General features: G+C 34.7%; 1 protein-coding gene and 1 long non-coding RNA gene across 2 annotated transcripts; both read right to left on the reverse strand.

Annotated features, from left to right (window-relative positions):
- Positions 1–33152: 33152 nt before the first annotated feature.
- On the reverse strand, positions 33153–39092 carry LOC138348275 (uncharacterized). Its single transcript, XR_011220644.1, has 2 exons — positions 38504–39092; positions 33153–33446 (listed from the first exon to the last, which is right to left on the reverse strand). It is a non-coding gene; the product is annotated as an uncharacterized lncRNA (long non-coding RNA).
- Positions 39093–41789: 2697 nt separating this feature from the next.
- On the reverse strand, positions 41790–52867 carry LOC101253373 (OVARIAN TUMOR DOMAIN-containing deubiquitinating enzyme 9). Its single transcript, XM_069297118.1, has 11 exons — positions 52690–52867; positions 52273–52609; positions 52053–52198; positions 50174–50247; positions 48993–49047; positions 47815–47889; positions 47451–47524; positions 47326–47374; positions 43462–43546; positions 42574–42630; positions 41790–42076 (listed from the first exon to the last, which is right to left on the reverse strand). Exons 2-11 carry the CDS (start codon positions 52601–52603, stop codon positions 42024–42026), a joined length of 999 nt encoding a protein of 332 aa, XP_069153219.1. The 5' UTR covers positions 52604–52609; positions 52690–52867; the 3' UTR covers positions 41790–42023.
- Positions 52868–72089: the final 19222 nt, after the last annotated feature.

The raw sequence follows: 72089 nt of genomic DNA on the forward strand, positions 1-72089 counted from the left end.
TCATTTGGGAATCATGTTCATTAGATTGAGTATATTAACATCTTTCAAGATTCATTATCTTTATTTCTCTTGTGTCGGTACGTGACACTCCGATCCCCTTAATCTACGTGTCGGTTCGTGACACCCGATCCCCTAATTCTACGTGTCGGTTCGTGACATTCGATCCCCTAATTCTATGTGTCGGTTCCTGACACCCGATTCCCTAATTCTACGTGTCGGTTCGTGACACCCGATCCCTTAATACTACGTGTCGGTTTGTGACACCTGATCTCCTAATTCTACGTGTCGGTTCGTGACACCCGATCCCCTAATTCTACATGTCGGTTCGTGACACCCGATCCCCTAATTCTACATGTCGGTTCGTGACACCCGATCCCCTAATTCTACGTGTCGGTTCGTGACACCTGATCCCCTAATTCTACGTGTCGGTTCGTGACACCCGATCCCTTAATACTACGTGTCGGTTCGTGACACCCGATCCCCTAATACTACGTGTCGGTTCGTGACACCCGATCCCCTAATACTACTTGTCGATTCGTGACACCCGATCCCCTAATCTCCTTCTATCAATTCATCAAGCCTTCTTTCTTACCAAGGCATCATCAATCCCATTATTTTGGTTCATCACGCCTTCTTTTATACCAAGGCCTCATTATTAACAAAGAGATTAGGATTTTGCAAGATTTGGGATTCAATAACTTCATCATGCTTATATAATCACAAATATATAATTACATTCATGCAAGCATACAATTAAGCACATAGCAGGGTTTACAATATTATCAATACATATCATTCGCTATTAAGAGTTTACTACGAATATCGTAAGAGAAACCATAACCTACCTCCACCGAAGATTAGTGATTAAGCAAGCAACTTTCCCAAAGCTTTGTGTTTTTCCCCTTCTCGAGCGTCTCTCTCTATCGATTCCCTTCTCTCTCTTTCTTTTTGTTCTTTCTATTTTTCTTATTCAAACCCTCTTTCTTTTACCCTAATTAACATGTAATTAAGTATAAAAGATGACAATAATAACCCACAATTTAACTCAAGGTTACCTCTTTTATCCCCCAAGAAATTGAGTTATTAATATAAACCAATGAAATATGTAATTATAGTAGGAATAGTCCAAAACGCCCCTTTAAAACTTAACTAGAATCCGACTCCGACTAGGATTACGCAACCTGTGACGGCCCGTCGCGCCTGCGACGGTCCGTCATGTAGGTTCGTCAGAGACTCGATTTCAGTACCCAAATTTCAGAACTTCTAAGTGTTTTGAAACGAGATCCCTCGACGGTCTGTCGTGCCCATGACGATCCGTCGTGGGTTCCGTCGTCTCAGCCTGTTTTTCCAGAAATAAAATCTGCTGCTCAAAACGACTAAATAGGTCGTTACATAGGTTTCCTTTAGTAATTCTCTTATATGTCACAAATGCTCTATGTAATTCCGGTATTTCAATTATTTCTTCTCCGGTATATGTATATATTGTATTTAGTAGTCCATAGCTATAACATGTTTTAACTAAATTTGGACTGGTTTTAGGTTGTGCTATATGTTTGTTATATCCCTGTAACTTCTGGGTTATATAGTCTTCTTCGGGGTTTTTTGTTTGCGTAGATCTTGGGTTCAAGTTTAAATATGTCTGAATTTTGTATATGTTTTCGATGTAGGACTGCGTAATGTAGTTGTATCTCTTTTTGTCATTCTGTAGACTAACTGCATATGTGGATGTTTGTGGTTCCACAAGTATCTGTACTTGTGGTTTTGGATAAATGGTTTTATGAATAGTTGGTTTAAATTTGTATTTTTTGGTTTCTCACTATATTTTTTGCTCGTACCTGCAGCTGTATTTAAACAAACTTTGTTATGGGTTTTTTGGAGTTTTCCAACGTCTCCTTCTAGTTCTGGCTATTTACCTTCCGCCGAACGACGTAGCTCCGCATGTTTATAGTCATGCAGCTGACTGTTAGCTTTTCCTTTCAGATGTTGTACATCTGCTTCTATCTTTTCTATTTTTTGGCATAGATTTGTCATAATAGCCAATAGGTCTTTCATTGTATCTTTCTCCTGAGAGGTAGTCTGCAACAAGGTTTTTATCAGTCTTGATTACCTCAATTGTAAATGTAAAATTTAATATATTCAATACTAATCTCCTTATTTCTTTTGTTGTAACTGAATCTTCTACCTTTTTAGTTATCCACCATTTTACCTGTGTGTTATCTGTTCTTACAATAAATTTATTATAAACAATATATGGTTCAAATGCTTATAAACATTTATATAATGCAAATAATTCTTTTCTGTTTATTTCCCATTTTGTTTGTGTTTCGTTATAAGATTCTGAATAATATCTACAATGATGTTCTATTTTTTGTTGTTGTATTTGTATTTCAATACTCCTTCATAACTGTGGTCACTCGAATCTGTCACGACCCAAACCGGGTTGCGACTGGCACCCACACTTACCCTCCTATATGAGCGAACCAACCAATCTAACCTTAACATTTCAATATAATATCAACAGAAAGTAATGCGGAAGACTTAAACTCATTAAATAAAGACAAATTCATTAACTTCTAAAATTCAACATCTATTATTCCCCAAAATCTGGAAGTCATCATCACAAGAACATCTACGATCAAACGACTAAACTAAGAGTATTCTAAAAGCTAAAAATACATAAGAAGCTAGTCCATGCCGGAAGTTCAAGGCATCAAAACTTGAAGAAGAAGATCCAGTCCAAGCTAGAAGCATTAGCTCACCCTGAATTTCCGATATAGTAAGACTGGCTTGAATTACTGTTGAGTTGAAGATGATGGCACGTTTGCTGCACTCCACAAATAAACAAGAAGAGAACATAAAAGTAGGGGTCAGTACAAAACACGGGTACTGAGTAGATATCATCGGCCAACTCAAAATAGAAATCAATATATACCAAGTAATATCATAAAATCAACTATGATACTCAACATGTAGCAACAACAAATACTATATCATTAACAATTACCGTCAAGTTAACACATGAGGGCTCAAGCCTCAATACCATACTCATTTGGGAATCATGTTCATTAGATTGAGTATATTAACATCTTTCAAGATTCATTATCTTTATTTCTCTTGTGTCGGTACGTGACACTCCGCTCCCTCAATATCCATTAATCCTCTTGTGTTGGTACGTGACACTCCGATCCCCTAAATCTATGTGTCGGTTCGTGACACCTGATCCCCTAAATCTATGTGTCGGTTCGTGACACCCGATCCCCTAAATCTACGTGTCGGTTCGTGACACCCGATCCCCTAATACTACGTGTCGGTTCGTGACACCCGATCCCCTAGTACTACGTGTCGGTTCGTGACACCCGATCCCCTAATACTACGTGTCGGTTCGTGACACCCAATCCCCTAATTCTACGTGTCAGTTCGTGACACCTGATCCCCTAAATCTACGTGTCAGTTCGTGACACCCGATCCCCTAATACTACGTGTCGGTCCGTTACACCTGATCCCCTAATCTCCTTCCATCAATTCATCAAGCTTTCTTTCTTACCAAGACATCATCAATCTCATTACTTTAGTTCATCAAGCCTTCTCCCTTACCAAGGCATCATCATTAAAAAGAGATTAGGTTTTTATCAAGATTTGGGATTCAATAACTTCATCATGCTTAATATAATCACATTTATATAATCACGTTCATGCATGCTTACAATTAAGCAAATAGCAGGGTTTACAATACTACCAATACATATCATTCTCTATTAAGAGTTTACTATGAAAGCATGAAAACCATAACCTACCTCCACCGAAGAATTGCGATCAACAAGCTATCTTCTCAAAATCCTTGCTATCCCCTTCGTTTCTCTCTCTCTCTACTCGTTCTCTTTCTTTTTCTGTCTCTCTTTGTCCTTTCTTATTTTTCTTATTCCAACCCTCTTTCTTTTACCCTAATTAGTATATAATTAAGAATAAAAGATGGCAATAATGCCCCACTAATTAACTTAAGGTTACCTCTTTTAACCCCCAAGTAATTAGACTTATTAACATTAACCCACTAACTTTATAATTAAGGCAAGAATAGTAAAAAACGTCCCTTAAAACGTATCAAGAAATCCGACCCAGACTGGGATTGCGCAACCTGCGACGGGCCGTCGTGCCTGCGACGGTCCGTCCTGCAGGTCGTCGCAAAGTTCAGAGACCCAAATTTCCACCAAGGGTCTGTGACGGTCCGTCACACCTGTGACGGTCCGTCCTGCCATTTCGTTACGAAGTTCAGAGAGTCGATTTTCAGTACCCAATTTTTCAGTTTTTCTAAGTGTTTTGAAACGAGACCCTGCGACGATTCGTCGTGCCCATGACGGTCCGTCGTGGGGTCCGTCGCCTCAGCCTGTTTTTCCAGAAATAAAATCTGCTGCTCAAAACGACTAAACAGGTCGTTGCAGAATCTGTTTCAACTATGTATGTAAATGCCTTACTTTCATCAGGAAAATATAGCTTTGATAATTTTTTACATAATTTCTTAATGTTTTTTTTATATGTTCTTTATCTTTGTTGTCAAAATAATATTCAACATCTTTTTTGAGTTTTCAATGTAGTGGTTTTAAATGTTCTGCTAATTTTGGTATATATTCTCTTACCTGATTTACTAATCCTAGAAATGATTGTAATTTCTTTTTTGTATCTATACTTTCGTCAAGGGTGATTATTTTTTGTATTATATGAGTTTGCATTTTTATTCCATTTTTATCTATTTGTATTCCTAAAAATTCTATCTGTGGTTTCATAATTTCTGCTTTACTTTTACTTAAGCTTATACCTGAATATTTAATTATTTGTATAAATATTTCTAATAATCTTATATGTTCATCTTGTGTTTTAGAATATAATAATATGCCATCTATATATATAATGCAATTTTCCAGTTGGTTAAAATAGTTATCCATAAAATGTTGGTATCTACCTGGTGCATTTTTATATCCAAATGGTAAAACATTCCATTCATAGAAACGTTGCGCTACTGTGAATGTTGTTAGCTGTTTAGATTCTTCTTCTAGTTTTACGTGGTAAAATCCTGATTTACAGTCAAATTTACTAAAATAATTATATCCTTGTATTTGTCTTATTTTTAGTATTTTGTTTGGTATTGGATAATTGTATGTTTTAGATTTAGCATTTAGATTACGATAATCTATGACCATTCTACTTTTACCTCTTTTTTGTTCACTATGTTTTATAACTATAAATGCTGGACTTGTATGTTTGCTATTGCTTTCTTGTATATAATTATTTTTTAATAGTTCATCTATATGAATTTTGAATTCCTTTAAATCATCAAAGTTATATTTTAGTTGTTTCTGTGTTATTATACTATTTTCATCTATTAGTTCAATTTTTACTTTTGTCTTATGTTTTTCCCATCCTTGTAATGGATCTTCGTTATATAGTTTTTCTAGTTGTTCATTTATTATTTTAACTTTGTCTATTGTAAATATGATGATTTCTAATTGTGATATTTGTTTCTTACTTATATTTTTCATTTCTTGGTTTATTTTTTCACTTCCTTTTATCCATTCTATAGGTTTTCGTTGTTTATTATTTACTCTTTTTGCTCCTATTTTGTTTCCGCATGGTGTAGTAAACCACCAATGAGTTTTTGTTATTATATATGGATAAAATTTATCTAAAAATGGCATTCCTAATAACAAATCTTTTGTGGTAAATTCACAATTATACATTTCTTTTATTGTTAATATTTTATCCCATATTTGTATTTTTATATTTTTTGCTTTATATTTAATCATACTTCCTTCATTATTAAATCATGTTACTACCATAGGTGTTTTTAATTTTTCTCATTTATCTTCTGGTAAGCAATTATATTTACATATATTCGCTTCTGCTCCTGTATCTATCATAGGGGTATAATATCTGTTGTGATATCCTTCTACAATAATTTTTGCAAGTATAAATATTTTCATTAATCATTTTGTTCTTTTTATAATTATTTTCTTATTTTGACAGGTTATTGTTAATTGTTCATTTTCTAGGTTGTACGGTTTAACTTTTTCTAACCATTTTATTCCTAATGTAATATTATGGTTTCCTTGGTATATTTTAAATGGTATTACTAAGGGTATTCCTCCTATAATTATTTCTTTTTCCGTTGTTTCCTCATTTGTGTTTACTATCTCACTAGGTAATCCAGGGCATATGTGTCCTGTTTTTATAATTTCTTCTTCTAATACTAACTCTCTTGTTATGCAATTTTCTTCTTGTCCTGTATTTATTAAAATTTTATATTTTCTTTGGTCTATTAATCCTGTTATGAAATAATGATATGGTGTTATTTCTTCCTTATCTAATAAGTTTTGTGGGATTTCATAGTTTCTTTTAGATGTACTCATTCTTGATGAGGTAGCTCTTGTTAACGTATTTGGTACACTTGAACTGCTTAATCTTTCTTTTAGAATTTCTAAATCTTCTTCTGTATCAATTTTTTTTATAACTATAGTCATTATTGTCTATTACAATAATTATTTTTTCGAAAGGATTTTCTATTTTTATTTTATCGATTTTATTTCTTGCTGTTATTTTATGTTTTGCTGTTAATATATACAAGTTTTTGCATCTTGCTGTAAGTATTTTACTGCCTGGTGCTAACTCTATTCCAGACATTTTCCAATATAATACTAATGATTTATCTATATTCCTATCTGTTAATGATACTGTATAATTGGCACTTATTATAAATTTAAATTTTTGGTATATTAGGTTTCCTTTTACTGCACTAATTACGCTTTTTTCTATGGGTGTATAATTCTATCATCTGCTAAGTATATATTTCAATAGGTGTATCTATTCCTTCTCTAAAACAAGCTTTTATTGATATTTCTGTTCCTCCTAAATGTACATACTTTATAGGTGTTTTAGCTTTTATATCTTGTATTTCTTTATTTATTATTCGTTTACTTAGTATAGGTATGTATGCTTTTCCTCTTGCATATTTACAATCTATAATATGTTCTTTCTGACTAACTACATAATATTCTTCCTTTTGTCTTTTAAACCAATTTCTCAAAGTAGGTATTTCAAGTACTTTTTCAACACTTAAGTCTAATTCTTTTCCTTTTATTTGTTCAAAAATTGTATTATCAAATATAATTTTTTGGTCTGATAGCTCTTCATTTTGATAATCTTCTTTGGATATTATTTTTATATAGTCTTCAGACATTATATTTCTTCGTCTATTATATCATTATTTAGATTAATATATTCTTCTCCATTTTCTGTTTCTATGTCTGATACTTCGTATATACTATCATATTCACTTAGTTCATAGTCTATATATTCTATTTGCATATATTTGTCACTATCTATAATTATTTCTGCAATTTGCTTCTTTTTTGGGTCTTTTGGTAACGTACAATCTCTAGCTATGTGTCCTATCTTTCCTCAATTATAACATGTACATTGGGATATTTTCCTTTTTGGTCTATATGGTCTTTTCATTTTATAATTTTTTACATAATATCTTTGTCTTGGTTTTTTGTATTTATACATAGTTTTAGTTTTTCTATAATTTTTATATTGCCTCGATTTTTTTCTTTTTATAATTTTTTGTTATACATCCGAACTGTGGTGCTGTTTTATTTTTACATCAGGTTAAATTTTTGTTTAGTACTTTTTCCATTTTTAATTTTTCTTTTTGGTTTTCACATAGTTGTATGAACCATTGATGTAAGAATTTTATTCTTGCTCCTAAAGTATCTATTAATCCTTCATCATTCCAATCTTTTATTACTTTTGTACTAAATGGTTCTGGTAATTTCATAAAATATTGTTTTCTTATTTCTTTTGCTTCATCAAAATTGTATTTTGCTTTGTAATAATATTCTTTAAATGCACAAGTGTATTCTTCTACATAACACATTTTACATATAGCTAATTTTGTCATAAGTTGTCTATTTATTATTTTTTCTCTGTTTTGTTCTCTTATATATGTGGTCATACCGCCAAATTCACTTCTTATCGTTGATTCATATTTATCTAGTATATCTATATTTGTTGATGATGGAGATCCATCCATTTTCTTGTCACTTCTAAGTACTTCTAAACTTTCTAAGGGTAGATTTTCTATCCATAATCTTGTTGTTCCTACAAATGTTTTTTCTATATACCTTGGTGTTTCTGTTGTTTTTATTTTATTATCTATTAGTTGCTTAGATATATTTCCTATCCATAGTAATATCGCTTTATTTGTATCTGTAACACAGTCTAGATCTAAGAAATTATATTGTTCGTTTATTGGTTTTGGTATCCAATTTTTATTTAATCTACTATTCCATATTGCGTTAGTTCTATCTGATTGCTGATAACTTTCTGTATAATAAGTTGGTGGTGTCAATCTGGGACTAATTCTAGGACTATTTCTGAGACTATTGTCTGGAGTTTTAACTCTTGACGTACTAGGTCTATTCATATCTCCTGTGTTTATTTCTAATTTTTTTGGTTTATTTACCTATTCTAGAAATTCTGTATATGTCTCACTTATATCACTTATTTCTGATTTTTGATCATTTATTGTATCTGATTCATTTTCGTTTATTTCATTTACTTCAAGATCTTCATTTAGTTTTTGTTCCATCTCTTTTATTTCATTAGTTAATTCAAGCTCTTTATCTTTTTCCTTTTGTTTTTGTTTAGTTTCATATAATAATTTTAACCTAGCTAATTCTTTTTTAATTCACTTATTCTTGTATTTTTTATTTCTTCTAAATGTTGTACTTCTTGTTTTGCTTGTATTTTTATTTTTTCAATTTCTTTTGATTTGTCTATTTCTTCATTTTCTTTTGTTATTCTTATCATAGCTGTTAAACTATCTTCTAATTTTGCTGTTTCTTTTTCTAACATTAAATATAGGTTATTTCCTATTTTCTTATATCTTCTTCCTAAATTTGAAAATATTATTTTTATTATCATTCCGTCTTGATTTTCATATGTCTTTTCGTCTACTGCAAATTCTTCTTTGTTGATTATAATTTATGTATTATATTATGTTGTAGCCTATATTCAAGACAATCTATTTCTAATTCTAACATAAATATAACTTTTCCTTGTGCTAATATTGATTTATTACATACTCCTGCTAAAATATTTTCTTCTAGTCTTCTTTTTCTATGTTGTAATTCTTGTTCTTTTTCAGCTATTTTTTCTATCAATTGTTGTTTATATTTTTCTTTGTTCATACTGTTTTTTCAAATAACAAACATATTTGTATTCTGTTTTTGAAATTATATGATTAAATGATCTTTTTTATTGTTACTTGTTTTGATAAGTTGTGATAGTTCATATTCTATATATAAAGGTTTTAATTTTTTCAATATCTTTCGTACTTTTTTTTTAATCTATTTTGGTTCTTTTTATACTGATTTCTTTACTTGTTGTATTTTTTATTTATATTTTTTTATACAAAATTTTAAAAAGTTTACTTAATTTATTTGGGTTTTTAATAATTTTTATTTTATAAAAATTACTATTTCGTTTTTGCCAAATTTCAGACATTTTTTATTTAATTATTGATCTCTGAATACATCTAAATCGTCATATAAATCATACATGTCATAATATAATTCATCTTTTATACTTTGTATACTTAGTTCAGCCCAACCTTGGGTTGTTATTTCTATTACTTCATATGTTACTAATATGTCATAAATTTCTCTTTTTATATCTGTATAAAGATCTTTTTAGATATAAAGTATTAATATCTTATAGTTAACATCTCGTCTAGTAGGTAAGTATTCCAACCTCTTAATGGATTATACTTATTTATTATGTAATAATAATGATTTAATAATCATCTCGTGTAGTCACTACTACAGTTTTCTTCTTTGATCAGTTACCCTAACAGCGCCTCAACTTTGTTTACTCCCCTAACGGCCTTCTTTGCCTATCGGTTTCAACCTTAGGATGACATAGTCTGGGTATACTTATTCGCGGAATATTTCTGTAGCAAACTTTCTAAAAATGGTTATTATAACATTATTAAGACATGATAAACAATTATAATCAACAAGAGATTATCAGGAATAAAGTAATTTAGCTACTCATGAAGAAAATAAATGTATACCTGCTTCTGTAGATTTGTTATCTCTGATGTGTTTTCCATATCTTCCCTTTTGAATATCTAGCTCTGATACCAATGTGGGGTGGAAGGGGAATTAAAAGGAATTAAGAGTGAGAGAGAGATGTATTTGAAAGGGATGATTTTATTATGAGGGAAAGCCCTCCATTTATACACAAAAACTTTACACCTTTGGCCAAAATGGCCGACACTTACTTTACACTTGGCCTTTTTACATTTGGCCGACACAAAAAACAAAAAACTTACTGGTACTAATGGCCTATTTTTTTATTATTGGCTGACATACTTTTACAATACTTTTTTACATATGGCTGATATTCAGCCGACACAAAACGATAAACACTAAAAACAAAATACTTTACTTTGTACACAGATATCTAATAACAAAATAGAGTGAGTAAACAAGAATAGTTCTTATCGTACTTTATATTGGGCATATACATGCATATACTGGCTTTTAAGAGTGAGTAAACAAGAATAGTTCTTAGCGTACATTGTATTGGACATATACATGCATATATTTATAAAGGTGACACTTCTCTCTATATATATATGCTTCTAATCCAATTAGTCAAATTAAAGTTTAAGCTATTCAAACTGACTGTTTCTACTTCAATTCAATGGTCTTGTAATCGGTGAAACTAATTATATTAATTATAATAAGGATGGGAGCTAGTTATATGGTTCATTTTGACTCCTTCAAATAATTCAACTTGGTCCTTAGATTTTGTCGAATTTGGTGGGATATATACTAATCATTGGAAAAATAAGAAAAAGCATCACATTTTAAGACTATATATAAACAAAAGTAAGAGTATTAATCACTCACTTTCGTTCGTTCTATTTTAGTTGTCATAATTTATTTTTTTTAATATCAAATTGTTAAGCCCCCCCCCCCCTCTTCTTTGAGTTGACATTAATTTTTATTTAGATACTCTATCTAGACTTTTTGTTCATTTTAAACACCTCAGGTCATGTTCCGTTGTATCATTGACACTAAAATAAATAAAGCCTAGTTGGGAGTGTCTAATTTTAGAGTCTCAACTTTAAGTGGTCATCAATGACTAACATTTTAATACTATTTATTTTTTCATGATATTGATATGGAAAAAGTTGCAATTTACATTTTTTTGTATATAGTTTTTGAATATCTAAAATTTTAATGTTAAAAATATCGAATTAACTTAATCTATTTTAATTTTGAGAATTAATGAAATTGACTCTAAAAAAGAACAAAATAACAACTAAACAGAAACGAAAGAAGTAAATAAGTACCTTAGGAACCTAGATCCAGTAATCTCTTTCTCACCATATTTTCTCCAAGTATAACCATCCTCTGGTGGAAGTTCAAGATTTCCCATTCTTGGAGCACCCACTCTCAATGTTCTTCTATCTCTATCTCCTGTTCTGCACCTTAATTCATTCATGCAAATTATCATTAAAATGATCATTAAAATTACACCAATATTATTACAACATGTCAATTAAAGGATTTAACAACCAAAATATTGACATTTGACCAAAAAAAAGGTCATTAGAAGATAACAAATATTATCTTTCTTCCCAGAAGATTCACAATAATTGAATTGCACACATTTCAAACCTCGCACAAAACTAAATAAATATGCAAAAACTTACAGCTATTAATAAGTTGTGAGAGCAAAACATCATGTCAATGTTGGTTTTTATTTGCCCTGATTTCTTACCATAAATAGATTTTTCTTTTAGGAAAAGGTTTTGCATTGACTAATCCTTTTTCTGGTAGGAAAAGGTTTAGGATTCTATAAATAGAGGAATATTCCTTCTAACTTAATCAGCATTCACAATGTAGTCTTAAAGGGCTTTGAGAGTTTTGGTTAGGGGGAGAATTTGTGGGTCACAAGCTTGATACGTTATCACTTGTGAGAACCTCCCATGTCACTACTAAAAAAAGGCCAAAAAGAGACCTAGAAATGGAGACTTCAGAAATAGGTCAATAATAAGAGACCTCATGAGATCGCTATTTAAATTAATATCTTTTTAATTTTTGTTTAATGTAAGAGAGACCTCGTGAGGTTAATTTAATAAATATATATATTTTTTTACCTGACTTATTTAAAAATTTTAAATTTTTAATTTAATTCTCATAAAATTAGAGACCTCATGAGGTCTCTAATTTTTTAACTATTAAATTAAATAAATTATTATTTTTAATTTAACAAGTAGAGACCTCATGGGGTCTACACTTGTTAAATTAAAAATAATCATTTAATTGAATTGAATAGTTAAAAAATTAGAGACCTCATGAGGTCTCTTAAACAAAACAAAAAACCTAGCCAAAATTAAAATAGCTCTCTTTCTTCTCTCTCTCTTAATTTTTCGTTGACCGCCTCTCTCTCTTTCTCGTCGACCTCGTCGACCCTCTCTCTTTCTCGTCGACCCTCTCTCTGTATCATCTCTCTTTCTCGTCGACCCTATCTCTGTATCGTCCCTCTCTCTCTCTCATCGTTTCTCTCCGCCGTCGTCTTCTCCGTCTCCTCTATCCGCCGCCAGCTCTCCGCCATTTTCAGTCGTGCTTCAGCAGGTGGAGGTCGCGCCGCCTCCATATCCTCCATTTGCAGTCGCCTCAGCAGCAGCGTTCCCCTTTGACTCCAGGTAAATTTTTTGAACAAATTAATTCTTTGAAAATAAGTTAGTTCTAGTGTTAACATTTTTCTTGAGGGTAGAAAGACAAGTGGGATTGGGATTTTCTTGGTTGTTGAAGGGACGAAGAAACAGAATGGTTCCATCTTTGTGTGTTACAAGTTTAGTTTCGGATGGTTCATCAATTGGTGAAAATCAGAAAAATACTTGTCTTCATTAATACTTATCAAATAAAATGAGGAATCGAGCATGAATTGATGATATTAGAATATGAGTTAAGGTAATTTTTGATAGATTTGAACCTTAGATTCATGTTTTGTGTTGAATCTTAAAACGAGTCAAGCAAGGGTTTAGACTTATGGAATGCAATGGTAGATGACTAGTATTATGTTGTACTTCTCCTTCCCGCTCTGCAAAGCATGCTTCTGAAGTTTTTCAGTTAGGAGGCTTTAAGTACTTTGGCGGTTGAAGGATCATGTTTTTTTTAATTAAGTACTTGTCGTTGTGACAAGCAAACTTCCTTTTAAATGATATTTTTTCCTCCAAGTTCAAATTTAATAACTTTCTTTTAAGCATCTTAAGTTTATGACAATCCTTTAATGAAGTGCTCTTTTCCTCCCATATTCAACCTATCAATTAGACACATCTCCATGTGACTCATATAATGATCTAGTCAAAATTTTCTCTTAATTTGGAGCTAAACAAACCAAATTCTATTTTAGGGAGGAGGTCGTACTAAACTGTGGTGCATTTGGGCAAAGTACATTCTACTTCCACTTAGTCGGGGAAAATTTTTCCCTACTGAAAGTTGTTGGTATTCTTGAAGGACTGGGTATATATGTTTCATTACATCTACTGATATAAAAGAAGTAATATACCGCATTTCCCTTGGAAGCGTTGGAAGCATGTTTATTCCTAATTCATGTTTCCTGGATTTATAAAGTTGTAGTATCTACCATGTCATTATGAATTTGGTATTAGAACATGAATATCGAAAATTTGTGAGGGGTCGTCATCTTATTTGGGGAGGTTGTATTGATGGTTGAAAGCTTTGTTTATTTGTTATGCTTGGAAGTAAAGAACTTGATATTAACCTGCATCATGCACCACTTTTTTGTTTCTTCTGTTGCAATGTCCAAACTTCTTGGTGCAATTGTCTTTTTCCTTGTTCTTTTTTGTAATTGCAAGGAATATTTGGTTCTTCCTGATGATCTCTTTGTTTAGGTTTGACTTTGATGCATCTTGAGAGAGTCATGCCTTGACTTTCTGTCACTATAATTGCAGGTGCATTCATATTTCTGAATAGCGCTGGCACCATAAGTTTTTAATGGTGGAAGAAGATTTTCTGATTTTAGATTTTTCATTTAAGAGACATTTTTACTTGTATGTTGACTTGTGAAAAGTTTGAATAAGAAAGACAGTAATTCAGCAAAAAAAATAATACTTATCAAATAAAATACTTGTCTTCATTAATACTTATCAAATAAAATAATTTATGCTTTGATTGTAGAAAAAATGTGCTTGGCGTTCGGAACATGAAGCGAAAATTTGTGCAAACTTTCACAAGAAAGCTACGCATACTCTTGCTAGTTTGTTTAATAAAGCTCGTAGAGATAATAACAAACCTAGCTGGGTTCTACCGGAGGATTGGACAAAATTACTCGTGCATTGGAAATATGATCCAAGATTTAAGCAGATGAGTGAGATCGGTAAAAAGGCAAGATCATCTACTAAGGGTGGTTCTCTACACACAAGTGGGGCTCAAAGTCAAGGAAGTGTGAGGAGGAAATTGGTGTGTATCATTTTTCTTTGTGTTTATATATTTTATGTGTTAATATTTAATTACTCTTGATTATAACTTTATTATTTTATGTAGGAAAAGGAACTAGGAAGACCGATAACTCAAGCTGAGGCATTTAAGGCAACACACATTAGAAAGAAGAAAAATCCTGAAGATCCAGACGTGTGGGTTGAACCGCGAGCTGAAGTGACCTATGTAAGCCTCTAATTTTAAAAAATAATTACTTATTTTCTAAATTTATATTCTCATATGATAACATTCAATTTAGAATCGATATCTTCAAGCTTTGGAGAATTTACAACAAACTCTATCGGAAGAAAATCGAGGTATGCCACTTACTCAAGAACAGGATGAGAGAGTTTGGTAAGACTTGATTTGTGGGCCGAGTAGATATGGGTATGCATATGGAATGCCGCATAAAACCTTTCGTGAATTTTCTTCTGAGTTTGAAGGCCTAAATAGTTCAAATCATGATAAATCAATGAAGAAAAATTTGGCTATGGAGAAAAAGATTGTTGAGCTATCTAGCCAAGTTGAAGAATCACGGGCTAGGGAAAGGCGGTTGAAATTACAGTTTGCGGGTCTTAAGGATCAATTTGATGCATTACTTACTTCAGGAGGGATTCCCCCTTGTTCTGGTGATGTCACTTTCCCTCCTCGACCTCCTCAATCTCAATCTACTCAATATCCAATTTATGGTCAACAAAAAAATATGACCCATGAGAGTAGTAGTGATGAAGAAAGTGATGATTATGTGGCAAACACACTATCACATTAGTGAAGTTTAGACTTGTGATAGTTAACTTATGGATCATTTTGTTAACTTTATAATTTTGTGATGGTAATTATTTGTTTTGTGAATAGATGATAACGTTGGAATGTATTATATAACTTATGGATATCATGATTTTTGTTTAATATATAATTATGTTGAAGTGAGTTGCAATTGAGTTGATAAGAGAATATTTAGTAAATGCATTGCTTCAATTGAGTTTTTGAAGCTCTTTGAGTTTGATTTGGGTACTGAATTAAAATGACAGGTGATGAGAAGCCGCAGAAATAATAATTTTCTGCCAGTTTTTTTCCAGAAAAAGAGACCTCATGAGGTCTCTTTTTTGCATTAATTTTCCAGATATTTCATGATAGAGACCTCATGAGGTCTCTTTTTTGCATTAATTTTTTCAGATATTTCATAATAGAGACCTCATGAGGTCTCTATTTAACATTTTCAATTTTATAGATGCAGAAAAGAGACCTCATGAGGTCTCTTTTTTGTATTAATTTTTTCAGCTATTTCATAATAGAGACCTCATCAGGTCTCTAATTAACATTTTATATTTTATAAATGCAGAAAAGAGACCTCATGAGGTCTCTTTTCTGCATTATATTTTCCGTAAATTTCATTATGGAGACCTCACGAGGTCGCTAAAAGTAAATGCAGAAAAGAAACCTTATGAGGTCACTCCTTTAAAATAATATAAAATTAAATAAAATAATATCTTAGCGACCTAATGAGGTCTCTTTATTAAAATATAAAATTAAATAATATAATAAAATTGTGACCTCATGAGGTCCCTATATAAAAAATATAAAATTAAATTAAATAATACAATAGTGACCTCATGAGGTCTCTTTTTTTAAAAAATCAGATAATTTGTTGGTGACCTCGTGAGGTCTTTGTTTGGCGACCTCATGAGGTGTCTGTAAAAAAGTGACCTGCATTTTACTGACCTACTGTTGAGGTCTCTTTTTCGGTCTCTTTTTCCCGAAAAGAGACCTCGTGAGGTCTCTTTTCTAGGTCTCTTTTTGGCCTTTTTTTAGTAGTGTGTATTCCGAGTGAATTGGTTGAGGTTGTTTCTCTCTGTATTTTGTACTCTCATATTTATGGATTGCTCATCTCCTTTGTGGACGTAGGTCAATTGACCGAACCACGTTAAATCTTCGTGTCTTTTGGTATATTTGTCGTTGTCTTCTTACTTGTGGTCATTTGAGGTTTGCTTTGCTAGCTTTCGCATTTACACCTGCTTATTTCCGATCCTAACAAGTGGTATCAGAGCCAGATTCAATGATGGATTCAGGTTCAGTGGTTCGATAATGGATGATTGAACCAGGTTAGAAAGAGGTGTTCATCTTGGCGGGTGTAGTTTTAGCTGCAACCTTTTTGACAGTAATGAAGATTTTGTTGGAGAAATTGTTTCAGAGAGGTTCTGTGTGTTGAGACATAAATTTTGCAAAGGAGATTATGGAGAGGAGAAACAAGTTGTTGAAGATTAAGTGAAGAAGGTGGACAAATTTATTTTGTTAGAAATTTAGGCCAACGGGGAGATTTGTTGATTTTTATTTGCCTTGATTTCTTACCATAAATAGGTTTTCCTTTTAGGAAAGTGTTTTGCATTGACTAATCCTTTTTCTGGTAGGAAAAGCTTTAGGACTCTATAAATAGAGGAATGTTCCTTCTAACTTAATCAACATTCACAATGTAGTCTTAAAGGGCTTTGAGAGTTTTGGTTAGGGGGAGAATTTGTGGGTCACAAGCTTGATACGTTATCACTTGTGTAAACCTCCCATGTATTTCGAGTGAATTGGTTGAGGTTGTTTCTCTCTGTATTTTGTACTCTCATATTTATAGTGGATTGCTCATATCCTTTGTGGACGTAGGTCAATTGACCGAACCACGTTAAATCTTTGTCTCTTTTGATATATTTCTCGCTGTCTTCTTACTCGTGGTCTTTTGAGGTTTGCTTTGCTAGCTTCCGCGTTTACACCTGCTTATTTCCGATCCTAACAATACATAGTAAGGGAAGATTAGTCATTTAAAGAAGAAGTTAATTGTAACTAACTAAGTGGGTTTGTTAGTAAGGAAGAGTGAGTTAGTAGTCTGGTAAAAGTGTGAAGGAGTAGTACTATAAAGAGCTGCTCACCTTGTAACTACATTATTTCTCTAATCAATAAAAAAAATGACAAGTTGTTCATATTCTCAACTCTCCTCTCTGCTATGATTGAGTTTCTACGGTTTACGATCTGTTAAAGTAAAATGTCTCACATTGGTGATTAATGAGATGTATGAACTCCTTATCAGGCTTGTTGTGGGGTGTGAGTTAGGCCTACAACCTAATTTCACAAGGAATTTTCTTGATATTTTCGTGGCTGGAATTTTGGAGAATGATATACATAATTATGATTCTTGTTGATATTTAGTTGGAAGAGAAGCATAACTTTAGTGAAGTGTTGCATCATTAGTTAACAACTGAGCTTTGTCACTCGATAAGTTGTCTTTTAGCTTAACGTGAGCTATATCATTATTTATTGTAGATTAAGGTGTTGTAACATATTAGGTTTTTCATGTGTCCAAGTTAACTGACATAAAGATAAGTAATGGCCACGTAAATTTTCATTTCGACATGAATCTTTTTTCTTAGCTATATGTACCGAGGGAGAGCTTAAGAGGTGTGTTAATGTATATACTCTATTCTTGAGAATCCATGAGTTGATTATATCTTTATTCTAAACATCTTGTTGATATTTAAAAGTAAAAATTTTATATATAGTAGTAGATTTAGACTGAAGTTGTAACATTAATAATTTCATGTTATAACAGATTATTAAAAAAAAAGAGGTTGGTTTTAATAACTTAAAACATTTGGTTTTTTTTAATAAAATAAAATAATAAAAGAAATAAAATAAAACGATTTTGCTGGAAAAAGGTACAAAAAACGGAAATATAAATGTTAATTAAATTTGAATTGGTTAGAGATAATTATGAATTAGCATGAATTAAGGAATTTTGAAATAATTAAGAATATTTTATTTCCTTAATTCACTCTAATTGGTTAAAAGAAAAATTAAAAAAACAGATTTTATCCATTTTTTTTCACGTTCTCTCTCTTCACTATTCTTCCAAAATTCTTGTCAGTGACAATTAATTGAATTTTTTTTGGTTTGAAAATTTTTGATTTTGTTGTGATACGCATATCAATATTAATTAAACATGGTGAAATATGGGATCCTTCAGGCTAGTATTTATTATTATTTAGTGTTTGTATTTGGATTCATGTGAAATGAAAAAATAGAATAATGAAGATGTAAATCACATTTTGTGATTTTGTTTTTATAAATCGCTACTATATTTAAAGTTCTAAGTTTTTTTTTAAAAAATACAAACAATACATTTTGTTCATTGCGTTCGTAATACGTATTAATACATTTTGTTTATTTCGTGAGAAAGTGGCGCAATATAGGGTTGTATATGATCGGGTCGGTTTGGGTTTTTCAAACATCAAACCAATTCATTTGTTTTGTATTTTTGAATTTATAAACTAAATCAAATCAATAAAGCTCGGGTTTTTCAACTTTTGATTTTTTTGGATTCTCGGAATTTTTTGATAAAGTATTCATACAAACATATAATTTACTTGTACTTCAAATATTTCTTTAGTCCTACCAAAATGCAACTATTTAAGTTATTTCTCAAGAAAATAACAAAAAATATGATATGATTGATGACACTAAAAATATCCAACAAAAAAATAACAATGAAATTGCGTAAAATAAATATTGCAAATTAAGAACTCACAATGAAATTAATTATAATTTAAAGTACTAAATCATGCTAAAATAAGTTTAGTAAGTATTAGTTACATAATTAATTATTAAAAGAAAGTAAAATTAGATCATGAATTTTAATTGTCTAAATCTATGTAAAACTAAAAAATAAATATTCAATATTACTATCATTCTTAGTGTTGAATCGATTTTCTTTTTGCATTAGTATTAATTTGTTTTTTATTTAAACTTATTATAATTACCAACATGTATGGACTATAATCTTTATTAGATCATTAAGAATTGCAACTTCCAAACATGAAATAAATATATTAAAAGATAAAATTATGAAAAAGTATAAGAGATATTTGAAAATTATATCAAAGTAAGTATTTTTACATATAAAATAAAGTATTAAAAATATATATATAATGTTGGGTTGGTTTGGTCTCGGATTGGTTTCTTTTAGTTGAAACCAAATCAACCCAAATATAGTAAGGGTTTTTTCAATATCAAACAAGCCAAACCAGATAACTAGTTGGATTTTTTTAGTTTGACTTATTTGCGATTTGGTTTGATTTTGACACGCCTAGCGCAATATATAAAATTTTTGAGTATAAATGTATAAAATATAAATAGTTGTATTATCAAGTTGGTATGCATATTAAAATTGAAATATTGATGACTGTTTTTTCCCCAAAAATATAAATCAAATGTATAATATTGAATGAATATGGTAGTATAAATCATATCAAATTGATATGATAGTGTGTCCACTAATGTGTAATAAACGTTGTTTAAAATTTTGTAGAAAATATATGAAAAGTGTTTTAAATTAATATCACATTTGATATGTTAAATGTATAAAGTTGTTATTTGTGTATAAAGTTGTGTGAGAGTAATGAATTATTTGGTATGAGAATTGTATAAATTTGGTATGATTGATGATGTTGTATGATATGTGTATTAATTGGGCATGAAATGTGAAATATTATTTTTTGTACGAAATCTATTTTGTAGTACACTGATTGAATGATATTTATATGAAAAAATAATGACGAGTGTGTATAATTTTGTGGGTATTATAATGAATTTTGTTGATGAAAGTTGTATTTGTCTTTAGATTGAAAAGCAAATGTTATTTAATATATTTCTAATTATTTTGTATTGTGTTAGACTAATTGTTATTTTTTTTAATGAAACAACGAAATATGTTGATTTTCAGATGGAGGAAATTAGATATGATTCGTCTAGTCTTTATAGTGGTCTAGTAAGTGCGATAACATCGCAACTTATGATAGATGTTAATATAAATGATATAGAGATAAACTAATATAATTAGTAATAGATGTCCGTCCACCTGTTAATATCCACAATGATGTCTGTGTGTGCGTATTTTTAGATCAAAAGAAAGTTAATTTAGATTTCTTCATGAAATATTCATTGTGGATAACTTTGATGAATATGACAATGGATAATGAAAATTTTGTAGTTTTTGTGGATAGGAGACATTCCGAAGTTAGTAGAACACTAACTAACTTTGATTTATATTCTAATAACTCCATCCGCTTGGAAGGAGTGAATTTAGATGGAGTTGTCATTTTGGTAACGATTTAAGTGATTGTTTGAATGTGTATTTATTTTTGAGTAAATTTGGTATATAAATTTTTTATGGATTTTATTTTTATTTCTAAAATAGTTATTACTTGAAGTGTCCTGCTGATAATTGTTCTTAGCTGATGAATGTTGCCAATCTGTGTTAGAAAAAAAAATAAGAATTACTAATTCATACTAATTTTGCAGAAACACAAAGTAACAAAAATTTACTGAGTCAGTAAGAAAGATGAACAAAAATTTAACTCACAAAAATTAAAATTTGAAAACATACCAGGCTCTGAAAAAAATTTTAATAGGAAAAAGATCATGTCTACTGAACTCACAGTGTCTCCTTCAGTAAATTATTCCCCTCTAGTATCCGAGATTTGACTTGGAATATGACCTCCCAGGTAAAATAATCTCAATCACCAGCGTAAAGATATCGAAAACTCTGGTGTCAGCGAACCACTCAATAACAGTAAAGTACACGAAGAAAAAATTTTCTGCAGAACAAAAAGAAGAAAATTAGAAAATTTGTAAGGAAAAGTTCTGAAGAGTGAATGGTATTTATAGGCAAGAGGAACAGGTTCCGAAAGGTTGCAACATTTTTAGAATCTACACGACCATTAATGAAAGTTTGCAACCTTTCATATGGTACTGACTGTTCCTGGAAGTTGCAACCTTTCAGAATAGTCGTTTTAAAAAATAGCAGAAAATTTAAATAAAATGGGAAAATTTTTAGATCAAACGGGTCACATGCAGATTCGAGTCGAGTCGGGTTAACAACTAGAAAGTTGAAATATTTTGGTTAATTTCAACTAAAAAACTAAAAATGTTTATGTTATCAACTAATTAATTGAAAACGTTTTGGCCATTTAATTAATTAATTAATTAAATAATTAAAATAAACTTTGTTCAAAAAAAATCTCTCGATCAATCATTTTCCAATGCCGAAGTCGAAGTCGAATTCGCAGCCATACCCGAGCCGAGCAACGAAGATGACGCGAGGGGGTTCCTCTTTCCAACCCTTTTAGCAATTAATAGGAGTGTTTCTATATTAGATTTTTTTTCTTCTTCTTCTTATCAAAACTACTGTGATAATGAGAAAGAGTAAAGAAAAAACGAAAATAAGGATAAACTCTCCTATTTTTCTTTCCACCACCGATGATGAACAAATGCCTTTTCATTAAAGCATAAGAGAAATTTTGCAAGTTCTCAACTCTTCAAGTTCTCAACTTTTCAAGTTTCTCTCTTTCCCTATATTTCCCATAAATTCTTGCTACATACTCAATAATCCCCCATATTGATGGGGAATGGTTATGACATAGAAATGCACGGAACTTTACAGGCAAGGATTAATTGCATCTAGATAAGTAGGTTTCCTCTTGAACTTTCCGTAGTGAACATATATCAGATATACTCGGCCAATCGGTAGATGCGATATCTTTGAACCATCGAGCTTTGGTGTATACATAGACAAACATATGTCACACAATTAATACTTTACTGTTTAAGGTTCTTGCGGTTGTGTTCATTTCAGCCATGAACACCTCCATGTTTCATGAGTGTATAGAAAATAAAATTTTGACATAAAATTCTCTTTGAAGCACCTTTCACTTTACACCGACATAGGTAATTTCTAATCGTGTCATCTCATAGATACACTATTTGGTTAAATCTACCAAACTTAGCAAATCATTAAAAAATTTAAGTTTTATTACCTCATTAATAAGCCTTAAATTCGTAACCTCGTTCCTGAACATTGTCTTCATCATGAGAATGGATTGAGTTAATTGACAATATCAAACCATCAGCAACAACTTTGTTTTTCTCCTTGAATCTAGCTCTTGGGATCTCCAGTATGCTAAATAGAGTTATCATCATGCTGACTTGTCCTAAGACGTAAACCCATTCCTTAGATGATCTTTCAACTGCCTCTATCACTAGGTCTTCTGTTAGCGGATCTGTCACATTATCGCTTGACTTTACATAGTCAATGATGATAATTCCACTAGAGAACAGTTGTCTTACGGTGTTATGTCTCTGTCATATATGACGAGACTTACCGTTGTACATGACGCTCCCTGCCTTACTTATTGTTGCTTGACTGTCGCAATGTATGCAAATAGGTCCAACAGGTTTGGGCCAGAATGGAATATCCTCTAAGAAATTTCAGAGCGATTCAGATTCTTCACCAGCCTAATCCAAAGCAATGAATTCAGATTTCATTGTGGAGCGAGCAATACATGTTTGTTTAGACGATTTCGAAGAGACTTCTCATCCACCAAGTATAAATACATAACCACTTTTGGATTTTACTTCATTTGACCCAGTGATCCAATTTGCATCACTATATCCTTCAATCACAATAGGATATTTATTATAATGCAAAACATAGTGTTGTATATATTTTAGATACCTGAACACATGCTTCATTGCCATCCAATGAGTTTTATTAGGATTACTAGTGAACCGACTCAGTTTTCTAATAGCACATGCTATATATGGTTGCGTACAATTCGTAATATACATTAAACTACCCAACACTCTGCCATATTCGAATTGAGAGTCACTTTGACCTTTATTCTTTTGAAATGTATAACTTAAATCAATTGGAGTTTTGACAACATTGAAATTCAAGTACTTGAATTTATTTGATACTCTTTCAATATAATGAGATTGAGATAATGCTAGTCTCTAGGGAGTTTTGATAGTTCTTTCCCCTAAGATCAAATCAGCAACTTCTAAGTCTTTCATATCGAACTTGTTGGATAGCATGCGCTTAGTAGCATTTATATCATCAATGTCTTTACTCATTATTAACATGTCATCAACATATAAATAAAAAATGACTTCATGATTCATAACATTTTAAATGTAAACACATTTATCACATTCATTAATCTTGAATCCATTTGCCAACATTGTTTGGTCAAATTTAGCATGTCATTGTTTGGGTGCTTGTTTGAGTCCATGAAGTGACTTCACAAGTCTGCACACTTTCTCTTCTTTACCAAGAACTACAAACCCTTAAGGTTGTTCCATGTAAATTTCTTCCTCCAATTCTAAATTTAAGAAGGTTGTCTTTACATCCATTTGGTGGATTTTAAGATCACGCACTACTGCTAGTGCTATTAACATCCTTATTGATGTTATCCTTGTTACTAGAGAGTATGTGTCAAAGTAGTCCAGACCTTTCTTTTGTGTATATCCTTTGACTACCACTCTAGCCTTATATTTGTCAATAGTCCCATCAGGTTTCATTTTCCTTTTAATCCACTTTGATCCTAAAGGTTTATTTTCTGGAGGAAGATCAGCCAATTCTCAAGTTTGATTACTTCAAATTGATCCGATATCACTATTGACTGCTTCTTTCCAATAAGTTGATTCAGATGAAGACATAGTTGTTTTAAATATTTGAGGCTCATTTTTAAGCAACAGTGCCATAAAATTTGGTACGAAAGAAGAGGTTTCCGTTGGCGAGTACTACGCCTAGGATCTTCACTAGTTATTGAATTTTCCGTTGATTCTTTCTGTGTTCTTTTAGGTCTTTCACTTGTCGACTCACATTCAGTTTTATACGGATAAATCTGTTCAACAAACTTTGTGTTATTTGACTTAATTATTGCATTACAATGATCTCAAGATTATCAGATTTGTAAACCAACAACCGGCAGGCCTTACTGTTCACAACATACCCAATAAATACACAATCCACTATTTTGGGTCCAATTTTTACTCTATTAGGTAAAGAATCCTCTACATTAGATAAACACTCTCGCACTTTGAAATATTTCAAGTTGGGTTTCCTTCCTTTCCACAACTCATATGGAATTAATTGTTTTTTTGGTAGGGTACCCTATTGAGTATCTTATTAGCCGTAAGTATGGCTTCCCCCCAAAGGTTTCGCAGTGAACCAGAATTGATCATCAAAGCATTCATTATTTTCTGAATGTTCTAATCTTCCGTTCTGCCAAACCATTTGACATTGGTGTTAGGGTGCAGTAGTTTGATGAATAATACTATATTCCAAACATATCTCTGCAAAAGAAGATTCATATTCTCCACCCCTATTACTCCGAATCATTGTTATATTTAGATTCAATTGATTCTCCACTTCATTTTTTATTGCTTAAATGCATCAATTACTTCATCCGTACTATTAAGCAAATATACATAACAAAATCGAGTATAGTCCTCAATAAAAGTTATAAAATACTTTTTTCCACCATGAGATGGTGTGAACTTCATACCGCATATATCTGTGTGAATTAAGTCTAAAGTTTTGGAATTTCTTTCGATAGACTTATAAGCATGTTTAGCAAAATTACTTTACACAAAAATTTCACATTTTGATATATCACATTTAAAATTAGGCAACACTTCTAGAGTAACTAATTTTCGCAAGGCTTTGTAATTTACATGTCTCAAACGGGCATGCCATAAATCATTTGACTCCAATAAGTAAACAGAAGCAAATTTCTTATTAATACTGTCAACAACGATAACATTCAGTTTGAAAAGACCCTCATTGAGGTAGCCCTTTTCTATGAACATCTCATTCTTACTTATTACAACTTTATCACTAACTAGGACAAACTAAAACTCGTTCTTAACGAGTACTGCAGTAGAAACTAAATTCTTCCAAATAGTAGGGACATGCAGAACACTGTTCAAAGTCAACACCTTGCCGGATGTCATTTTCAACATTACTATTCCAGTTCCTGCAATCCTTGCTGTTGTTGTATTTCCCATAAACAAATCTTAATCATACTCAGCAAGAGTGTATGTTGCAAAGGCTTCTTTAATAGAGAAAATATGTCAAGTGACACCTGAGTCGAGAAACCACTCCTTGGGATTTCAACTAAGTTACACTCAAATATTATTTCACACAAGTCATCTGCATCTTCCATCTCTTCCACGATGTTTGCTTGACTTTTGTCTTTGCCTTTGTCTTTGTCCTTTCTTGGAGCATGACAATCAGAAGACCTATGACCAGCCTTACCACAGTTGTAACAGTTGCCTTTGAATTTCTTCTTGGCATATTTTGACTACTGCCGGTTAGACTGTCACATCCGAGAATAACCCCTAGACGTAATCGACATATAGGTCATATAAATGTTTAGTAGTAAACTGAAAGGAAAGAAACATAAGAGTCTTGATATCATAACAACTCCATTAGCTAGATAGTACAACACTTGTACTAAGTATGAGACCATATGCACACATACTTTGAAATCAGCTAAGAAACGGGACATTTCATAAAGTATGCACTTTTCATTAAAAACCTTTATGCATATTCAACAAGACCATACTAACCAATAGAACATGTTCATTAATCCATAAGCATGTACATTACAAGAACAACAACATCAAGTCTAGTCAAGTCAACATGCATAGCATATAGTTGAATACGTAGCCAAATAACTCTATCATTAAGTCATAATAGTAACAAGCATGTAATAGAGTACATTTCAACATAACCAAAGCAAGACAATTAACCATAAACCCCTATCACGTCAACAAGTACAAAGACCAAGTAAAGTCCCATAACCTTACTCAATCAAGTGACCCAACAAGAATCATTACTAACATCCTACTTCACATAGCATAGCATTTAAGAGTACGTATCTTCATACTTTAACAATATGAACCATCACATATTTCATAAGCGACACCAATCAACATATAGTATAAAAAATGTGCAAGTTCACCATATACATGTCATATAACATTATAAGCATATTCATACATAAGAACGTCCTCCTAAGGCTCCCTTCAATTCTAACTAGTGCAATGTTTAGGTAGAGTCTCATACCCCTAAATAGACTAAGCTAAACCCTTAGGTCCTCCTAGTTTGAGTCCATTCCTTTAATTCATTTTACTTTTTGGGAACATCTTACCCTAACCGACATAGACCACATGAGATAATGTGGAATCCGGTGTCATGAAACCCTACACCAAAAGAAGGCGGGCTACTTGCCAAGGTAGTACAAAACATGAACATAGCAACTACGTGGATACACTAGCTAGTATTCCTATGGGGGCAATAGAGTTCAAAAACTAGGAGATATAGTTGGGACCCTCTTTATGCTACATGCATTGTAGTCTCCAATCTCAAGATTAGTTATTGATCCTACCTCCCTTATGTGTGAAGGGACACTCCTCACTCTAGTTCACTCGGTGCTAATCTAGAGTCCCTTTTTGAAATGTCTTTACTAACCATCATAACTTAATGTAGGTCATAGGGTGTAACCCTTGTATAACATCATCATCATCATCATAGATCAATAATAATTGCATGAATATTGTCCTTTCATTACAATTTATATAGGTGAGGTTAGCACATTAACATTCTCATATCATTATAAGGCACATTGGGAAATCATTCACCATCCTTATAACATTTACATCTTAGGCGAACACCTCACAATCATAATTAAGATAATTCAATCCAACATCATACCGCCCTATCAATCCTAATACAAGGCATACTCCAATACAACATCTTGACTTAATCACAATTAACCACAATTTGAAGTAAAGGATAGGGATCATAAAACTTACCAAGTTTCCTTCATAGTTCATCATTAAGGTATTACCACAAATCCTCGATTCAACCCAATTTGGGTATAAATTATCATAAATCCACAACCAACATGATAACAAGGCTAGAAGAACCACTGCATCACAACTCAATACTATATCATAGCTTAAGTCAGATACTTAGGTCAATTAATAACATACTTCTTAACCAAGATCAATTCTCAAGAACTAACATGAAAAGACTACAAATCACCCTAATTCATTCATGATTACTGTGAAAACATCATCTAGTAGTAATTCAACCAATAACCAAGTCAATTGAACCAATACAACCTAATGTATATCAAGATTAAAACCTAGGGTTAAGGGGTAAATGTCATCTTCTACAAACTAGACCAAACCATCAAGATATATAATAATAAGGTTTGGCTACATGTTATTATTTTTATAATATCCAAAATAAATCATAAACAAATCAATTCATAACATCAATTTCGAATGAGCCATTGAGGAAAGTGGTCTCAAAGGTGAATTAGATCACATACCTTAATGTTTGATGAAGAATTTATGGGGAAATCTTCCCTTTACATCCCCCAAAATCCTTCCCTAGCTTGGTCTTCAATGGCGTCTTCTAATAGAGAGAGAAAGAAGAGGGAAGGAAGACAGTTTTGTTTTATGAGTCATGAATAATCTAATGGGGTTGGAGTCTTTATATAAGGTCTTAATTAAATTAATTAGGCTTCCATAAACCCCTATATAATTAATCTAATGGGGTTGGGGTCTTTATATAAGGTCTTAATTAAATTAATTAGGCTTCCATAAACCCCTATATAATTAATAAGTACCCTATTTAATTAAATTAACCCAACTAAAAATGAGCAGTAAAAACAGGTCACTCACCCATGAGACCCCGGCAACCCCCCGTGTGTCAATCGATGGACCAACCCGCCTTCTGTGATGCACATTCGTCGATGAGTTCAGAGAGTGTGCAAAAGATATACTTCAATTAATTCGCCAATTTTTGGTTCAATGGATGGCATCGACGCCATGTCGATCAACGCATGCCTAGTGACTCCAAACACAAGGGTCCTCCTCAAGGGCCCTTGGTTGGTCCTTGGGGAATCGTACTCAAACGTTTCAACTATGAATCAACTTAAAAATATGTTAGACACCCTTCTACCAATTTTCATAATTTTCCGACTTCTAAAAGCTAGTCAAAATAGGCTAAGGCATGCTAGGACCTCCTTGAACTACTTTTCGAACATCATGGACGTTCTTGGACGTTTTGGTTTCTAGACTTTCTAAATGAATTATATTCATTAAAATGGACCTTAAAACAGTGTATAGATCTTATGAAACTTATGTTAGTATCTAGAACAGTCTTGGATTTTCGAAGTGTTACATTATCCCCCCCCTAGGAACATTCGTTCCCGAATGACACTAAAAATCTTTTAGAAGGAAGGAATAGAATCAAGACTAGCAGCCCAACCAACAATCAATTCATAACAACATCAACCATATCACTTACACAAGGCAATTCAAAACTTCAATTACCACACATATGGCTCAACATTACATTATGAGGAAATATACTTCTTACAGCAACAGGAGCTCAACATAGAATTTATGAGTCAACTATGCAAAAGTTCAACTTATCAACATGATACATATTATTTCATAAATACTCACCATATCAAAATGCACAACATAACTCAAAACAAGCAAAATTACAAATTTTTCAAGTCAAAATGCACATTCACTGTAATGACATAAAAAATGCACCTTTTGCAAAACATCACTAAAAATCAAAACAACTTCAATTTTAATGATTATATTCATTATTAGTAAGAACTAATAATCTTAGTTATCAAATAGATGAGGATAAATGGACTTCATGTCGGTCTGGGCCTCCCATGTTGCACCCTCAACTAGGTGATTCTTCCATAACACCTTTACGGAAGCCACCTCTTTATTCTTTAATTTCTTTACTTGCCTATGAAGAATTTGAACCAAAACTTCCTTTTAAGAGAGTATCTTTCACACCAAGACCCACAATAGGAAGAATGGACTCGGGATCACCGATGCACTTCTTAAGCATGGAAACATGGAAAACCGGATGAATCGAACCCAATTCACTAAGAAGTTTCAATTCATAGGAAACTTTACCAAATTTTTGCAAGATTTCATAGTGACCCACATAACAAGAATCAACTTCCCATTTGCAAAATCTAACCACCCCTTTCATAGGCAAAATTTTTAAATACACCTTATCACCTTCTTCAAACTCTAAATTCGTTCTCCTATGATTGACATAATACTTTTGCCCACTATAGGTTGTTTGCAACCGGTTCCTTATGGTATGAACCTTTTGCAACTTTTACAAAGTCTTATAAATCAAATCGGGACCAAGAAGCGAAGGCTCACCCAGTTCAAACCATCCAATGGGAAACCTAAACATCCTACCATATAAAGCTTCATAAGGATCCATGGATATGGATGAATGAAAAATATTATTGTAAACAAACTCCACCAAAGGCAAATGCTTGTCCCAATTTCCCTTGAAATCGGTAATACAAGCTCTAAGCATATCTTCAAGGGTTTGAATAGTACGCTCCGCTTGACCATCCGTTTGGGGATGAAAAGCAGTGCTTTCCTTCACCTTGGTACCCAACCTTTTTTGGAATGACATCAAAAACCTAGATGTGAATTGTGCACCCATGTCCGATATGATGGATAACAGAATATCATGGAAACACACAATCTCATCTATGAAGATCCAGGCATAATCTTCCGCCAAATAAGTAGACTTGACGGAGATAAAGTTAGCGAACTTGGTCAACGCATCCACAATCACCCATAGAGAGTCATATTGCTATTGAGTCCAAGGCAACCCTACTAAAAAATCCATATTGATGTCTTCCCACTTCCAAGTAGGAACTTGGATTTTTTTGTAGTAAGCCATCGAACTTTTGGTGTTCGGACTTCATTTGCAATTTGGACACTTAGCAACAAACTCTGCTATGTCCTTTTTCAAACCTTCCCACCAAAATACTTCCCTAAGGTCATAATAAATTTTTTTCGAACCCGGATGAATGGAGTAACGGGACCCATGGGCTTCGATCCAGTTCCTCAACACATCTACATTGGGAACAACAGAATTTTTCTTGATTCCTCAAAACACCATCCCCCTAAGGAGAATGACTCATCAAGATTACTAAGAACTGATACCTTCAACTCCATCAATGACTGATCAAGGCATTGTTTGGACTTCACCTCAACTACTAAATATGACTCGGAGTTATGATGGACCATGAAACCACCATTTGGAGAATCTTCCAACCTAACACCCAATCTAGCCAACCTATGAACATCATTCACTAGGTTTTTCTTGGTTTTATCTGTATGAGACACACTATCCATGGATAAACAACTTAGAGCATCTGCAACAATATTGTCCTTGTTAAGGTGATAGAGAACACTCATGTTGTAATATTCCAACAATTCTAACCACCTTGTTTGTTGGATATTCAACTTCTTTTGGGTAAACACATATTGGAGACTCTTGTGGTCGATATATACATCGACATGGACACCATACAAGTAATGCCTCTATATTTTCAAGGCTAATACAACAGCCGCTAATTCAAGGTCATGAGGTGGATAATTTCTCTCATGCACCTTAAGTTTCTTAGAAGCATAGGCTACTACTTTCCCATGTTGCATAAGCACACACCTTAAACCCACTCGGGATGTATCACAATACACAACGAAACCCTTTGTACCCTCCGGTAAAGTCAACAACTGAGCGAAAGTAAGCGAATCTTTCAAGATTTGGAAGTTTCTCTCACATGCCTCCGACCACTCAAATTTCTTACTCTTTTGGGTCAAAGTAGTCTGGGAGATGCAATGGACTCAAAACCATTCACAAACCTCCAATATTAACCCGCTAAGCCCAAGAAACTCCAAATGTCAATCGGAGTCAATGGTCTAGGCCAATTATTGACCACTTCGGTCTTCCTTGGATCAACCTCAACTCCCTCACTAGAGATGATATGACCAAGAAATGCACCGACCTTAGCCAAAACTCACATTTGTTATACATGGAAAAAAATTGATTCTCCTTAAGAACTTGCAATACCAGACTCATATGGTTCATGTGATCGCCCTCATTTTTCGAATATACCAAGACGTCATCAATGAAGATAATGACAAATGAATCTAGGTAAACTCTAAATACCCTATTCATGAGATCCATAAATGCTACTGGGAATTCGTGAGATCAAAGGACATCACTAAGAACTCATAGTGACAATATCTAGTCTGAAATTTCGTCATTGGTATATCCTCACCTCTCACCCTAAGTTGGTGATACCCCGATCTCAAGTCCGTCTTAGAAACATAACTTGCCCCTTGGAGCTGATCAAATAAGTCGTCAATCCGAGGGAGAGGATACTTGTTCTTGATTGTGACTTTATTGAGTTTGCGGTAATCGATGCACATTCTAAGGGACCCATCCTTCTTCTTCACAATCAAAACTGGAGAACTTTATTGACAAATACTAGGTCAAATAAAACCTTTGTCTAGTAAATTCATGAGTTGAAAGTGTTTCAACTCTTTCAATTCGGTCGGAGCCATCCGGTAAAGAGGAATTGAAATGGGATTTGTATCTAGTAACAAGTCGACACCAAAATGATGATTTCCCATTCGGGAAGAATACCGGGATAATTAGTAGAAAAGACCTCTTGAAATTCCCTCACTATGGGGACTGACCCAATGGGAGGAATTTTGGAGTCTAAATCTTGGACTCTTACTTTATGATATAAACACCCTTTTGAGATTATTTTGCATGCTTTCAAACAAGAGATGATACGACCTCTAGGAATAGAATTTCCCCCCTTCCACTCTATAACGGGTGGAAAGTTAAACTTCACCACCCTAGTTCTACAATCTATAGATGCAAAATAAGCATTCAACCAATCCATACCCAAAATGACATCAAAATCAAACATATCAAGTTCTACTAACTCAACATAAGAAACTCTATTGGGCAACATTATTAGACAATTTCTATACACGCTCTTTGCAACAAAAGACTCACCCACTTGGGTAGACACTATAAAAGGTTCATTCAATATATAAGGCAAAATGTCGAACTTTTTAGCCATTAGAGGGGTAACAAATGATAAAGTAAAACCGGGATAAAGTCAGGTATATACATCAATAGAGAAGACTTTCAACATACCGATCACCACGTTTGGAGAAGTCTCTTGCTCACCCCTAGAGCCGAGAGCATAGAAAAAATTCTTGTTAGGAGCCTCATTTGAACTACTTGCTTGAGTTTGACCACTACCCTTGTCTTGACCCCTCACTTGGGGCAATCCCTAACTAACCTTGTGCCCACTTATACCACAACCAAAACAATTATCCGTTTCCTTAAGGCAATCACCATAGTGTTTCTTGCCACACTTTTCACAAGTTGGATGTTCAATTGGTGAACTAGTACCCTTTCCCTTTTTAGGCTTAGGTTTAGACACCTTATAATCCCTAGCCTTAGGAAACTTGGAAGGAACTTTATTAGAAACATGCTTTTTAAACCTAGGCTTGTCTTGTATCTCAAGCCTATTCTTTGAAGAACCTTCATCATAAAATCTTGCCCTCTTAGCATCTATACTCTTCCTCTAAGACCTTGTCTTCTACATGTTGGGAATGAAACATAAAACGAGAAATATTCATGTTGTCATGTAACATAGCTGAATGACTCTCCTCTTGCAAATCATCCATGTCACGCCCTGAGCTAGGACACGAAACCTAGGACCATAAGTGATCCCAAACTAATCCTGCTGGAATGATCATGAGCATACTAAAGATAATAAACTGATGCGGAAGCTAAATCATAATTAAATCTGAAAAGATGAGGAATACCCATATTCTATAACTGTTTGAAAATAATGAGTTTAATACAAAGGAGGTATTAACTCAATACTAAGCTGAATATAACTATGTCTGAAATAAACCTCTAAACTGGACTAGAAATACTGGGACAAGCCCCAGCTAAATCTAGCAAAAACTGAAACTAAAGTGACTAAAGATTGAAATGAAACTCATAATTGTTGTCCTCGAAGATGATTACTCACCACCGAATTTGCTAAACTGGAGATTGGAAATCGATCTATGCGTGATCTGGATGATGAGAACCTGAACCTACATCATGAGAATATGTAGTGCACGTATGTGTCAGTACTTGAAAGGTACTGAGCATTTAGGATAGATTTAAAGACAAAATAAAACATCACTAAACAAGCATAAAAGTAAGAATAATAATCTGACATGATAAATTGAATTCTGAGCTAATTAGATGTAATGACCAATTTAAACATGCTAAAAACTAAATACTGAATATACTGATAAATGGTCAATATAGCGAGTTTGACTGATCTGTGGGACCTACTAATAACCGATAATAAAACCACGACGTATATGCCTCATCGAGACGATCCAATATACCATGCCAAAGGTATAAAGGCATGCTGGCGTGATGACAACACTGATTGCCCACAGAGGGGACTTACAACCTACTTGGCTAGTAGTTTTGGGACTAATTGGGTACGATGAACCCTAGTCCAACTCGGCATTATGCTACTCCCAATGAATTTTGTAAATTAACTAATTATGTCTGAGTTTCTGTAAATATTGTATAGCTCGAAACTGAATATGCAAACTGAGAATGCAACAATTAATATGAAAATTATGCATTTATAACTATGTCATGTATATCTGAAGTGTCTGACTTATCTGACCTAGCATGTGTAATTCAAGAACTAAAGAAATACAAAGCTAGTGTTTTAAAATTAATGAGATTATCTGAGTAATAATATGATAATCGGATTTGGAACATATGTTTAATAAATTTATGAAGTTCTAACAAAGTTCTAAAAACCCTAGGTTTAATCATAATAAGAGAATCAAGAATCTGACTAAAAACTAGGGACCCAATGGGTTAAAGGAACCCACAGTGAAATCCCACATACCTGGTGATGAAATTCACGAAGAAACACTTAGAATTCTGGGCTGGAAACTTGCTTCGTTCTTGAACTAGGGTTCTTGAGCTTTTTCTCCTTTCTTGCTTCTAATTTTTCTAACTTTTGATTTAATGATTTGACTAAGATATGTTTTAATTATGTTTCTAGGCTTAAACTGACTAAAATCTGATTATTTAGAGTCAAGATGACGTAATTTAAGGGTTAAACTAAGTGGGAAAGGTAAAAAAGACCCCTAGGAAAGTTGTTTTCAGACCAAACGACAGCCAGGACTGACAGTTCGTCGTCTGACCAACGCCCCGTCGTTAGGTCCGTTGACTGGGCTTGTTCGATAGGTCTTTACTAAAATGGGCATAACTTTTTATTCAAAGGTCTGATCTTAGCAAGGTCGGTGGATATGGAAAGATAATTCAATTATCCATATGTGGGTTGGTCATGGGACACCTATTTCATATTCTGCTAAGAGTTTTGACCATTTGAAGTTGAACCAATTGCATTTCCCGATAATTGTCTGCAAATTTTCCACCTACGGACCGTGCTGGTCATCCGTAGCTCTTGTCAGAGAGTGGGTTAATGGAATCCTGATCGACGGTCGCGGACTATGGACCATCGTCTTACCTACGGACTGTAATTCCATCTGTCGTCCAAGACTTAACTAATTTTTTTTGGGGAGTCTTGATCGACGGTCACCAACTATGGACCGTCGTTTCACCTACGGACCAGAAGCCCGTCTGTAGTCCAAGACTTAACCAATTTTTCTGGACTGAAATTTTTGGGAGTTTCTGATCCCATCGACGGTTGTGGAGGACTGACCGTGGGTCAGACTACGGTCTATCGATGCCACCGTTGGTTGCACATGCAGATTTTTTATTTAAAGCTGGTTTTTGGTCTGTTTTGGCTATGGGGTGTTACATTACCTCTCCCTTGGGAACATTCTCCTCGAATGAATACTAAACTAGATGAACTAGAGGGAGAGAGTTGCAAACCCTACTACTAAACACTGAGATTTGAGTTTCTAACTAAATCGAGTTCTGATAACATGTTAATACACTGAAAATGCAAGTACAAATTGAGGGAACGTGATTCTAAGATTGAATTCACTCATGAATGATTGGAAACTAAAGAAGAACTATTACCTCAAGGTGGAGTGGAATTGGAAGGAAAGAGGTGAGGATACTTGGCTTTCATGACTACTTCTGCTTCCCAAGTAGCTCCCTCTATGGACTGACTCCTCCACAAAACCTTGACTGAAGCAACTTATTTATTTCTCAACCTTCTAACTTGACGGTGAAGAATCTCAGCTAGTACATCCTCATAAGAAAGACTATCTTTCACCACCACACTGTCTAATGGTACTATAGAGGCTGGGTCACCCACACACTTCTTCAAGAGTGAGATGTGGAAGACCGGATGCACTGCTGCTAATCCTGGTGGCGACTCTAACTCATATGCCACTTTTACAACCCTTTTCAAGATCTTGTAAGGGCCTATATATCTAGGACTAAGCTTCCCTTTCTTTCCAAATCTCATCACCCTTTTCATAGGTGAGACCTTCAGAAAAACCCAATCATCAACTTGGAACTCTAGTTCCCTTCTCCTTATATCTGCATAAGATTTCTGACGACTTTGGGCTATCTTAAGTCTATCTATAATGAGTTCCACTTTCTCCATAGAATAAAGGTCTGAGTCTGGCCCTATCAAAGCTGCTTCACCTACTTCAAACCAACCAACAGGAGATCTACATCTACGTCCATATAAAGCCTCATAAGGGGTCACCTGAATGCTGGAATCATAGCTATTATTGTAAGCAAACTCAATAAAGGGAAGGTGATCATCCCAACTACCTTTGAAATCGATCAAACAAGCTCTCAACATATCCTCTAAGGTCTAAATGGTACACCCTGCCTGCCCATCCGTCTGTGGATGAAATGTTGTACTAAGGTTAACTTGAGTACCAAGACCTTTTTGAAATGACTTCCAGAATTGAGAGGTAAGCTGAGGACCTCTATCTGAGATGATAGACAAAAGAACCCCATGCAACCTCACAATTTCATTACTGTAAAGTCTGGCATAGTCCACTACCCAATCTGTAGTCTTGACCGCCAAAAAGCGAGAAGACTTAGTCATCCTATCAACTATCACCCAAATTGAGTCATGTTGTGTGCAAGTACGACGTAATACTGTGATGAAGTCTATATTGATCACATTCCACTTCCAAGTGGGAATATCGATCTCTTGAGTCATACCTCCTGGTTTCTGATGTTTTACCTTGACTTGTTGGCAATTGGGACACTAACTCACAAAATCTGCTATATCCCTCTTCATGGCATTCCACCAATAGACTTCTCGTAGATCGCGATACATATTAGTAGCACCTGGATGAATAGAATACCTAGAGTTATGGGCTTCTTCAAGAATATGATGTCTCAACTCGCCCACATCAGGAACACACAATCTACCCTGGTAGTGAAGTACACTATCTCCCCCTTGGGAGAAAACCTCCACTCTCTGATCATGGGATGCACCCTTAAGTTCAAGCAACATTGGGTAACTATCTTTCTTTTCCTTAACCTCCACTACAAAAGACGATTATGCCTCATTCTAAACTATTACACCATTGTCTGATATGCTCATAAGGCTAACTCCCAAGTGAGCAAGCCTGTGAACATGATCTAAATGTGGAGTTTGATGTATACGCGCCATTGCCAAAGGTATAAAGGCATGTTGGTTGCCGCATTCCTACTTGGCTAGTAGTTTTGGGACTAATTGGGCATGCTGAACCCTAGTCCAACTCAGTATTATGTTACTCCCAATGAATTTTGTAAATTAACTGATTATGTCTTAGTTTCTGTAAATACTGTATAGCTTGAAACTGAACATGCAAACTGAGAATGCAACAATAAATCTGACAATTATGCATTTATAACTAAGTCATGTATATTTGAAGTGTCTAAAATATCTGTCCTAGCATCTGTAATTCAAGAACTAAAGAAATACAAAGCTAGGGTTCTGAAATTCATGCAATAATTTGAGTTTAACATGATAATCTGATTTGGAACATATATTTAGTAAATTCATGAAGTTCTAACAAAGTTCTAGAAACCCTAGGTTTAATCATGATAAGAGAATAAAAAATCTGATTGAAAACTAGGGATCCAATGGGTGAAAGGAACCCACTAGTGAAATCCCACATACCTGGTGATGAAATTCACGAAGAAACACTTAGATTTCTGGGCTGGAACTGCTGGAAACTTGCTTTGTTCTTGAACTAGGGTTCTTGAGCTTTTTCTCTTTTCTTGCTTCTAATTTTTGATTTAATGATTTGACTTAGATATGTTTTAATTATGTTTCTATGCTTAAACTAACTAAAATTTGATTATTTAGGGTCAAAATGACGTACTTTAAGGTTTAAACAAAGTGACAAAGGTCAAAAAGACCCCTGAGAAAGTTGTTATTGGACCAAACCACGGCCAGGATTGACGGTGCGTCGTCTAACCGATGCCCCGTTGTTGGGTCCGTCGACTAGGCCTGTTTGACATACCTTTACTAAAATGGGCATAAAGTTTTACTCGGAGGTTTGATTTTAGCAAGATTGGTGGCTATGGAAAGATAATTCAATTATCTATTAGAGGGTAGGTCATAGGACACTTAATTCAATTTGTGATGAGATTTATGACCATTTGAAGTTGATCAAAATATATTTTCCCTTAACCGTCTGCAAATTTTCCACCTACGGACCGTGCTGATCATTTGTAGCTTTTGTCAGAGAGTTGGTGAATGGAGTCTTGATCGACGGTCACTGACTACGGACCATCATCTGACCTACGGACCGTAAATCCGTCCATCATACAAGACTTAAACCAATAATCTGGGGAGTCTTGATCGACGGTCACGAACTACGAATCATCATCTAACCTACGGACCGTAAGTCCGTCTGTTGTCCAAGACTTAACCAATTTTTCTAGGATAAAATTTTTGGGAGTTTCTGATCCCATGTGCAGGACGGACCGTGTGTCAGGCTACGGTCCGTCAATGCCACCGTTGGTTGCACCTGTAGATTTTTTCTGTAAAGTTGGTTTTTTGTCTGTTTTGGCTACGGGGTGTTACAATCCAACACCCCCATCACAAAACGACTCATTTCTTCTCTAGGATTAGGAATAAAAGAAAGAGCATATTTTGACAATTTAGTGAATTTCTAGGAGTATTCATAAACACTCATACCTCCTTGGCTAAGGTTGCTGAACTGCACTACTTTAGCTTCTCTCTTCTCCCTAGGAAAGAACCGATCAAGAAAAGCCTTCTTGAACACTTCCCACGTCAGGGGTCCACCTCTTGAAGGCCTATTGTCCCTCCATTAGACGTACCATTCTTGAGCCACATCCTTGAGTTGATAGGTGGATAACTCGGCCTTCTCATTAGTAGACAACCCCATAGCATAGATGATATTGTAGATTTCACCGACAAACGCTTGGGGGTCTTCTTCAACCTTGGACCCATAAAAAGTAGGAAGGTTCCTCCTAGTGAAGTCCCTTAGACGGGATGCCATGATAGCAACTTATTGATGAGCTTGGGGTACAACCTCCCAATTAGCTTTGGTCGTCAGGGCTTGGGCTTAAGTAGTGGAAGTTTGTGCTTGAGTAGTAATGTCTTGGGACATTTGGAAGAGAGCGGCCCTTATGTTCTCGTCCATCAAAGGAGGAGGATTCACCGGGACTTGATGATCATTCACATCTTCCTCGAGAGGAGGAACTCCTGCATATGAAATCTTTTCTTCAAATCTATGTGCCGCATTCCTTCGAGTATTCATTGCCTATAATCATAATAACATGATTAGATGCAAAAGCATATAGAGTTAGCACTCTAAAGTCACGATATTATATTTCAAAAAAAAGTGAGGGTTTCCTAAGCATCATCTAGATTCCTATTCATAAGTGTGGCGCACTTCACAATTATGAATATGAACCTACATAAATGTGGTTGAGAGAGACATCGACACAATAATATTTAATCTCATGCTCTGATACCAAGTTTGTCACATCTGGGAATATTCCCTAGACATAACTGGCGCCGTCATCCTCTTTGAGGCTAAGTCTAGCCCCTTAGCTTACATCATTACATTCATAGGTCAAATTTAGCGGAAAATTTAAAACTTTATATTACATCTACTCGGAGATTTACATAGGCCTCTACTTATACAAACACACACACACATACACAAATATATGGTAGCGTGTAGATTCTAATAGGCGTGTGTGGGAGGGGGCCGTAATTTGGGTATGGGGTGATTGGATTGTAACGGTAAACAAGGAAGTATAATCAATCTAAATCCCTAAAAACAAGTAACTCATAATTTCATTTTTAAAAAGGGAACAATACTTAAATTAATTAACTATAAATAATTAATAAAATAAAAATTTAGAGAGATTAAACATTTCTAAAATTAAATTGTAATTAATTTTAATTTTTTTTTAAATATAAGTAATAAACTATTATAAGGAAGTATTTCTTAAAAACATGTTTATAACCCGTAATATCCCTTAAATGTGTATATGGTGTGATTTTTCCATATTTAAATGGCTATGTATAGATCTTTAAAGTTAAATTAAGAGTTACTTTCACTAAAATTGGTGTTGAGATCTAAAAGACAGCAAAAGTTCTTATAAGAACTTAATAGAATTTTTATTTACATTTATTCTCAAGACAGAATTAATGGAGTTATTGAACAAAAGATCTCGCCTATTTTGGAATAAGATTCAACGTAAGCTAAAAAGGTTACACAAACTCTAATATCGAATCGAGTCTTCATTGAGTGTAAGTCGAGTTGTTTGTTTACAAAATATGTAGATAAGTTACTTTGATCGATATATAAAAAGATAAATGCTATGATAGGTGGGACCTTGATGATGCCCCATTTATGACATTGAAGTCTTGAGCCCTTAATGATGATCGAAGATAGAAAATAAGTATGTCATAAATTTGCACTAGTTGTGTATATTATGCTTAGAAAGACCCTTGAGCCTAGGTTATATGCGCAACAACGTATTTAAATACTAGTCTTTTATGTCTATTGATGTCTTACATATTAGTACATGTTTTTCGTACTAATGCCCCATTATCATATGGGCTGCATTTCATGTAACAGGTTCAGATAGACCCCTCCGGTAGGTGACTGTCATATTCTGCATTCTATTGGTAAGCTCCACAACCTCCAGAGCTCTCTAGTCTCTGGCTTTATGTTATAGTCATATGGACAGTTAACACTCAGAGGCTTGTAGACATGTGATATATGCTAGTATGTTCTGAGTACAAGTGTTGGTTGTGATTCATTAAAGAGAAAGCACACAAGTTTTTGTAAAATTTGAGAGTTCTTGGTCAAAAATATCATTTAACTATATACCCAAAACTTAAAATACAGCCTTAAAGTAACATTTCTAGCAGAAAACATCCTTTAACTATATCCCAAACTTAAACTACATCCTTAACATATCATTCTTACCATAAAACATTCTTAAAGTATTTTAAAGTGAGTAATTTTCTTCCTTCTACTTGAATTTCTCGTAAAACTACCCGATATATCCCACAAGAATTAAATCGTCCCTTCCTAATTATTATTCTTAGACATGCCAAGAATATTAACGTGAACGTTTTCGTAATTGAATTAAGAATCATGCAGAACTTTTAGTTTGGCCATTTTTTCATTCATTTTCATGTAATTTTCATTAAAAATATTACTAATTGAAATATGTTTCTTCTCAATTGAATATGTTAGAAGCGACATTTGTTGGAGACTTCCTCTTCTAATGACGTAGAATGAAACTCAACTATGAGACATAATCAATATTTTGGTCACTAAAATATTAGATTGACCTAAAAATCTATTGATTCAATTGGTTAAGAAAAAGACAAAAATAATTAATCTTCAGCTTCTTTCCGTTACGAAAAAGACAAATTATGTACGCCCACACCTTCCAATCATTCTTAGTTTCAATAAGCAACAATGTCTAAGAATTTTTATATTTTTCAAGAACTTCTTGTAGCAAGTAATGAAATTATGCAGAATAACTTTTGTTGATAGTCACGTTAACTGCTCATGTTTTCATAACATCCATTAGTTTTTTGACAATATCTAACAAAAGGATGAAGATTGCTCACTTTAAAATATTTAAAGGATGTTTTATGGTAAGAATAATACTTTAAGAATGTAGTTTAAGTCTGAGGTATAGTCAAAGGATAACTGAATTCATAAATTATGGTCAACAAACAATACGAGCCGACATTTCTGCTAGAAATGATACTTTAAGGATGTAGTTTAAGTATGGGGAATAGTTGAAGAATGTTTTTGACCAAAAACTTTAAAATTTGATTATGTTCATACTTTGGCCTATTTGATTCTTTTTTCGCGTTACTTAGGTTCCAAACCTCCTCAACTTTTTCCTTGAGGCAGGATGACGACAACCTTGGACAACATCAAATTTAATTTACTTTGAAATGGAAAGCGAAAACAAAATAAAACACAAAAGCAGCATTGTGTATAGATAAATTAATAATGAAAGAGATAACTAAATGAAATGATATATATATACACAAAGAATGAAAGCCGTAAATTGGCAAAACTGTAGTATACCTCAGAGAAGTGAATAAAATATGTACAATCTGGAGTTAAATTGTTGTCACAGAGCTCCTAATTCTTGTGATTATTAGGTGTGCACTGTTCCTAAAGAAAGCTGGCTGTCCAGGTTTCTCAACCAAGCTGCCACCATTTTTTTCTTGTTTTTATTTCTCCAGCAGGATACTCTGTAATAAATTGGCAATGAGTAACGAGTACTGCAATTTATTTCCCTACCGCTACTGCAACAGCTAATCAGATAAACAAGCTTCAAGTATACCAGTTCAACCTAAATGGTTACTGAACTTGGAGCTAATTGTCTTCATGGACTTCCAATTAGGCACTATGAGATGAAGTGTCAGGGGAGAATCATTGATTTAGCAAACAAAAGATAAAACCAATATCTCGACGAATGTGGAATAGCAGTACTACTTTTTCTATTTCAAAACCTTGGCAAATGCGGAAGAGATTTGAAGGTAGAGTTCAAGATTTAGGGAGCTCTCAGGAAGTTGTAAATTTCCATCAGACGCTAATTAGAAGAAACTTCTCTAGTAGGCAAAAGATATGTTGAAACAAAAATAAATGTAATACCAATATCTGTTCAATAAAATAGCATGGCTTTTACAGGGACATAACAATTCTCTAACACAACTAGAAAAAAGAAGAAAAAAAAAAGTTCATTTACCTCCTTGTGGATAGATTGAATTGTAGTGCACTTCAGCCCAAAAGCTCAAAATAATGACTGCATAAATTGAGAAGGCAAATCATCTAGTCTTTCATATAGAGGATGAAAAGAAAGAGAAGGAGGTGCTACTAATAATGTAATAAATTAGTAACTCTGATGATATTGATTCGTCCCTCTCACGGAAAAATAAAGGAGATGGACCAAACATCCATGACATATGATCCATTTCATAAATTAAATCGACCTGGTAAGTCATTCAGCATGATTATGTTGTATTATAAACAATTTAAAGGATCTAAACAAACTACCTACACTCATTTTCGCTTGAATTTTCATGGCATTAAAGGATAATCAAAAGATTAAGCTTATGTGTAGCTATGTAGAAAAGATTCAGCTTTGTCCTCACGACCATCAACTCTCCTATGTCTACGGAGACACAAACTCCTCACCGTTGATCGGAACAACAAGTTTGCTGTGTGGCCACAAAGGTGAATTTTATCTGCAACTGCAACACAAAGATTTGTATGAAGTACCAGTTTCCTGGTGAGGATCTCGATGCACTAGTTTCCCTTATTGATGACGATGCGAGCCTATGGTATCACACTGGGTTGGGTTAGGAAAATGAGTAGAGTGTCGGTGGGTTATTTTTTTAATGAGTTCAATTTGGTGACGTGGACGTCTAACAAGAGGCAATGTGGCAAAGTTGGTTTTACAAAACCACTATTTGAGAACTAATGGCAGAAATGAGCCTGTTATGTAACGGAAATGGCATAAATGAGCCAAAATGAGCCATTTCTAATAGTTCGATGGAATATTTGAGTCTTTTCCCTTGATATATAAAAATGTACACAGAAAATAATCATTGATGAAAAAAAAATGAAGACTTACTTCTGTTTGACTTCAGACTTTGTGGAAGAATCTCAATGTAGCAGGTGTCCTTAAATGATGTAATGACAAACATCTTAACACCATACTGTAATAACATTAAGATAATCATTAGTCAACATTTGAAAATTTAAAATGCACTTTTGAACTGAGAGAATAGTAGATCATCATTGTATTCATATGATAATAGTCAATAGTTGAGAGAAATTAGGATCTTCCGGGTAAGGAAAATTGAAGGAGAAATGACTGAAAGGAATCAACCAAAGGTCTCTTTCCTTTTTTAGGATACCAACTGGGGAACTCAAAACCATTCATCAAGGACTGAGATTCCTCAGGAAGAAAAATCAGAATCGATCTATGCGGATTAAATCCTAAAAAGCGGTGACAGCCTTAATCAACTGCTTCAGGCAAAAAATTGGGGTTTCGGAGAGCATAAAAGAGCACATCCATGTCATGCATCGTTCTCCAGAACAAAGTGAACAATGAGTCCCGATAAATTATAATAGCAACATTTGTTGTCTAACTTTTTTATGGTTCTCTTAGAGTTATAGTGCTTTTCTACATTAAGTATTTATTTTAAGTAAAATAGAAATGATAACCGTTGCTTTCAAAATGCAAAATGAATTTGAAAAGAATTGCTTGTGAATCAAAAAATCTGGAAGAAAGATAACATAGAGAACATAATTAAGTAAATAAAAATGTGATCTCCAACCGATCAAGCTCTTAGATAAGGTCACACACTTCAAAGGTATCAAAGCAGGCTGAGATGATTGGTTCGAGCCTCACCACCAGCATTATAAAAAGAAGGCTTGATACATAGACTGCGCCTTGAAGTTGTCCCCAAATCCCTGTTACATAATTGTTGACCACGAGAATCGTCTTCTACACCTAAACATTTTTTTTAATGATAATGGAAACCTACCGCTACTACCCTTGGAGTTTTAACACCCAAACATTTCAAACGAGTGTCGATTACACACCTTACCACCTATTGTCACACTTGTGTTGAGACACAGAACTGACGAGTGAAATCTAAAAAAAGATCTATCTTTAAATGATATTCGTTTATTTTAACGGAAAAAATCGATTAGTTTTTTCACCTTCTTTATTCACCAGAGCCACCTCCTCTTAACCATTGCCATAACTACCAGCCAAAAATCACAAGTTTCCACCTTAAAATTATATCCATCAGTTATTTCACACCAGAAAGGTACCATAATTCTACTGCATAATTCATCTCCTATTTGCCAATTCTATAAAGAACTCAAGCGTGTGAAGTAACAGGAGGTAGAAATGGTCAGTGGAGAAAATTCTGGCCAAGATCCAGAGAATGGCTCTACTATCTCATATGAGGGATTTGATATCACCAATTTACCCATATGCAGTAAACAGCTAGTAGGAAGGAAGTCCCAAAATATGTAAATTTAAATTTCTATGCAGGTCTCTCTTTCACTCAGCCGGAAAAATTCTGGGTTTGTAAATCAGTTGCAAGTGAGGAGGAGGATGGAGTTTGAGAGTTCTAGTCCTATTTTTTTGGATTAAATGTAAATCTGGAATTGGGACTAAAATTGATTTAAGTTCCTATGTTTTGGTTTCAATAGGAAGGTGATGGTTCTGGGTTTTCTGGTGGTTTGCGGCTGTGCGGTTGCACTAATGAAGAAAAAAGATGAAGGGAGGATGGCTAAGGGGTATGATTGTAATAGTAATTGCAAGTGTTTTATCTTTAAAAAATTAATGACACAAATCACACCATTGTTAGAGCGTGAATATAAACCCTGTTCTCTGAAGTGGTTAAACACAAAAGGGTGTAAAAGCTACAGTTTAAACAAATTTTGGTGTCTAGGGTAATTATGTGGTCAAGGGGTGCGTAACAGAAATAAGGGGACAACCTCAGGAGAATGTATGTATTAAGCCTAAAAAGAATTTCCACAAGTTTGACCCATGAAAAAGAATGGCCCGCACGGGAAGGAACATGTTGAGAATACAATTAAGTGAATAAAAGTGTACTATGACTAACAAATTAACCTTTTAGATGAATATAACTAAGCAAATAAAAGTGGTATCCCTATAACAGCGATGAGATAGTCACACACTTAATCAGGTAACTAAATCTTTTACACACAGAGGTTAGAAACACCAAATTTTGGAAACAAGGAATAAGATGATTTACATTTTAGAATCATTACAGAACAACATATTGATTCTAAAGTAAGCAAGTCTTAAACCTTTTGAAACCCTGTATTAAAATCTAAAAAAAGTTCCTGCTTTAGAGGGTTGTTCTTCTTGCTGCTGATTTCTAGTTCTATAATATAACATGTTTTTTTTGTTTTTGATAATTGAGAAATCCGTATGTGACCCGCCCTTTGGACCAATTACAGCCTTCTAATTTTTGGGGATAATGGGCCTGCCCCTCTATCCTTATCCACTTAAATACCGGCTTTGTTTTGCATGGTGTGGAGCTTGAACCTGCAATCTAAGCCACAAATCCTCCACCTTTTGCCACTCGCGCTAGGCCTTGGGGGCAAAATAACATGTTATCACTATCAGTTTTGGCATTTGTTGCATGGGTGACGACTAAAGGGCCACAATGTGAATAACTAATTTCATCGAGCAATCATTACGAAGAGCCCTAAATTAAATTCTCCTTGTACTTGTTTGCAAAAAAACAAAATCAGCCCAAATTTCTTCTGGTTGATGGAAGTCAACAAAGAATGTTTCCTGACACAGAACACAGTTCTAGGCTTATGTTTGTCTTCTATATAATTGTTGTAGGTTTTGTGCTCCACTCATAAATGAACCAAAAATAACAAAGCAAAGGAATGATATCATAAGCAAATCTACTTTCAGATTCCTCAACATGCTTCCCCTGAAATTCCTAATAACAGATTTTATCAGGTTACAATTCTCAGTTCTTTTGAATTTATAATGTTTTGTTTGCCCATGATATATATCCAATTTCAGATCTTTCTGAGTTTTATTTTTTCTAGCTAGAGCCTAGAATAACAAGGTTACAAAAACAGAATTCAGAAATTCTTAGTCAAGAAACTACAGTTCATACACAGAAGAGGTCAGAGAAAGAATTTACATCAAGAAGACCTAAATCCATCAACAAGAATTGGGACAACGACTTGGAACCCAAAGTAACTCAAGCCAGGGGCAATCTCCCTCTCTGAAAAATTAAGAAGCCATTGGCAATTGCGGTAAATCCAGGGGTTTTACTTAGAATCGGAAGAGCTCATATTTTTGTCATTACACAAGCTCTTCCTGTTATAGTATTTTGAGAGCGGCTTTATGCCAAAATTTCATAACGTCTCATTCAGACACACATTTAAGCCATCAAAGCTACTGGGATCAAGAGCAAATACTGGCAGGGTCGACTCATTTAATACAAAGTCACTTCACTTGATCTTATAAACAGATTGTCTAAAAATGATAAGAACTTTTCAATGCCTACTTCTCACTGTTCATTGTTTTAAAGAGAACTATTATATTGTACAACATACAATAGCACTGAAGACCTCACGAAGAATGGAATCTATCTAAATATGTCATTAAGAGCTTTCTTCTCTAAAGAAGATCCATCCTCTAATAAGTACTGAAGCCGGCTTATTCAAACAGGAGTAACCTGACTAAGCAAGCACCAGACCTCTGTTTAATCAAGAATGGCACTGAAGCAAGCTTGTAAATGGTTGACTTCTAATGCCCCATCGTATAACCAATCAATTTCCACAGATCTCACAACTACCACTGTAGCCCAAATTTTGGTGTTCCACTCAATCTAATTACAGTTCCAAATAAATCAGTTCAACAAATTATTATGGAAACACAAAAACACCAGAACACAAAGGATAGGGAAGAGAACAATACTGAATCTGCAGCAGCCTGCAAAGTTACATGATCACCCCATTCGCCAGCCCTGTTAGAAGGACCAATCCAATAAGAGCATAATCATAAAATAAGAAAGACAAACTGAAAGAAGCTTCAGGCATTACTTGCTCATTTTCTTCAAGTATTCATCATAGACCATTGGAACATAACCCTCATACAACTCCCTATGGGACTTGAGCTGATAAAAACAATAATTAGAAGTAACCAATAGCTACAAAGAAGTGAATTGAATGACGTGATCACAATGCACAACCATGATTTAATTTAACTTTGTATTAGAATAGGTATGCATATGTAAATTTTGTCCTGATTGGCACCTCTTTGCTACACTTCCCCAGTTCTGTTTTTTGGAAGCTGGATGCAGCCCTTCTGCTGAGATGCAACTATTTTTTTCTCTTTTTTTAACGGCTAACATGCAACTATAGTATTGAAATGATGTTGCAACTAACAAAATTTTTTGAGAAATACCTGTTTAACAACTTGTTCCCTCACAAATTTGTGATGCTCAGTACTGCGATATATTTGGTCCGACAGTGAGCGGAACTGCAAATATGTCATAAAGCATTACATAAGTTAACAAATATTACCTCATATATCATGTGTAATAGTGGAAACGATAAGATTTGAGAAAACACAGTTGTAAATGGCCTATCTCTGATACAACTGAAATGGAAGTAGAAAAGTTTTACCTCTTCCATCCTCTGCAATATCCTCTCAGGGCTGACACTCCAAAAGATAGATCTCTCAACTTTTTTTTTCCTCACCTAAAGTGAAAATCTAAGCTCACCCCCCCCCCCTCTCCCCCCCAACCCCCAAAAATAAATAAATAAATAAAAGACAGACACAAAACCATCTGGTAATTTACTAAACAAAAATTCTCATATAGATTGGAACATGTGATGACAGCATCAAAAGAGATAGGAATACAGGCAGAAAATGAAGGGGATAGATTGAAGCAAAGGACAGAGAAATGGATACATGAAAGCAACAGGTCATATTTCCTTGGATTCCATTGGATGCGGCACTCAGCAGAATAATACAGAATAGACTTTAATATTTTCAGCCAACGACAGAGAGCCATGGAAAAAGCTAAAGAAAAGAAAAGAGAGAGATGCATTTTACAGAGATTTGAAAAAAGCTATTTTACTCTCATAAGGATTTGTTTGGTTCACATTCACATGGGATAAAGAGAAATAATCATGGACAGAATGTGGGAGTATTTATTTTAGTGTTTGGTTGGATCTTTGTATCCAGTATACGCAAATCTGGGATAAAATCCTAGGATTGCTAATCCCGAAATAAAACAACCAAATGACAAATGTACCCTTCTCCAAAAAATTTCTCCAAAGTCCTTCAGGAAAGTCAAAGTTAAAACTAATAATAAAAGTTTATTCAACTTTATCTACAAAACCAACACATGTTTATATGCTATAGATCCCATTCTTAACCAATGAACCAAACATCTTCCAAAAAGAAAGTATATTCACTAAATAATCCCATATTATAATCCCGGTGTAACTTCTTTACAAACCAAACGAGCCCTTAACAATTAACGTATAGTGATTTTTGTCCCAAAAAGAGGAGTAACTCTATTACAATATTCCTATTAATCAGCAAGAAGTTATTAAAAGAGAAAATAAACTGACCTGACAATTGCCATCTCCAGAAACTTTTAACTCAACTAGATCATATACTTCCAACCTAGAAAAAAAAGTGCTTCTCTTAAACATCCATCCATCATTATGCAGAAGGTACAAATAAGAAGAAATTATTTCTATAATCCCTCCAGATATTACTTGGTTACATGAACTGTGCTCAGCCGCGTAGACAAAAGTACAACACATGGTTTTCCACATTTAATAAAATCCATTGAATGTAATAATTTTCATATGGAATAACATGGTTATTTTTGCAACGTTTATGACAAAACGCTTCGAAATGAAGTTCAAGAGGAAATGTTGAGCTAGGGAACAGTTGACACAAAAAATGTAAAGTCCCATAAAATTAAATATTTAATGCTATTTAATGGTATGGATTGTTTTGAGCGACCTCGAGGTGTGCCCACGCTCACATGAGGGTTGTGGAATCTTTGGGGCACATCGACATACTTATGGTACATGGTAGAAGTGATTCAAAGTGACAAGTTAAGGAAAGAAATGGAAAAAATGGAAAGAAGAACCAACACTTAGTCACAGACACCCTCAGGTTGTCGCACACGCAGCTAGCGAAGTGCCTGGCATGGGGGTTGGCTAAATTGGGGAGGCACTGTAATCCCCTCCATAGTGTGGAGGAGGGAAAAGAGCTTCCATCGTGAGCCTTAACACAAGTGGAGCAGAACAGGAGAAAGAGAGAGAACATGCCACGCTCATGTTTTTCGATTTGAACCCAACTTATGTTTTTAGTATTCTTGAGGTTATTATAAGCCAAATGTTTTACCATAAAAGCTTCAGATGTCCAAGTGATGATATATGTGAACGAAGGTTAATGAAATGGGCAGACAGGTTTATGTGGTTCGTTTGGGGCGAGTTACGGCTACAGGTAGCAGTCAAATTCGTTCCTTTTAGGATGCGACACAAAACACTGGCTTGAGTAGAGTTAAAATGCATTTCTTTAATGAAGTCCATATGAATTTGAAACTTCCAATTATGACGGCTTAAATTTTGCTAATACTTCTCAGTTAGGCAAAACTTGTTCATATGCAAGTCCATCGCTAGCTTGAAGAAGACAAAGATAAAGAATACCAGACTGGAAAAGTAACATAACTCATCTGACAAGTTTGAAGTTCTTTTGCTAGCAAAAGCTACCAGTTGAGAGAAGTTAAAGTTACCTGTCCATCAGCCTTTGATGATCGGATTTGGCTTCATCTACTGAGGGTATATCTCCATTAATTTTGGGAACATGCTGTAGAAACCAGGGAACAGAGTTAAAAGTAATTCCAGTTGTTCTAAATGATGGCATAAAAACAAAAACAGGAAAGCGGAAAAACGGTAGTTCAAGAATCATACTACACAAACAGCAGAAAATAATGAAGATGGATGCCATGATATCACAAACTATTATCAGGTGACCAGATAGAGAAAAATCTTTTAAGCATTTCTCAAGCACACGGGTAACTAAAAGGATTCTAAGCATAAGGAGTTAAAGTGATAAGTTTTCTAGTATTCCATTTGAAAAGATTAGTTACCCAAAGGTAAGTCAAGATTGGCTCAATCACATCTGACCTGTTAATATTTCTAATCTAGTCTACCATATCTCTTTTGCATAAAGTAACAGAGCTTCATATAGGCAATTACATAGATGGCCCCTTTAAGTTGTGCACACTACACAACGACCAAATAGACACTTAAACTTCATCAAAGTTCAGATTGACACCTCTACTTGGCACAGGTATGCCTCGTGAAGACACGAGTTCACGAGACCTCACACGTGTATTAGAATTATGGTTGGCATGTCATACAGACAAATTAACACGTGTATCCTTCACGAGGTGTTCTTGAGGCGCATCTGTGCCATGTAGATGTGTCTATTTAGTCTTTTTTAGAGTTATAGTGCTTATTTGGTTGTTGTGGACAACTTAAAGAAGCATCTAGGTTTTTACTTTTTCGTTTTCTGAATAAAAGAAATTGGAGATTGAAAATACGGGAAAAAAAACTTCCTCTACTGCGTCAAGAAACAAGCACCCAATTCTCATAGATCTCAAGAGGCAAGAATGGAACAAAGAAGCGAAAAGAGTCAATTTTATCCTACGGAAATCATAAAAGCCAATGTCATGTGCTTCCTTCCTTCCAAAATAAAATGTCAAATACAAAATTTTTAAGGCATATTTTATTTTTATTTTGAAATAGGTAACCTTGTATTATATCACAAAACAGTACAACCTACTGAAACCATATATACAGATGTCTCCTTTACCACTGTTTAGAAAGACACATTTTTCTTCTTTAGACAAGAAGGAATACTTTCAAAGAAGAAGCAATTTCTTCGGTCAAAACAACATGTGTGGCAATCTCCCTTTCCCTCTCTTGGCTTCTCAAATCCCCCCTCCCCCCCCCCCCCTCCCCAAGCTTCAATTAAGTGAACATGGAACTGCCATTAATGCTTATCTGATATTTTATTTCCTAGATATGGATGGGAAAACATGAGCATTACGCTACTCTTAAGGTCGGTTGACGTTTAACTGTCTCTCTTCCCCATAACCCTGTACACTAAATTGTTTCTGCCTTCATTGCCAACAAATATACCCTAATAAAAAGGTTATAAAGCCAAAACCTCACCTTCCACTCATCCACCAGCAGACTCTACTCGAAGTCTCCCCATATGCCTGTTCACTAAATTGTTTCTGCCTTCTTTTTTGCCACCAACATACGCTACTAAATAAGCGCGAAAGCCGAAACCCTCTCCCTTTCTCTTTTGTACCAACAGATACTACTAAACAGCAAGAAGGAAGGACCGTACTGTACTTTGCCAGAGGGTATCAAAAGATAGTGGCTCACTATGAGTAGTCGTGATTGCAACACCAGAAGCACACCACACCCAACACAAAAGTGAAAAGCAAGCAGTAACCTCAATTTCCAAACATGAGTAACATGTCCCTTTTGATTTATGGACCATCATTGGCATCAAAAAATAATTCAATCAATATAATAATTCAGACTATAATTAGAAAGAATCCCTCCATAATCAGTAGAGTAACAAGTAAAACTTACAGGGATGGCATCCAACTGATTCAAACGCTTGCCAACTTCACCATCAAGAAGAGATTCATCCTCTATCTCTGGTGACTCCCAATTGGATGATGTACCTGTAAGAGGGCAAAATCCAGTACTATCTGCGTCTTCCTGAATGCCATCGACTGCTGCACATCCAAAAAAAATAAATCAACATAAGTATGCAAACCAGAAACACAAAACTTCTCCTATTCCTTACCGAAATTGGAAAACGTTGTAGAGGGTGCAGCCCAATCCTGAGCAAGAACTGATGCTTTTCGATGTTGTTCTTCATCAGTGTGTGAAGATCCTATGGATTCGTCGAGTGAAAGCCGTGATAGTTCCTCCTGAAGAGCATGGGCAATTATCTCATCATTCTCGACGTTAATATGCATAGGCTGAGCATAACCTTCAGTTGCATACCCAAGCTGAGAAAAATCTGTGTCATATTGAGTAACAGTTCGGAGAGAACCACCATTGTTTATACCGCAAACATCAATAAGGTTGAGATTCCACCTGACTACGTCAGGATCTAGCTCATAAAGAGTCATAAATTCCTGCAAATCAACAAACAATTGAGTCAACAATTTTTTTCCCAAAAGATTTTATTATCAACTACATAACTGAACAAACGAACCTTTGAATTTGAATTTGAATTTGAATTGGAGATAGATAAAAAAAAAATCAAACTTGCGAGAGAAAACGAAAACAATCGAAGCGTGAAATCAGAAAAGATTGAATCAGAAACATTCTTTTGAATGAAAAAGGTAAGGGAAGGGAAGGGGGTAAAGGGCCGAATTTCCGCACCACCTAATCTTCTGAAACTGATTTTTTGGCAGAAAAAATAAATACCAAGTTGCGCCGCCAATCGACACGTGGATAAAAAATTGGTGCAGACGCTTTTTTAGTTCATGTTTCAAGTTCCAAAATTAAACCATGACCTAAAAATCAATTGCAAAATTAGTTTATTTATATTTTTTCTATTTCAAATTAAGATATTTCACACATTTAAAGAGAAAAATATAAGCCATAATTTAACTTTAAGTTTTTATTTTATTTTTAATAATAATTATTAAAAAATTTAATGATTAAAATAACTAGACATTAATGGCTAACTAATGAATGATAAAATTGAAAGAATATTTTAAAAGTAGTCTTGAAAATTGAACAATTTGAAAAATGAAAAAATGTATCAACAATCCAATTAATTTGAAATGAAGGGAAAAATGATTTATCGTATATATAATTGGTGAATGAATTAATATTTTATACTTCTTGTCTTTAATTATTGGCCCACTTTTTTTTAGTTGTCTTAATTATTTATTCATATTAACAAATCAAGAAAGGACAAAAAAATTTCATATTATACGCTTCATTAATTATTTTGAGAAATGTAAAATTTCTTGAAAATCTTAAATTTTTTAATTCATCAACTTCATAATTAATATGGATTAAATAGTAAATTGTCTGTGTTAATCAATATTTTCTTAATAGATATGTCAATTCAAAAGTGGACAAATAATTAGGGACACGAAAAATTAATGACTTGTTAATATAGGGTGAATTTACTCAATTTTTTAATTAAATAAAAATGATTGTCCCTATTTAGTTGTCCACTTTAGAAATGACACACATATTAAGATAGCAATAATTAGCATAGTGAAATTACAATTTTACCCTTGTTAATTATGGTTTCAAAAAATATAAATTAAAACTTGGGACATGTTAAAAAAGAATTTGTCTTTCTTGATTTATCAAAATAGACAAGTAAATAGGGACAACTAAAAGAGGAAATATGGACAACTAAATAGTAATAATCCATTAACACTTTTCCGATTCAATTTAACGGTTAGTTCGATTTTTACATGCCCATAATTCTGGCCTAGAAGGAACAGTCAATGACATTTCTAGTCCCACCATGAATCCTCATACACAGGAATATATGTGAAACCAATAAGATAAATATTCTAATCTTGAATGTTTTTGTTTCCATAAATAAATTATAAATATTGATAAAAATATATATAAGTAAAATTATTTATAAAAATAATATATTATACATGTATGATACTAATAAAATATATGCATATAATTTATCGGTCGGGTTCGATTATTTTCTATATTTTTTTTATAAAATCAAAATCAAACCAAATACTATCATCTCTTAAGAATCTAATACCAAACCAGATCAAATCAAAAATCAAAAAAAAATTAATTTATTTTATCGGTTTGTCTTGACTTTTCAGTTTGGATCGGTATTTCTTCCAAACTGTGAACACCCCTAGACTTAGGTGTATTTAGTTGTCATAATTCAAAGTGCACCCTAGATGTAACATGTCGTATAAGATCCCTAGAAACCCTACACAAGCCACTTGGCATACATATATACAACATAATAGAGGAAAAAAATCTCATCAAAAATAAAGAGTTTGACATATAAGTGAAAGTACAATAAAGTCTTGACAAGCCAGCTATTACGTCAATATGAGTAATCGGGATGTAACATTTATACCACATACTAAGCATAAAAACTGAAAACATAAGAAAAGCAATTAATGTATTAATGTCCTCGAAGTATGGGGATTCACCAAGAATTTAATCTCTATGATGATCAACTAGCCACGAACGATAGGAGAAGAGTCATCATGCCCTACATTAGTGGATAATGTAAGCACATGTACGTATTAGTACATGAAATGTACTAAGTATGAGAGGAATGCAATAAAACATGAGACATGATCATAAGGAGACATAATCGAAAACATGATACGCATGACCAAACTAGCATAGTAAAAACCTTTAAATCGGATCATAATCATAAATATGGTAAATTCATCTTGAAATCATAAGAAAAGCATCATGAAACTTTTTGTAGGTAACTTAGTTCATTTTTTGGAATATTAGCTTTAACCGATAATAAATCATGCGAGGTATACACATAATCCTGTGTTACTCCCACATCGAGTAGGAAGATTCTAGTTTCCAAGGTAGAACCATGTATCATGCCATATACTATATGTGAATCCACTAGTTAGATCATTTAAGACAAACTCATGGGGGCGCATAGTTTGGAACTAAAGGTTGTTATTAGAGACTATCGTATTTTAGCCTCCACCTCAAAGTTCTCTTGGTTCTATGTAAAATTCCAAATGAATAGTCATTTCATTAAGTCGTCATCGTACATGTAAAAATATGATTCAATTAGTAATCTAAGCTTAAACACCGTAGAGTAGCTCATTAAATCTTGAATAGAGTCTAAGTGAGAAAACCTTTCACCAAGCAATGATTCCTTAATGTGAGAAAACCTTTCATTATTTCATTAATGTCAATTTTATAGACACATAGATCATAAAACCTTTCTTTTCATATATCATGCACAAGTTCATGAAAACTTCATTCGTTGATTCAAAGTTTCTCTTCAAATTCATGCAAAATAAGGTTCATGATCAAAATTATAGACCATGCATAATTTTATATGGAATTAGTTGAAAATAAAGCATGTAATTGAGTCCAAATCATAAAAATAATATCATAATTAATCAACTGAATCCATAAAAATAGAACCCACGAGGAATTGAATGGAAATCTAATCAATTTTGAGAAATGGAATTGGAGAATTGAAGAAACTTTAGGGACTCAATGTGTTAATGGAACCCATTGATGAACTCCCTACATACCTTGATTGAAGCCTTAAGCAATGATGAATAAAGAATACTTGATCTTGAAGAACCCTAGATTCTTCTTCCTTGATCTACACAGTGGATTTTTGAAGAGAAATTTTGAGAGGGTTTTGAAAATTTGAGGGAATGAAAGAGTTGGGGAAATTTGTAAGGGTGGATGGTAGTTACAGGGCTTAGAATTATGGTCAAAACTACATATAATAGGTATTATATGCATAGGAAAAAACTAATAGCTCTGAATTAAAAATGAATGAACCCCATTACAGAAGTCTTGACAGACCGTTCATCCTTCCACAAATCGTTGAGGCATTCGTGAAGGTGAGTATCTAGGGTTTTGTTTAAAAGTGGGTCAATGGGTTGTGGACCAATTCACTATCCGTGAACTCACTCATTAAACTAGTCCTAAAAATTTCAACACTAGCTTTAACTCCACGGCTCGATCTACAGCTCATGCACCCCTCGATGAAAAATCACAAGATAACGTACTTTTAAGCAACATTCTTTCCCAAACGAACTTAATAATTTCTAAGGAGTTACTATTTGTTATACCACATATATATCAATCATCTCCTTTTGTAGATTGCAACATTCTCTCGGTATAGTTTTGGTGCCCCAACCACTTGCCATTCGACTTGTAACAGTCGTATTGCTTAGGGTATAACAATAACAATAATAATAATAATAATAATAATAATAATAATAATAATAATAATAATAATGTTAGATTTTTAAAAGGTGTGAATGGAAAATGAAGAGTTGCGACTTTTATGAATAGTTGTGACTTTTATGAAAAGTAGAGAATTTTATGAAAAGTTGTGACTTTTATGAAAAATAGCGAATTTTATGGAAAGTTATGATTTTTACGAAAGGTGACTATCTTTCTAAAAGATTGTGACTTTTTCAAATGTTTGTGACCTTTCCGGTAAGGCACAATAAGAACCTTTTCGCACTATCCTTTGTTTTATATAAATTGAGGGATTTCCTCTCATTTTAATATAGAATTCATGGACTTCTTCTTCAACTACTAAATCTAGTATTCTAAGTGTACTTTACTACCGTTGAGTGGTTCCTGACACCGAAGTTTTTGGTATCTATATTCTGGTGATTGAGATCATTTTACCCTGCGAGGTCATATTCCAAATCAAATATCGGATACTAGAGGGGAATAATTTCCTTAAGGGGACACTGTGAGTTCAGTGGACTTGATCTTTTTTCCATTAAAAATTTTCCAGATTCTGGTACGTGTTTTACAAATTTTAGATTTGTGATTAATTTCAGTTCTTCTATTCTTTTGTTCTTCACTAGTTCATTAATCTTGATAAATCCGTGTTTCTGAAAAGTTTGTTGGAATCAGTAAGATTCTTTAGACACATATTAACAACAATTCTTCTTTAAAAAAATATTTCGTATATTTTTTTAAATATGTTTCTGATTCTAGTTTCGCTACATCTTTTAATTTTCTAGTTGTGAAAATGTTCTTAAACTTTGTTGTCTTACAAAGATGTTCAAAGTTTTGTTCTAATATGTTTGGAATACAAGATGAACAACAATCTTAAGGAAATTAATATACTGTTAGTATTTTTCGTATTCTACTGATTGAGAGAATCTGATCATGGAAGTAGAAGATAAATGCATTACTTCTTTATAATTCGTTGCTTCGTTTAGCAAGGTCAAAGTGAGAATGTAACAAAAAAATTTATGGTATTCCGTTTAAAGATTACCAGGTAAACTTCTTATTAATTATCTAAAGAGGAAAATAGTTTCTAAGAGTTATCATCTTTGATTTTTTTTATTATGTGTATCTTTGGAAAAAGATCTGCAAATCATATGTTCTGGAATGAATGTTACTTCGCAAATATTGTTGCTTTTAAAATTTTTTAGTTTGAAAAAATGAGAGATGCATATTTTTGTTTGATAAAATAGTATGTCAAAATATTGTAGTTGGAAGACTATTTGATAAGAAAAATATTTCGATGTGATAAAGAATATGTGTTATTCTGTTTGGAGAAAAAAGACTTTTGTAGTTTTGTACTCCATGAGAAATGTTAGTGTGTCTGATTTTTGTAGACCAAAAACTTTTGTGGTTTTTCTACTCTAGATAAATTGGACTATGCAATTGGTTTGAAGAATATGAAAACTTCACATAATAAGTCAGTGTTGTACTTTTGATTTTCTATAAACTTCAATATATTAGAAATAAATTGTATAATTTTTTGTCCTTATTGTTAGTATTTAAAATACTAAGTGGTATGTCTATTTATGTGTCACGACCTAAATCGGGCCGTGACTGGCACCCACACTTACCCTCCTATGTGAGCGAACCAACCAATCTAAACCTTAACATTTTAATATAATATCAATAGAAAGTAATGCGGAAGACTTAAACTCATTAATAAAAACCAATTCAATAACTTCTAAAAACTCAACAACTATTATTATCCCCAAAATCTGGAAGTCATCATCACAAGAACATCTACTTCAAATTACTAAATCTAAGAGTATCTAAGAAGCTAAAATACATAAACAGCTAGTCCATGCCGGGACTTCAAGGCATCAAGACATGAAGAAGAAGATCCAGTCCAAGCTAGAAGCGTTAGCTCACCCTGAAATCCGGTGTAATGAAGACTGGCTAGAGTTGCGGTTGAGTTGAAGACGAAGGTACGTTTGCTGCACTCCACAATGAACAAAAGAAAACATATACAAGTAGGGGTCAGTACAAACACAAGTACTGAGTAGGTATCATCGGCCAACTCAAAATAGAAAACAGTATATATCAGATAACATCATAAAATTAACTAATATCCTTAGCATGCAGCATTTACAATTACCATAACCCTTGGTTACAACACCAAGCTCATCAATGAGGACTCGCGCCTCCCCATCATACTCATTTGGGAATTAGGTTCATTAAACTGAGTATATTAACATATTTCAAGATTCATTCTCTTTACTAATCCTGGTGTCGGAACGTGACACTCCGATCCTCATCATACTATCCTGGTGTCGGAACGTGACACCCGATCCTCATATACTATCCTGGTACCGGAACGTGGCACCCGATCCATATTCTATCCTGGTGCCGGAACGTGACACTCTGATCCTCATATACTATCCTGGTACCGGAACGTGGCACCTGATCCATATTCTATCCTGGTGTCGGAACGTGACACTCCGATCCTCATATACTATACTGGTACCGGAACGTGGCACCCGATCTATATTCTATCCTGGTGTCGGAACGTGACACTCCAATCCTCATATACTATCCTGGTACCGGAACGTGGCACCCGATCCCCTAATCTCACTACTTTCATTCATCAAGCCTTCTTTTACACTAAGGCATCATCATTAACAAAGTAGATTAGGGATTCTTGTTCAAGATTTAAGATTCAATAGCTTCATCATGCTTATTTCATCACAATTATATAATCACAACATGCAAACACACAATTAAGCATATAGAAGGGTTTACAACACTACCCAATACATATCATTGGCTATTAAGAGTTTACTACGAATAGTGTAAAAACCATAACCTACCTCCACCGAAGATTAGTGATCAAGCAAGCAAATTCCCCAAAGCTTTGTTCTCTTCTTTCTCTTGATCGTACGCTTCTCCCTCTCTTTCTGTTCTTTTCTTTTTCTTATTCAAACCCTCTTTCTTTTACCCTAAGCATATAATTAAGAATAAAAGATGGCAATAATAACCCACTAATTTACTCAAGGTTACCTCTTTTAGCCCCCAAGTAATTGAGTTATTAATATTAACCCACTAATTTTATAATTATAGCAGGAATAGTCCAAAACGCCCCTTAAAACATTTAAAGAAATCCGACCCCGCCTGGGATTACGCAGCCTGTGACGGGCCGTCGTGCCTGCGACGGTCCGTCCTGCTGCTCCGTCACAGAGTTCAGAGACTCAATTCTCTGAAGAGTCTGTGACGGTCCGTCACGACTGTGAAGGTCCGTCCTGCCATTCCGTTACGAAGTTCAGAGAGTCGATTTCAGTACCCATTTTTCAGAATTTCTAAGTGTTTTGAAATGAGACACCCTCGACGGTCCGTCATGCCCATGACGGTCCGTCGTGGGTTCCGTTGTCCCAGCCAGTTTTTCCAGAAATAAAATCTGTTGCTCAAAACTACGAACAGGTCGTTACAATAGATACCAATTTACCCATCGTTCGTCCCCGAACGATCACAAGAAGAAAAACAAGGGTGGAAAGAAGTACCTGAATCTGTAAACAGGTGTGGGTATCTTTCTTGCATGTCAGCCTCTTTCTCCCAAGTGGCTTCTTCAACGGGTCGATTCTTCCATTGAACTTTGATGGATGCAATCTCCCTTGACCTCAACTTGCGAACTTCTCTATCTAGAATAGCAACAGGTTCCTCCTCATAAGACAAATTCTCATCAAGCAAAACTGAATCCCAACGGATAATGTAGTTTTCATCCCCATGATATCTTTTCAATATAGACACATGAAACACCGGATGCACTCCGGACAGCCCTGGAGGCAAGGCTAACTCATAAGCCACTTCCCTTATGCGCTTCAGAACCTCGAAGGGACCAATATACCTTGGGCTTAATTTACCCCTTTTACCAAAACACATCACCCCTTTCATAGGTGAAGACTTGTTCACCCTCCATGAACTCCAAGTCTCTAACCTTTCAATCTGCATACTCTTTCTGTCTACTTTGAGCCGCTAACAACTTTTCTTGAATAGATTTCACTCTATCTAACGATTCTCTCAGAAGGTCAGTACCCCAAGGTCTAACCTCAAATGCATCAAACCACCCAATGGGAGACCTACATCTTCTCCCATATAGTTCCTCAAATGGGGCCATATCAATGCTTGAGTGATAGCTATTGTTGTAGGAGAACTCTGCTAAGGGTAAGAAGTTATCCCAATGACCACCAAATTCTATCACACATGCACGAAGCATATCCTCCAACACTTGAATCGTTCGCTCAGACTGACCATCGGTCTGAGGATGGAACGCAGTACTAAGGTCCAACCTAGTACCCAATTCCACATGCAATGTTTTCCAAAACTTAGAAGTAAACTGTGTACCTCTATCTGATATGATGGAGAGTGGAACCCCATGCAACCGAACAATTTCTGAGATGTAAATTTTGGCTAACTTCTTTGCATTATAAGTCACCTTGACCGGAATGAAATGAGTAGACTTAGTTAATCTGTGCACAATTACCCAAATAGAGTCATACTTACCCATTGTCTTTGGAAGACCAACTACGAAATCCATTGCAATCCTTTCCCACTTCCATTCAGGAATGAGCATTCTCTGAAGTGTTCCTCCGGGCCTCTGGTGTTCATACTTTACTTGCTGACAGTTTGGACATTTGGCAATAAAACCAACAATATCACGCTTCATTCTACTTCACCAAAAGTGTTGCTTTACGTCACGATACATCTTGGTTGCACCAGGATGTATAGAATACCTTGAACTGTGAGCCTCTGTCAGAATAGTGTTGATCAAATCATCGACGCGGGGTACACATACCCTTCCCTTGATTCTCAAAACACCTTCCTCATCGATTTGTGCTTCCTTAGCCTCTCCTCGCAATATTTTATCTTGGATTCTGCTTAGTTTCTCATCCGCAAACTGTTTTCCCTTAATCTTGTCAAGAAAAGAAGATCTTGCCTCCACACAAGCCAACAATTCTCCCTTCTCATTTACTTCTAACCTCATCAAGTCGTTAGCCAGAGTCTGAACCTCTCTAGCCAATGGACGTCTAGAAACTTGCAAGTGAGCTAGACTTCCCATGCTCCCTGCCTTTCTACTTAAGGCGTCTGCCACAACATTAGCCTTTCCTGGATGATACAAGATAGTGATGTCGTAGTCCTTCAATAGTTCCATCCATCTCCTCTATCTCAAATTCAAATCTTTTTTAGTAAAGACATACTGTAGGCTACGATGATCCGTGTATACTTCACACTTAAATCCATATAGATAGTGTCTCCATTGCTTTAAGGCAAACACTACCGCAGCCAATTCCAAATCATGGGTCGGATAATTACGTTCATGCACCTTTAATTGCCTTGAAGCATAAGCAATTACATTCTTCTCTTGCATTAGCACTGCACCCAATCCAGAATAGGATGCATCACAATAAACAATGAAGTTCTTATTCTCGACTGTCAGGGTAAGGATTGGCGCAGTAGTCAACAAGGTCTTGAGTTTCTGAAAGCTTTCTTCGCACTCGTTCGAACATACGAATGGAACATTCTGTTTAGTCAAGTTCGTTAATTGGGAAGCAATGGAAGAGAATCCCTTGACAAATCGATGATAGTAGCTAGCTAAATCGACAAAGCTCCTTATTTCTGACACATTAGTAGGTCTTACCCAATTCTTCACTGTCTCAATCTTAGAAGGATCCACCATCACGCCTTCCTTAGACACCACGTGCCCCAAGAAGGACACTGAATCTAGCCAAAACTCACACTTGGAGAATTTGGCATAGAGCTTCTTCTCCCTTAACATTTCCAGTATCATTCTCAAATGCTCCTCATGTTCTTTCTTGCTCTTTGAGTATCATTCTCAATTTGGCATAGAGCTTCTTCTCCCTTAACATTTCCAGTATCAATCTCAAATGCTCCTCATGTTCTTTCTTGCTCTTTGAGTATATCATTATATCATCAATAAATACGATCACAAAGAGATCCAAATATGGCTTAAAAATCCCGTTCATCAAGCTCATGAAAGCAGCAGGGGCATTCGTAAGACCAAAAGACATCACTACAAATTCGTAATGCCCATACCTGGTCCGAAAAGCAGTCTTTGGCACATCCGTTGCTCGTATTTTCAATTGATGATAACCAGATCTCAAGTCAATCTTAGAGAAGACACAAGCACCTTATAACTGATCGAACAAGTCATCAATGCGAGGAATGGGATACTTGTTCTTAATAGTTACCTTGTTCAACTGTCTGTAGTCTATGCACATATGAAAACTCCCATCCTTTTTCTTCACAAATAATACCGGAGTACTCCAAGGAGATGCACTTGGTCTAATAAAGCCTTTGCTTAGCAACTCTTGAAGTTGTGCCTTTAACTCTCTTAACTCCGCGGGAGCCATTCTATAAGGGGGTATAGAAATGGGGCGAGTACCCGGTTCAAGATCGATGCAGAAGTCAATATCTCTATCTGGTGGCATACCAGGAAGGTCTGCAGGAAACACATCTAAAAATTCACGGACTATCGAAACTGACTCAATCGGAGGTACTTGGGTAGTATCATCCCTGAGATGTGCTAAGAACGCTAAACAACCCTTACTAACCATTTTCTTAGCACGAAGGAAGGAGATGATACGAACCGGATTGGAAGTGTAGTCGCCCTCCCACACTAACGGATTTGTCCTAGGCTTGGCTAACGTCACCGTTTTAGCATTACAATCCAAGATCGCAAAATTCGAAGAAAGCCAAGTCATACCCAGAATTACATCAAAATCAACCATTTCTAAGATAACCAAGTCTACATAAGTATTGTTTCCCACAAAATTCACCAAACAAGACCTATATATCCTTTCAACTATTACAGACTCACCCACCGGAGTAGACACACGAATAGGTATGTCAAGCAATTAACAATGTAAATTAAGACCATTAGCAAATGAGGAAGATACATATGAAAATGTGGAGCCAGGATCAAATAATACAGAAGCCATGCAATCACAAATCAAAAGATTACCTTTGATAACAGCATCCGATGTCTCCGCTTCAGACCGCCCAGGGAAGGCGTAACAATGGGCCCTGTCACCTGTTTGTCCGTTGCCCCTACCATGTTGTGCTGTAGTTGCTACAGTTTGCCCATCACCCCGGCCGTTTTGGTGACCACCATTACCTCGACCACCACGTCCTCCAGAATGACGACCTCTTCCATAACCACCTCTCCCTCTAACATTTGGAGGTCTGTAACTTTGTTTTGGACAATACCTCTTAATGTGTCCAGTCTCCCCACATCCATAACACTCTCTGGATTCAAGCATACGTCTCTCAGAGAAGTGTTGACCGGTCTGAGGTGGACCCCCAACTACAGTCTGTAGTGAAGACTGAATTGGTCGGACTGAGTAACCTCCTGAACCCTGTCCTCTAGAGTAAGAACCATTAAACTCACCTCCCTTTCGAAACCTTTTTGATGTAGTTGCCATGGTGAAGTCATCTAGCTTCACTCCCTCTACCTCTATCACGAAGTCTACCACTTCTTGAAATGATTTCGCCGTAGCCGCTACCTGTAAGGCTGAAATTCGCAACTCTGATCTCAACCCCTTCACAAAACGGCAAATCCGCTCTTGTAAACTAAAACAAAGTTGGGTGGAATACCTAGATAATGCATGAAACTTAGCCTCATAAGCAGTAACCGACATCCTACCTTGCTCTAGGCTCAAGAACTCATCTCTTTTCCTATCCCTCAAAGTCCGGGGGATATACTTCTCCATAAACAAGCTAGAGAAGGATGCCCAAGTCATAGGTGGTGCCTCGGTTGGTTGACACTCAACATGTGACCGCCACCACATTTTGGCGTTCCCTTGAAACTGATAAGTCACAAACTCAACACCAAACCGTTCTACTATACCCATCTTGTGTAGTAGCTCATGAAAGTCAACCAGAAAATCGTAGGCATCCTCAGATTCAGCACCCTTGAAGATTGGAGGTTTCAATTTCAAGAACTTACTGAAAAGTTCATGCTGATCATTTGTCATTATCGGCCCTGTAGTCAGACGAGGAAACGTGCCTATTTCCAATGAGGCATCCATGCGGGGAGCCACAGTAGCCGCATGTTGTACCTCCGGAACCTGAGGTGCTGGTGCAGAAAACACTGGAGGTGTCTGGCCCTGATCAGATAACCCGCTAAGGTAAGCAAGAACCTGATTGATCATTTATGGGGTAGGTTGGGGTGGCAATCCCTCATTCTGTACTTGTTCATTTTCCCATACTCCCCTTCTCTTACTACTTCCTCAGTCGGTGGAGGAGTCACCACCCTAGTACCAGATGGGCTAGGTGCTTGTCCTCTTCCTCTAGAGGACGTCCTCCCACGACCTCTTCCACGGCCTCTTGCCGCTACTCTTCCTCTAGCTACAGCCCCAGTGGCTGGTTCAGACGCACCCTGTCCTACCGGTGCTGGTGTTGGCGCGGTTGTTGCTCTAGTTCTAACCATCTGCGAAATAGAGTGAAGATGGTCAGATACCAATTTGTATCACCTAGATACCAATCGGACCCAAGTAATAGCACGAAAGCAAGAAAGAATGGAATTTTCCTAAAGTCTTATAGCCTCTCAAAGAAAAGTAAAGGCGTCCCCCTACCGTTCCTTAAGACTCTACTAGACTCGTTCTTGTGTGATGAGACCAACGAACCTAATGCTCTGATACCAAGTTTGTCATGACCCAAATCGGGCCGCGACTGGCACCCACACTTACCCTCCTATGTGAGCGAACCAACCAATCTAAACCTTAACATTTCAATATAATATCAACAGAAAGTAATGCAGAAGACTTAAACTCATTAATAAAAACCAATTCAATAACTTCTAAAAACTCAACAACTATTATTATCCCCAAAATCTGGAAGTCATCATCACAAGAACATCTACTTCAAATTACTAAATCTAAGAGTATCTAAGAAGCTAAAATACATAAATAGCTAGTCCATGCCGGAACTTCAAGGCATCAAGACATGAAGAAGAAGATCCAGTCCAAGCTAGAAGCGTTAGCTCACCCTGAAATCCGGTGTAATGAAGACTGGCTAGAGTTGCGGTTGAGTTGAAGACGAAGGTACGTTTGCTGCACTCCACAATGAACAAAAGAAAACATATACAAGTAGGGGTCAGTACAAACACAAGTACTGAGTAGGTATCATCGGCCAACTCAAAATAGAAAATAGTATATATCAGATAACATCATAAAATCAACTAATATCCTTAGCATGTAGCATTTACAATTACCATAACCCTTGGTTACAACACCAAGCTCATCAATGAGGACTCACGCCTCCCCATCATACTCATTTGGGAATTAGGTTCATTAAATTGAGTATATTAACATATTTCAAGATTCATTCTCTTTACTAATCTTGGTGTCGGAACGTGACACTCCGATCCTCATCATACTATCCTGGTGTCAGAACGTGACACCTGATCCTCATATACTATCCTGGTACCGAAACGTGGCACCCGATCCATATTCTATCCTGGTGTCGGAACGTGACACTTCGATCCTCATTTACTATCCTGGTACCGAAATGTGGCACCCGATCCATATTCTATCCTGGTGTCGGAACGTGACACTCCGATCCTCATATACTATCCTGGTACCGGAACGTGGCACCCGATCCATATTCTATCCTGGTGTCGGAACGTGACACTCCAATCCTCATATACTATCCTGGTACCGGAACGTGGCACCCGATCCCCTAATCTCACTACTTTCATTCATCAAGCCTTCTTTTACACTAAGGCATCATCATTAACAAAGTAGATTAGGGTTTCTTTTTCAACATTTAAGATTCAATAGCTTCATCATGCTTATTTCATCACAATTATATAATCACAACATGCAAACACACAATTAAGCATATAGAAGGGTTTACAACACTACCCAATACATATCATTGGCTATTAAGAGTTTAATACGAATAGTGTAAAAACCATAACCTACCTCCACCAAAGATTAGTGATCAAGCAAGCAAATTCCCCAAAGCTTTGTTCTCTTCTTTCTCTTGATCGTACGCTTCTCCCTCTCTTTCTGTTCTTTTCTTTTTCTTATTCAAACCCTCTTTCTTTTACCCTAATTAGCATATAATTAAGAATAAAAGATGGCAATAATAACCCACTAATTTACTCAAGGTTACCTCTTTTAGCCCCCAAGTAATTGAGTTATTAATATTAACCCACTAACTTTATAATTATAGCAGGAATAGTCCAAAACGCCCCTTAAAACATTTAAACAAATCTGACCCCGCCTGGGATTACGCAGCCTGTGACGGGCCGTCGTACCTGCGATGGTCCGTCCTGCTGCTCCGTCACAGAGTTCAGAGACTCAATTCTCTGAAGAGTCTATGACGGTCCGTCACGCCTGAGACGGTCCGTCCTGCCATTCCGTTACGAAGTTCAGAGAGTCGATTTCAGTACCCATTTTTCAGAATTTCTAAGTTTTTTGAAACGAGACACCCTCGACGGTCCGTCGTGCCCATGACGGTCCGTCGTGGGTTCTGTCGTCCCAACCAGTTTTTCAAGAAATAAAATCTGCTGCTCAAAATGACTAACAGGTCGTTACATTATTATAGAGGAAAAATACCAGTGACTTTGAATTTGTGACTTTGTGTCTCTATGGAATGAACTTTGACATTGTGTATACAGTGTCAAAGAGAATTGCAGCACTATAATTCTTTCGTAGAATAATGTTTTTGAGATCACATTTGAAATGGGGGGTTATTTGCTTATGATTAGACTTGGTGTCTAATTTAACTTTGGAGCAAAAGATATGAAATTCAATGATACTTTTGTATTATGTTATACCCACAAAATTCCCGGAGTATATTTGATATTGTGGTTGTTGAGTTTCTCTATTACTATTATATAGTGTGACTAATATGAAACATCCAAATTATATATATACTTGTTCAAAATAGTTGTGTCCTTTTATGGAAAAAATCACTTAAAATGTTGTGATTTTTTATGACAAGATATGTTTATTATAATAAAATATTTGCATAGACATGAATATTGGTGAATAGTCATTTGTTATCTTTCTGTAAAAAATAACATTTGAACTATATTGTCTTTATTGACACCGATAAAACTTTGTTCATACGCAGTTCTATAACAATCATATTGAAAGTTATGGAAATGTCCTTCTGAAAAGGACATTTGACAATTTAAACAATGTTTTTATCACACAAAATTGTAAGTTATAGAAAACAAAAGATAGTGTGAAAAGATTCTTATTGTGCCTTATCGGAAAGGTCACAAACCTTTGAAAAATCACAATCTTTCAGAAGGGTCATCACCTTTCATTAAAGTCACAACTTTCCATAAAAGTCACAACTTTTCATAAAAGTAGCAACTTTTCATAAAAGTCACAACTTTTCATAAAAGTCGCAACATTTCATAAAAGTCACAACTCTTCATAAAAGTCACAACTCTTCATTCTCCATTCACACCTTTTTAAAATCCAACAATCCCCCGCATGAATGGAGAATGACTCGAAGACAAAGAAACGAAAGTGACTCAAAGACAAAGAAACGGACAAGTATGTGTAATTTACAAGCAAGAACTAATTGCATATGGATAAGTAGGTTTCCCCTTGGACTTTCCATAGTGAACATATGTCGAATATACTCAGTCAATCGGTAGATGCGATATCTTTAAACCGTCGAACTTTCGTGTATACCTAGACAACCATATGTCACATAATTAACCCTTTACCATTTATGGTTCTTACGGTTGTGTTCGTTTTAGCTATGAACACCTCCTGGTTTCATGAGTGTATAGAGAGATGGGCTTTTGACAATCATCTTCTTTGAAGCGGCTTACACTTCACACTCACATAGGTGATTCCTAACTGTGTTATCGCGTAGACACAATATTTGTTCAACTTTGCCAAACTTAGCAAATCATTAAAACAATTAAGCTTTATTAACTCATTAACAAGCCTTAATGTTGTATCATTGTCCCTGAGCATTGTCTTCATCATGAGAATGGATTGAGTTTGTTGAAAATGTCGAACCGTCATTCACAACTTTGTTTTTCTCCTTGAATCTAGCTCTTGGAATCTCCAGTCTGCTAGATAGAGTTACCGCCATGATGACTTGTCCTAAGTCGTAAATTTATTCCTTTAGATGATCTTTTAATTTCCTCTCTAGTTAGGCCTTTTTCTAAGCGGATCCGACACATTATCCTTTGACTTTACATAGTAAATTATAATAATTCCACTAGAGATTAGTTTTCTAACGGTATCATGTCTATGTCGTATATGATGAGACTTTCTGCTATACGTCATGTTCCATGCCCTATCTATTGCATCTTGACTGTGAAAGTGTATGCATTATTTATAAGTTCGGATTTACACAAAACTTGTGTGGAGAAACTATCCTTACTGCAAAAGGGAACAACAGAAAATTTTGTCTTTTTAAAAAGAAAGCGATTTTGTTTGATCGGAATACAATCTTTTCCATATGAGAAATGGAAAGGAAGGAAATCCAACTTGAAATATTTCAAATTGTGGGGGTATCTTGTCAAAGTCCAAGTTCCTATTCTGAAAAGAATTAAAATAGGATCTATGACTATGAACTGTAAAATTAGACTTGAGTAGTCTAGAGAAAGGTCTAAAAGGCCTAGGAAAAGAAAAGGATAATGTACTTAATAAAGAGATTCATAGTCTTAGTAAATGTTAAAGGACATTTACTTCCTTCGAATATGATTTTGTAACATTTCATATGTTCTGTAGACTCATTCTTTGAGAATATAGTGTCAATAGACAATATTGAAAGTTAATTGATCTTCTTCAAGAAAATAAACATTTGGGTTCAAAGTGAATCTTTAGAAGGAAAATAACAGTTGATGGAACTATTGAAAAATATAAACTAAGATTTTGTGTCAAAGGCTTCAGACAAAAAAAAACCAAGATTTTGATCTTGTCGATATATATACTTGTTAGTAATTAGAATTACATCCATTCAGATGCAAAAAAATTTAGTGTGGTATATGACTTCCAAATTCATCAAATGAATGTGAAAAGAGCTTTCTTAAATGTATAATTGGAGGAAGAAATTTATATGGGACAACCCGAGGGTTTTGTGGTTCCTGGTAAATAAAAGAAAGTGTGTGAACTTGTTAAGTCACATTATGGAAGCACCCAAACAATGACATAATTTGATCAAACCATGTCGGCAAATGGATTGAAGAATGATGAAAGCGATAAATGTGTTCACATTAAAATCATAAGGTCATTGTTTATTTGTATATTGGTGATATGTTGATCATCAATAGAGACACTAATGACATAAATGCTACTAAATGTATGCTATAAAGCAAGTGGAATGAAATTTATTGAAGTTGCTAATGCGATCTTAAATATAAGAATTCGTAGAACTCCATAATGTTTAGCATTTTCACGGTCTCATTGCATTGAAAAGGCTTAACTAGTTCAAATATTTGGATGTCAATATTGTCAAGTCTTCAATAAGTGTGAGCTTTGAATTTCAAAAGAGTGAAAACAAAAGTGACTCACAATTGGATTGTGCTAGAGTTTTGGGAAGCATGATGTATATCATATACTGTGTGCGATCAGATATAGCATTTGCTATTTTAAACTGAGTCGGTTCACAAGTGATCCCAAATAAATTTATTATATGACAATAAATAGAGTTTTGGAGTATTTAAAATATTATAACAATATCCAACAATATTGAAAGATATAGTGATGCAAATTGAATCATCGGACGAATGAAGTAAAATTCATGAGTGTATATGTATTTACTATTGGTAGGGGAGCAGTCTCTTAGAAATATTTCAAAAGAGAGATGTATCGCTATCTCTATAATGATATTTGATATAGGTGCTCTAGATAAGGTCAGTGAATAAGTTGAAAGACTTCGAATTTTTTGATAGATATTCTATTTTGGCCCAAACCATTGGCATTAGTATGCATACACTTTCACAGTCAAGATGCAATAGTAGGGCATGGAGCATGATGTATAACGAAAAGTCTCGTCATATACGACATAGACATGATACCGTTAGAAAACTACTCTCTAGTGGAATTATCATAATTGACTATGGAAAGTCAAAGGATAATGTGTCGGATCCACTTACAAAAAGGCCTAACTAGAGAAGAAGTTAAAAGATCATCTAAGGGAATGAATTTACGGCTTAGGACAAGTCATCATGGCGGTAACTCTATCTAGCAAACTGAAGATCCCAAGAGCTAGATTCAAGGAGAAAAACAAAGTTGTGAATGACGGTTTGGCATTGTCAACAAACTCAATCCATTCTCATGATGAAGACAATGCTTAGGGACAAGGATACAACATTAAGGCTTATTAATGAGTTAATAAAGCTTAATGATTTTATTGATTTGTTAAGTTTGGCAAAGTTGACCAAATAGCGTATCTACGCGATAACACGGTTAGGAATCACCTATGTGAATGTGAAGTGTAAGCCGCTTCAAAGAAGATGATTGTCAAAAGCCCATCTCTCTATACACTCATGAAATCAGGAGGTGTTCATGGCTAAAACGAACACAATCGTAAGAACCATAAATGGTAAAAGGTTAATTGTGTGACATATGATTGTCTAGGTATACACCAAAGTTCGACGGTTTAGAGATATCGCATCTACCGATTGACCGAGTATATCCGACATATGTTCACTACGGAAAGTCCAAGCGAAAACCTACTTATGCAGCTGAAATTAATTCTTGCTTGTAAATTACACATACTTGTCTGTTTCTCTGTCTTCGAGTCATTTCCCATTCATGCGGGGGGTTGTTAGGTTTTAAAAAGGTGTGAATGTAAAATGAAGAGTTGTGACTTTTATGAAATGTTGCGACTTTTATGAAAAGTTGCAACTTGTGACTTTTATGGAAAGTTGTGACTTTTATGAAAGGTGACGACCTTTCTGAAAGATTGTGACTTTTCCAAAGGTTTATGACCTATCCGGTAAGGCACGATAAAAACATTTTCGCACTAATCTTTATTTTCTATAAATTGATGGATTTTCTCTCATTTTAATATAGAATTCATGGACTTCTTCTTCAACTACTAAATCTAGTATTCTAAGTGTACTTTACTTCCGTTGAGTGGTTCGCTGATATCAGAGTTTTTGGTATCTATACTCTGGTGATTGAGATCATTTTATCATGGGAGGTAATATTCCAAATCAAGCATCGGATACTAGAGGGGAATAATTTTCTTAAAGGGACACTGTGAATTCTGTGGACTTGATCTTTTACCTATTAAAATTTTTCCTGATTCTGGTATGTGTTTTACAAATTTTAGATTTGTGAATAATTTCAGTTTTTCTATTCTTTTGTTCTTTACTTGTTCATTAATCTTGATAACTTCGTGTTTCTACAAAGTTTGTTGGAATCAGTAAGATTCTTTAGACAAATATTAACAACAATTCTTCTTTGAAAAAATATTTCGTATATACTTTTTAAATTTGTTTCTGATTCTAGTTTCGCTACTAGTTTTAATTTTCTAGTTGTGAAAATGTTCTTAAACTTTGTTGTCTTACAAAGATGTTCAAAGTTTTGTTCTAAGTATGTTTGGAATACAAGATGAACAACAAATAAGAATAATGATAATAATAGTAATAGTAATAATAATAATAGTTATAATAATAAT

This window comes from Solanum lycopersicum, chromosome 4 (assembly GCF_036512215.1).
Source record: "Solanum lycopersicum chromosome 4, SLM_r2.1".
Classification (NCBI taxonomy): Eukaryota; Viridiplantae; Streptophyta; class Magnoliopsida; order Solanales; family Solanaceae; genus Solanum; species Solanum lycopersicum.

Excerpts from the sequence above, each read along its gene's own strand:
- LOC101253373 (XM_069297118.1), bottom strand. The coding sequence starts at position 52,603 with ATGACTCTTTATGAGCTAGATCCTGACGTAGTCAGGTGGAATCTCAAC. Across the intron at positions 52,199-52,272 it reads TACAACGTTTTCCAATTTCG|TCGATGGCATTCAGGAAGAC; the intron begins GTAAGGAATAGG and ends GATGTGCAGCAG. Across the intron at positions 42,631-43,461 it reads AAGTCTGAAGTCAAACAGAA|TCATTATTTTGAGCTTTTGG; the intron begins GTAAGTCTTCAT and ends CAATTTATGCAG.